This window comes from Piliocolobus tephrosceles, chromosome 6 (assembly GCF_002776525.5).
Source record: "Piliocolobus tephrosceles isolate RC106 chromosome 6, ASM277652v3, whole genome shotgun sequence".
Classification (NCBI taxonomy): domain Eukaryota; kingdom Metazoa; phylum Chordata; class Mammalia; order Primates; family Cercopithecidae; genus Piliocolobus; species Piliocolobus tephrosceles.
Window position 1 is genome coordinate 102684208 of NC_045439.1, and position 65227 is coordinate 102749434.

The 65227-nt window shown below is 46.0% G+C and overlaps 1 protein-coding gene and 2 long non-coding RNA genes across 6 annotated transcripts in view; 2 read left to right on the top strand and 1 right to left on the bottom strand.

Annotated features, from left to right (window-relative positions):
• Positions 1-4691, bottom strand: part of USP3 (ubiquitin specific peptidase 3) — a 91905-nt gene extending 87214 nt beyond the window's left edge. The window contains exon 1 of one of the 4 annotated variants that reach the window (XM_023185274.3): positions 4393-4691. In XM_023185274.3, coding sequence (XP_023041042.1) covers positions 4393-4483 — 91 coding nt within the window. In that variant the 5' untranslated portion in view covers positions 4484-4691. The remainder of the gene's footprint in view (positions 1-4392) is intronic. The other 3 variants (XM_023185275.3, XM_023185276.3, XM_023185277.3) reach the window with 3 other exon arrangements.
• Positions 4692-20694: 16003 nt separating this feature from the next.
• On the top strand, positions 20695-34285 carry LOC111521717. The gene is made up of 6 exons (XR_002725041.1): positions 20695-21354; positions 24563-24673; positions 25457-25541; positions 30876-30998; positions 31721-31840; positions 34227-34285. It is a non-coding gene; the product is annotated as an uncharacterized LOC111521717 (long non-coding RNA).
• A 5051-nt stretch (positions 34286-39336) lies between these two features.
• LOC111521720 lies at positions 39337-52174 on the top strand. Its single transcript, XR_002725043.1, has 2 exons — positions 39337-39399; positions 51532-52174. It is a non-coding gene; the product is annotated as an uncharacterized LOC111521720 (long non-coding RNA).
• Positions 52175-65227: the final 13053 nt, after the last annotated feature.

The following is a 65227-nucleotide window of genomic DNA, read 5'->3' on the forward strand; positions in this document are numbered from 1 at the left end:
AAAAAAAAAAAAAAAAAAAAAAAAAAAAAAAAAAGAAAGAAAATTTAGTCCACTGGGCAAACAAGAGTGTTAAATGTAGGTTGTGGAGAAATACGATACAAAATAACCCATCACTCCATCAAGGTTGATGTCTTACCTTTATCACAACCTGATCCGTCCATTACAAATTTATTACCACTGACAACCAATAATCAACACCTCATCCTACTGAATGGATCTCTTAAAAAAGGGTTTATCTCCAGTATTTTGGGTGGAATTATCTGCAATTTTGGGTGCAAAACTGCAGGAACATTTACTTGATCTACACTTAACTTTTCTTGGGCAGAGTAATATGAGGGCAAGTGTGTACTGAAAACTTAAAGAGGTACTCTCAACTCGTTGAAGAATTAATCAGGGAAAAATTAGCATGCCTATCCTACTAAATATCTCTAATTTAACTGGCTGTTTAACCCAAACCCTCAAGTTCAAATACTTGGTCTTTGGCTTTCCTTAGTTATGAAAACACTTGTATTCAGGGCATCTTTTAAAACAATTTGTGTTTTTTCCCACTGGTTAAACTCTTTCCACAGAAATAAGGAATGCCCAAGCCTTCAGCTTCTGAAAATAACTAATCTGGTATGTGCACATAACAAAAAGCTTGAGAGAATGCCCTAGCTTTTATTTAAAACTTTTTCATTTAAAACTAGAATCCTTTAAGCAACAATTAGACAAAAATCAGCCTTTACGTTATTAGGAGATTGCTATTTTCAACATTTACCTTAAACCACATGGATGTATCTTCTAACTAGTTAGCTTCCTGTCTCTCCCCCAGCTACATTAGACTGTTACCTTTTTTGAGAGCAAAGGACTACTAGACCCCATGGTTTATTCCCCAGCTAATACATTCCAAACACCTCAGGTCTCTACAGAAACATAAACGTTGCTAGCCTTAAGGATTTCTCTAACTTTTTAAAGTTATTCTGATATGAGCAGGTGTCTAACTGTTAACTACAGCTTACACAAGTGGGTTCTCAAAGTGTGGTCCTGGACCTTTGAAAGTTTCCAGAATCCATTCAGGGGGTCCAGAAGGTCAAAACAATTTTCATACATAATATTTAAGATGTTACTTTTGTTTACAGTCATTCTCTCACAAGTATGCAGTGGGGGTGTTCCTGAGGCTACATGATGTGACATCTCAAAAGACTGAATGCAGAAGCAATATAAGAATCCAGCTATCTTCTATAAAGCTGAACAAAGAGTTACAAAAATGTAAAATGATGCCACTCTTCCCACTAAATTTTTGTTTTGAAAAACATTTATATAAACTCTCAATTTATGTTACGGGTAGTGGGTCTACTATTATTTGTGAGCATATTAATAAATATGTATTTTCAGTTTTTCTCAGTTTTACTTTCTAATAAATATCAACAGATATAAGCTACACAAAGGCTCTTTGGGTGCTCAGTGATTTTTAAGAATGTAAAGGGGTCCTTAGCACAAAAAGTGTAAGAACTGCTGTAATACACAATTATATAACCTAACACACAGTGCCTTCCATGGATAAGAAGCTCATGTTAATTCTGATTTTTAATTACTTCTTACTTCTTGTAATCTTGTTGAGTTCTGTATCTCCCTGTAAAGCATCATTCAGCATAAAGCCAGTCTGTTCTAGTCCCCATTTAATGGGCTTTGAATATTTAATTATTCAGAGTCCTGTTTATAAAGATGTTCTGATCTCTAGAACAGTGTATACAAGTTTCTCAGAGTTTTCACACAAAAATATTACCTTGTTCATCCTAATAGCAACCTGTAAAGTAAATACAAAGAATTCCCCCCCCCCCTTTTTTTTTACAGATTATACAAGGAAACTGATACTCAAAGAAAATAGAACTATTTGTCCAATTAGGTACTGCTAACTGGTAGAACCTAGAATGTTGTGGCATTTTGCAATTTGCTTGGCTGTCTTGCTGTGGTATAATTGCAAACTCCCAAAGAAAATAAGGCAAGGGCATTACTTTTATTGTCCCAGTGCCAAAACAGGGATTTTCCCCTCCTGAATAAGAACGTAATCAGACTCAATACCCAGTCACAGTATTATTCAACACATCGGCTACCCTTTTGGTCCCCTACCAAAAAACCAAAAATAAAATAAAATCAAGAGTGTGGGAGAAAAAAAATACGACTATATAACACTCCAAGACAATGAGTTAGTTAAGGACTCACAGATTAATCATTTAATCACTGAAACAACAGGCACGCAAGAACAAGATCAAGCTTAATACAATAACGCTAGATTATATCAACAAATAGATGCCAACAGGTTAAGACGGGAGGCCTACATAAAATGGGTTCAATTCAGAATGTGGACTCACACAAAGTTGCGAAACTCGCTTTATTGGTTCTACAAATTCAAGCAAGTGACTAGAACCAGGCTTGCAAAGCTGTATGTCAGACATACTTTGTTGCAAGATGCAAAGACGCCATCCTACCCCTTGGAGAGAAATCACCCCACACTAGTTTATTCTTGTTATCAGCACATCTCGTTATGCTCCATTTTAACTTATTAAGTTCCTCAAGAGATGCTCAATTTCCTGCATCTCTTTCTCACAGTCAAGTGGACTCCCTGACTGATAAGAGGCAAGACTGACTCACAAGAGGGTATCTGCCACTTGCACAGTTCTTTTCCTTTTTTTAGATGTATGTGCTCAGTGAAGCCATTTTTAAGTTTGATGAGATTTTACCTAGAAAATGCCGAAGTGTGCTAATTGTCCATTTTGTCTTCCCCGTAGTTTACTACAGATGAGCCAGAGTAATCCCACCTTTCCTTGTGAGGTAGGCTTTTCCTAGTGTTTACTTTGGTCTTTTTTTTTTTTCTTCAAATTTCTTTTGGGAAAAAAAATAAGTTATAATTATAGCACCACAGCAATAGCTACAGTTATAGCTAATGTACCACCACAACCAATTTGTAAAGCAGTGCCATACACCTTATTTGTTGTTCCATACTCAACATTCCGACAGATTTACAGGTAAAAGCTAATTTACATAAGTTTCTGCATCCTCACAAAAGAATTGCAATATTGCTCTGTGAAACCAATTAACCGTTAATTTTTAAAGGCTTCATACAGAAAAATAAATCTGACTTTACATAAGGCAAGCAAAGCATCAGATGTCTGAGCACGCCAGGAAACCGGTTATTTCTATTCCTTATCCCAGAGTATATTTTTCTCTGTGGACCTACCGATGTTTTTTCCAAGGACATAATCACTATTTAAGTAGTAAGCTGTCAAAAGTGCTAAGGCATTCTCTAAACTATCTTCCCAGCTCCGGCCCACAATGGAACACGTCACAGCTCAATCATACCATTGCCGTTTTTCTATATTTCTTCAAATGAACTTAAGATTTTTGAAGTGTACAGTTCGAATTATACACTATTAATACAACCCCAGATAGCAGTGATCATCTCAAAGCTAATAAACAAAGACTAGCGGTGGCACCAGGGCCCTACCAGGAAGTAATCAAAGCCGTGTGGCCGGTGCGATCCTAAGAAGTCGCTCACAGCAGACAATGAGGGCACTGGGGCTTCCAAGCGGGCCAGCAGGAGGAGTTAAAACGCTTAAGCTACTCAAAAGCCTTATATAAACCTAATAACTGTTTCACAACACAGGAACTCTGGAATCCCAACGCAATTTCGGACAACCCAAAAGGTCTGAAAAACAAACTCGAGCCGTCCCCTCCAAAGCAGCTGTTGGCTCAGCCTCCGAGCTTCTCAGCCCGCAGCTTGTTTTCAAACTTCACCCTTCCTGACAGATGAAAGACCCCGACCTCCGCCGCCCGAGCTCCGAGCGCCTCTCGGGGTTTCGAGGTGCCCGAGCCTGCGGAGAAAGGAAAGGAAACCCGGGCTGGGGTCGGCGGCGGAGAGGGGCCCCGCGCGCCCCGCAGCCCAGACAAAGCTGCGCCCGGAGAGCGGCGCTCTTCCCGTCCTGTCCGCGGAGGAGCGCGGTACGGGCCCCGCCACACGTGCGGCCGCCCCTCGGGGGCCGGACACCCGCCCCACAGGCGACCCCGCGACACGGACGGGCACAGCCCCCGGCCACGGCAGGGCGGGGCAAGGGCGCGCGCAGCGGGCCAGGGTCCCCGCCCGCCGCTGCCCCCACGCGCTCGAGGCCTCCGCGGACTCCCGCCCCTCGCGGCCCTCTCCTTCGCTGGCCCGGCCGTCGGGCCTCTGGAAACAAAGGAGCCGCCGCCGCTCCCGCCCGCGCCCACCTCACCGCATACCCTCCCCAGCCCGCCGGGCCCGGCTCGCCCTCGCCCCTCTCCGGGTCTGCGCGCCGGCCGCCTGCGGCCCCTAGACGGCAGGCCCGGCAGAGCCGGGGCCTCGGGTGTGCGGCGGGGCCGGCCCGTGGCCGCACTCACCGCTGCAGCACCAGGACGACGGGGAGCCGTTGGGGAACTTGGCTGCGTCCGGAGCGATGCAGACGCTGGAGCTCAGGTGTGGACACTCCATGGCCACGAGGAGGGGCGGCTGGGAGGACCGCGGCTCCAGGACCCGGCGAGGTGGGGGCGGAGGAACTCCGGAGGCTCCGTCTGGGGTTGCTCCTAGCCGGGCGCTCGGCCGACGGCGGCTGCGTCTCGAGCCCTTGCGTCAAAGAAAGCACGGGCTTCCGGGCGCCGTGTTTTCTCGCCCGCCGTCTCCCGGCGCCCCGCTCCGTAGAACGTGTAACTCCGAGATCCGGGTTCTGAAGCCACCCCTAGAGTGGAGGCTTCCGCCTTCCCAGGCCGGCCCCTCCCCGCCCCGCCCCCGGGCAAACCCCGCCCCAGGGCCCGCCCCCGTCCACCCTGCGGGGTGGGGTCCAGGGGCGCTCCTGGTAGCGCAGAGTCCGGCTGTGCTCCGAAGTGACTTCTCTAGTCACTCCGCTTCCCCGGCCCCGGGAAGGATGGGGCGCCGAGTAGGGCACCCCGGGCCGTCCGCGGCGTTTCCTGCGGTGGGTGGAGGAGACTGAACCTACGTGGTGCGGACCACTCCGTGGCTTCGTGGTAAAAATCCGGCCGCTCCAAGAACATTAAAACCTCTCGGGCAGACAGGCGCTACGGCCCTCATTTTGTACATTAAGAAACAAGTTGGGGAGGCCAAGGGCCTGGCCCCGGGGGAGGCGGGCAGCGGGTTTCATGGGTGCCAGGGCAGTCCAGTCTTAGAGTTCAGCTCCTTGCGGCAGGTGCGATCCGTAGCCCTTTCTAGGTTCTGAAACACGCCAGCCACCTACATGTTGCGTGGCTGGGCCCACAGGGGCGCCCACAAACCCGCGTTCAAACCATGTCACTATGACTCACCATCTGCGTTACCTCCAGGACATCGTAGGACTTACAAGCCTGGAAGTTCAAGTGAGATTAACGTAGCCTGGGATTGCTGGGCAAGCTAAACTCCCCATTACCAGGCTAAGATAAGAAGGGAAGGGATCTAGCATTTGTTAGACACCTAAGGTCTCCCAGCCAGGCACTTCACATACCGCATTTAAGCCTCGTAACAGCCTACCAGCTGTTACCATCCCCTTTTTCCCCGCGGGGGAAACCGAGTCTGTAACTTGTTAATCTGTATGGAGATTGGATCCCTGACGCTCTGACCTCTTTTTAGTAAGGGATTAGGGAAGAGGGCAAGCCTCAAGGGGCCGCTTGGGCTGGCATACCGTGGATGGAGCCTGCGATCTCACTGGGGCACTTGAGGACGTCCGGGGCTGTTACAAATATTGCTTCCAAGTTGGGGCTCCTTGTAAAACCCGGCGAAGGAGCCTCGGGGCCAGAAGGCGAGCAGGGGGAGGGGGAAGACTGATGTGGCAATCCTGCGGCCACGGCGAGAGGAGGAAGGAAGGTCAGGAAATGATTAACCGGGCAGGGCAGTGGTTAGAGCCGGGCACCTCCCCGCAGTGCAGTCCTAGAGCAGCAAGGGCGCCCCGTCAGTCACTTCTCACTCCTCCCTACCTCCCACGCCACAAGTCAGCCTCTTCCGCATAGACCGGTGCCTAATGGTATCCACCCACGGGGGGCACCTCTGCTCATCCTTTCCCGAGAAATATTTCTGATTCTTCAAAGATCTGCCCTTTTCCAAGTGGTATTTGATTGCTGTTAGAGCAAGCCTCGGCCTGGGATTTTTATGGTAGTGAGGCATTGTAGAAAGTGCGTCTGCCTCGGAAGGCAGGCCGGCACGGGTTCAAATCTTAGCTCTGCTGCCTACTTGATGGCCAGGCTTAGCAAGTGTCTCTAGCCGTTCCAAGCCTTTTCTAGATCTGTAAAACTGGAAGAAGAATACTTGTCTCGCAAGGAACATGTTGGAATTCATGACAATTGCCACCACATACTAGGTGGCCAATAAATTATAACTTTGTATTTGTTTTTACTGACACTAGAGAGCTGCTTTCCTGGGAAGCAGGAGGAGGAGAAACAATAATATCTGCCCTTGGCTCAAGTTCTTCCACCCATCTCTCCATGTCAACCAATTTGTCTTTAAGGCCTTGCTCCACCAACCTTCTGTTTCCTCTGGACACCCACCCCCACTTAGCATCCATAGCCCCTTGTTCAGCCCTGGAGCATGACCTCACTCAGGCCATGCTTCATACTGGTATGTAATATTTCTTCACCCTCTCAGAATCCCCTAGACTTCAGTTTAAACATCACTTCCTGAGGGAGTCTTTTCCGGACCCTGTCCCACCCCCAGGGTACCTCCCAGTGTGTGATGCCCTTGTCTGCCCCAACACCAGCTTTTAAAAACACTTAACACACACACACACACACACACACACACACACACACACACACACACACACACACACAGAGACAGTGTCTCCTTTATTGCCCAGGCTGGTCTCAAAATCCTGGGCTCAAGTGATCCTCCCGCCTAGGCCTCCCAAAGTGCTAGGATTACAGGCATGAGTCACCGTGCCCAGCCTAAAAACACTCTTAATGCATGTAATTATTTGTTTAATGTCTCTCTTCCCCTTGGAGGTCCACAAGGTAGCAAACAAGTCTGTCTGGTTTTCTGCTTTATTTCTAACATGCTATGTAGAACATGGAGGATGTCCAATAAATAAGGGAATACATGAACGAGTGAGTGTGCGGTGTGTTAGCCATGTCTGCCATGGGCAGGAGCTTAGCAAGTGGCCCAATATTTGCCAATATTTGACCCCTAGAGATGATCTCTAAATTTCCTTTCAGTTCTAGCTTTATAATTTTAATGGGATCAGGAATGTGAAAGTGCTTTGTGTAAGGTGTGAACTATTTTAAGGAAAAAAAAAAAAGTTTGTATTAGTGACTGGTCTCCCCAGCTAGAATTAAAAACCCTTGGGAGCAGGGGCTCTAAATTAGTCCCAATTGTGATAGTCCCCCCAGGGCAAGCTCTATCAGGCAGCCTAGAGAAGTTGGGCAAAATCAGAGAGGCCCTCCTGGGGCTTTTCCTAGATTTCCCTAAAATAGCAAACTTTCCTGTGTCTTTGAAAGTTTTCATAATAAGAAAATAGTGGAGAAAAAGAAACCCGCAGTGAGTAAATGAGTCAAATGGGGGAAGACCATGATGCACACTGGGAAATCTGCCTTTTCAGTCCCTAGTTTCTTCAGCTGCATTTAATACAACATTTGCGTTTTTATTCTTGGCCCGCATCCCTCTGGCACTGAGGAGCTCTGATTTACATCCCAGGGAGCCCTGATGGTGACGAGCCAGCCTCCAGCCTCCAGCTCCCGTGCTCTTGAGTGCACGGCTCCCGGGATTCCCCACCCAGCCCTCTGGACATCCGGGGGCGGGGAGGGAGGGTGGTTTCCGCGGCAAAACCTGCCCGAAGCAGCGGGCCTGTTTTAAAAGTTTGTATTTTTCAAAGGGAAGGAATGCAAAATTGCAACCGTACTATGAAATGTTTCTCTCTTAAAGGATAATTGTATATATACATGGAAGTGGGATGGGTAATGTGGGGAGGGCGAGGTCATATGTTGCAGGGGAACCACTTCAGGAAAGGTCTCGAGGGTGCCGCGATTTTCCTAAAACCTTAAACTTAGGACTTTTGGCGGAATTGATGGTCCTTAACCTACAATTACAAGGCAGACCAGGCCCTGGGGAAAACTAGCTTTGACTATCCCCACCCAGGGAAGGCTCATTGGAAACATTCCGAGAGATGGCTTAATTATTAATATTTACCGTAGAGATTTTTCTAGGAGCAACGCCTCCTTGGGAAGCCAAAGTTATATCAAGAGGAGTCTTGGTAAGTGTTGGGGGCAGGGAATGGGCCGCTGCCACTCAGAGACTCTTCTGCTGCCTGGTTTAATTTTCCTAGTGGCACCTATCTGATATTTCCTTGCATGTTTACTTGATTATCTATTGTCAGTCTCCATGAGAACAAAGATCTTGCTAGTCCTGTTGGTTGCCTGATTTCCAGCCACTGGAATACAGCCTGGCAGGCCCTCAGTAACTATTTGTTGAATGACTAAATAAATGGAGAGGGTGGGTGTGGGCTCCAACCACCCAGTTCTCCCTTCCCCACTCAGGAATACTGGTGGTGTCATTCTCCCCACTACTTCCCATTCAGCCCTTTCACATCGTCTCCCTGCTGGAATTCTTCAGTGGTTCCCCATCTTTTGGATAAAATCCAAAACCCACTGCTCTCACAGGTACCTGGCGCCTCCCTTTTATTATAGCTTCTTCTTTTTTACTGTTACAGAAGTGCTTCAAATAGTCCCCACATAGAAAATGTGCTTCCTCATACCTCCGTGTCCTCCCCTGTCTCGTCCCTTTCTCCTTGGTCTGCTCCTAGTCCTTCCCCATGAAGCACATAGCCTCTTCCGGGAAGCCCTCCATCACTCACCCAAGCACACTTCTCACATGGTGCTGTTATTTTCTGTTCACATTTCAGTCTCTCTTGGGAATAGGTGTTTTTGGTTTGTTTTTTTTTTTTTTTTCCATCTGAGAATTCTCAGCACCTAGTTCAGCAAAAGCAGATCTTAAAAAAAACGATTTGTCCACTGAATGTTGCTGGAAGTGCTCCTTTTTAAAGCGATTATAGCAATAATTGTATGATATGGTCGCCTAAGTATTCAGGGAAATGACCTCAAGTATTTGAGAAGAGAAACCTATATTTTATTGGGTCCCAACTAGGTGCCTGATACTGTGGCACCTAGTTGGGACCCAATAAATACTATGTTTTTTATTTCTTTTCTAATCTTTCTGCTGCCCCTACCCCCCAAAAAAACCTGGGAGGTAGATATTATCATCTCCATTTTACTGGTGAGAGAACTAAAGCTCAAAGAATGTTAAATAATTGCACAAATTTACACAATCAGTAACAAAAAAAACTGGTCTTTTATCAAAAAGTAAAGTTTCACCCCTCATGCACATGGTCACGTATGTGATTTTGCAGTATTACACAGGAGAAGCCAAAGTTCCGAATAATGGAGACACTTAGTGACCACAGGACACAGACAGGCCTCTCAGTAACTGAAGAAAGATTTGTGTACAGTGCCATTGCCGTAATTATAAACGGCTTTTAATGCTTTCCTCTTTATCATTGAAGTCTCCTTGTATGAAGGAGATGAGGAGATTTTCTTGTTTAAAGACCCACTTTGCAGATAAAGCACTGACAGATTAAGCAAAACAGTGTGGCTCTAGCACCAAACAACTTATTTGTTTGTTTGTTTGTTTGTTTGTTTGTTTGTTTGTTTGAGACAGGACCTCTTTTGCCCAGCTGGAGTGCAATCACAGCTCACTGCAGCCTTGAACTCCTGGGCTCAAGCTATCCTCCTGCCTCAGCCTCCCAAGCAGCTGGAACCACAGTCATGTGCCACCATACCTGGCTAATTTTTAAAAAAATTTTGTAGAGATAGGGTCTCACTATGTTGCCCAGGCTGGTCTCCAGCGGCACCCACCTCAGGCCCCTGAGTTGCTGGGATTACAAGCGTGAGCCACCTTGCCCGGCCCCAAACAACTCTTTGATAGTGAATAAGTCAATTCTCTCTGGGCCCCAATCTTTCTTTCCATCTGTAAAATCAGGGGATTGAACTAAATGACCATTGAGGGCCTTTCCAGAGAGAGAATCCAGCAATCTGGTGATAGTTCACAGTCGTCCAGTGACACCAGCAGAGGCAAGATGGCCTTTCTATGCTGTGGGAGGGACTGCTGTTTACACCAAATCTGCTTTCTTTTCCTCTTGGTTTCACAACTTGTAATTTCTCAGCTTCCCTTGTAGCTAGGTGTGGCCATTTGAGCCAACGATGTCTGAGCTGAAATCACAAGAAAGCCTTGGCTGGGGCTGGGCGCGGTGGCTCACATTTGTAATCTCAGGACTTTGGGAGGCCGAGGCAGGCGGATCGCAAAGTCAGGAGATCGAGACCATCCTTGCCAAAACATGGTGAAACCCTGTCTCTACTACAAATATAAAAATTAGCTGAGTGTGGTGGCATGTACCTGTAATCCCAGCTACTCGGTAGGCGGAGGCAGGAGAATGACTTGAACCCAGGAGGCGAAGGTGGCAGTGAACCGAGATCGCACCACTGCACTCCAGCCTGGGTGACAGAGTGAGACTCCCTCTCAAAAAAAAAAAAAAAAGGAAAGCTTGGCTGGGGCTGTGAACAGCTGCCCATGACAAAAATAATTCCATGTCCAGTTTTGTTTATCAATAACACATGAAGGAAATGGGAGAAATACATTAGGCCAGGCCTAGAACGAAACACAGGCCTTCTAGGCTTGTAGTCTGCCCTTTTTGTGTTCCCTCTTCAAATAATTCATTTATTTGGCACATCTTGTCTGTGCTCCTACCACGTGCCAGGCACTTAAGATTCGGCAGCTCAGTGCTACATCAGTCTTCCATTCTGTCGACATCTGTTTGCCACTATCAGGATGGAAAAAGTTGTGGTATCACTTATTTCCCCTTGCTCATTAGTTGCCTGATTAGACATCAGAACCTCTGAGTTTCAGTCAAAGGACTGTCTAGATTCAGAGCTTTAAGCCTTTTAATTGTGAAAATGACATCACCGTAAAGGGCCTGGCCTGGTGCTTGGCACACAGTAGACCATCCATAAATGTCTGTTTTCTTGAGACCTTGACAAAGAGGAGGATTGATGTGGGAGGTGGCACAGAAGGTTAGATTTTTGTCCTTTTAGAGAGATCTGAGCTAGATCATTCATTCAACAAGTATCACTGTTGCACTAGGCTTTGAGATAGAAGAGTGTGCAACACACAGATTAAGCCTCAAAGGGATGAGGCAAGGTATAAGACAAACAGACTAGCAAATAGGCAATTGCAACACAGTGTGATAAGTGCTAGGAGGGGAAGTACAGGATGTTTCTTAGCCACAAACAAGGGGCAACTAACCCAGGCTGGTGAGTGGGGGTGGGGGAAGCATCAAGCAAGGCTTCCTGGAGGAAGTAGCATATGACCTGAGACTTGACGGAGACCTAGACATTAGGAAGATGAAGTATGGGGAAGGAGTGGGGAAGGGTGCATAGTGTCCCAGGCATACGGAACAGTTTCTACAAAAACTCAAAGGCTCAGAGAGGATTGAAACTAATAGTCTGGCTAAAGAGTCATGTACAAGGGGATGGAAGGCTGAGAGATGAGGCTGGCAAGGTAAGATGATGAAGGGCTGCTGAAGGGTTGTCACAGAACTGTGAGTAGAGGATTCTGGATCCCAGGACCCTGGCATCTTTCAGGGTGGCATTTTGCGAGGTCCTGGGAGAGGGGATAAGGGGGCAAAGATACAGAAAAAAAGGGGAGACAGAGTAAAGAAACAAACTAACAATTACTAAAAATCTATAAGATGTTCATAGCCTGGGCAACATGCCAAAACCCGTCTCTACAAAGAATACGAAAGGTCGTCAGGTGTGGTGGTGTACACCTGTAGTCCCAGCTACTTGGGAGGCTGAGATGGGAGGATCGCTTGAGCCCAGGAAGCCAAGGCTGCAGTGAGCTGTGATCGTACCCGGGTTTACGCCATTCTCCTGCCTCAGCCTCCGGAGTAGCTGGGACTACAGGCGCCCGCCACCTCGCCCGGGTAGTTTTTTGTATTTTTAGTAGAGATGGGGTTTCACCGTGTTAGCCAGGATGGTCTCGGTCTTCTGACCTCGTGATCCGCCCATCTCAGCCTCCCAAAGTGCTGGGATTACAGGCTTGAGCCACCGCTCTTGCACTGCAGCCTGGGTGACAGCGTGAGCCCCTGTCTTAAAAAAAAAAAAAAAAGTTTGATTGTATTAGTCATCTGAGAAATGCAGATAAAAACCACAGTGCCTACCTAACTAGAAACAAATAGGCAGGGGTTAGAATGGAGATGTGACTCCCAGCCTCATGCATACCTTATCATTACCAGATCTCTCCCAGACTATGTCTCTGAGGAGTTTACAACCCACTGAGAAGGAGAGACTCATAGACTTTAAGAAGTGAATTGTGATGGGGAGAAGAATCCAAGGCTGAGGGAACCTCCACCTCTGTGTTCCCCTCTTCCTTCCTAACCCTAATCTGAAGTCTCCATTCTTCTATTCAGAATATTCAGCTGACCAGAAAATGAATTTCCCAAACATACAGAACATAGATTTTCGTAGTCCCAGACCTTTCAATGAGGTGCTTGATGCATTGGAAAAAAGCGGGGCCAAAAGTCAAATATCAAGCAGGCTGGAGTCCTGCTTCTACCACTGATCTTGGACCAGGAGCCTGACCTCTCCTGAGCCTCCATCTCTGAAATGAGAATTAGCTGCTTCCAAAATGGTGCCATCCCTACTTTATCTCCCTCAGCCAGATACTTAATGTTTGGAAAGAGAGAGCAAGGATTTCTACGTTATGATCAGCACCATTTTCTGAAGTTGCTTTTGTGCATTTGTGTAATCACACCACAGGTTATAAGCATATTTTATAATGAAGTCATTGAGAAAGCTCTGTGCTGACCCCGTTATAAATATTTTCTGGCAGCAATAGCAGGGGGAAAAATATATGTATATTTAACATTACTACTGTCCAAAGAACAATGGTGAGAAAGTAAGGAAAGGGGCTTAGAGCTCTTTGGCCTTTCTCAGTTACCTGTGGGACAGCTGGGGTCTTCCGGCTAGAAATGGAGCCCAAAAGCAGCAAGGCTTCATGGAAAATTATGCTTCCTAAAAGCCCCTGGGGCAGAGCAATTAGAGAACTGGAAGGGTCAGGAGTTTCATAGAGGAGGAAGCTGATCCCAGATCCAGCATCACAGAGTCCTCTGGTTAGCTTCTGATAGCATAATGCTCCTTGCTTGCCAGGTTCTGTGCAAAGCAAGCTACAGAAGAGGTTTTGGGGCTCTGAACTGGCCTTTTTCCAGTGTGCAAACGGTGCAAGCTGATTTTACTGGGGGAAAAGATGGCTGCAGAGGGAAAAACGCCAAATGCAGCAGTCAATGTAGTAGTTCCCACCATCAACAACCTCCAGACTCATGCCCAGGAGCCCTCTGAAGGCAGTGGTAGCACCAGGATAGAGTGCCTGGCACAGATGAGGCACTCAGGGAATTACATTAATCTGGAAAATAAATGTGCATTAGCAGTGAAAAGCTTACTCTAAAGCTAGTTCTGCAAGGAACTGGGAAGAGCTGTTGGCCTGGGGGTGGGGAGGCTGGGAGAAGAGAGGGAGGGGGAAAATCACTTTCTCACTATATACCATATTATTCTTTTTGAATTTTGTACCATTCGTTATCAAAAAAGTAAGCAATATTTTTAAAATTTTAAAGCCTAGTGTTATTCCCCAATCAGGGAAATTTGCAGGACAATGGGAGGGAGAAAGTGGGTTTTTAGTGTCAAACTAACTTGGGTTTTGACTCTCAGCTAATCCTACTACTTCCTATCTGTGTGTCTGAAAACAAGTTACTTACTTTTTCAGAGCCTCATACTACTTAACTGTAATGGGGAGAATGAGCCTCCGCTGCATTGTGATGTAGGTGAAAGTGATAACAGCAACACTTAGGAGATTCACTGTGTGCCAGGCACTCTTCTGAATGCTTTCTGGCTGTGTGTGGATTCATTTCATCATCAGGACACTACAAGAGGGATATTATTCTTTTCTTCCTCCCCATTTTACATATGAGGAAACTGAGCCACAGAGAGACTAAAGAACTTGCTTTAGTCCTTTAGTTGTTTAGGCGGGCTGTTTACCTCCCAAGCCCAGCTCTTCCTACCTCTACACTGCTGCCTTGAACTGTTAGAATCCTCTTCCTTTCAATTAGGAATTCTTAAAAATGCAGACATTTTCAAGATCCAAAGAAATGTCTTTCTCATAATGGGCTGTTGGATATGGTCACAGGCTAGTGAGGGCAGTGCTGGTTAGGGAATTAGCAAAGCAGGTGAGAGAGAGAGAGAGCAGTTCAACTCTAATGAAGTTAAGAATTTTGCAATCAGAGAATGTAATTTAATTGTAGCATAGCACAATCATAGCTCGCTATAACCTTCAACTTCTGGGCTCAAGCAGTCCTCCTGCCTCAGCCTCCCAAGTAGCTGAGACTACAGATGTATGCTACTACACCTGCCTAATTTTTTAAACAATTTTTTTTTTTTTTTTTTTTTTTTTGCTATTTTGCCCAGGATGGTCACAAACTCCTGAGCTCAAGTGATCCCCCTGCCCTGGCTTTCCAAAGTGCTAGGATTACAGGTGTGATCCACTGCACCAGCCTATTTTTATTTTGTTTTATTTTATTTAAAAATGTTTAATTATATATTAGAGGAGGATTCCATAAGGTCTTCAGGACTTAGGGCCTCCAAAAACATTAAAGGGTGGAGCAAACTTTTAGTCAGGGTTGCCTCCTCGACCCCCCTCAAATGGGTCCTGGGCTGAGTCACCTTCTGCTCATATTGTGGACTCTGTGGTCACCCATAGTAGGTCTTTTTGTGGTTGACATCCTGATACTAACTTGTCTGTGGTCATTTACCTATTCTACTTCTAAGATTGAATCAAAAAACAATCACAGGGCCAGGCGCTGTAGCTCACACCTGTAACCCCAGCATTTTGGGAGGTCAGGGCGGGAGGATTACTTGAGCCCAAGAATTTGAGATGAGCCTAGGCAATATAGTGAGTTCCTGTCTCTACAAAAAATTTTTAAAAATTAGCTGGGCATGGTGATGCATGTATGTAGTAGTCCCAGTTACTTGTGAGGCTGAAGCAGGAGAATCTCTGGAGCCCAGAAGTTTGAGGCACTCCAGCCTGGGTAACACAGCAAGATGTTGTCTCTAAAAAAAAAAAAAAAAAAAAATTCCCAGTGACTTGAATGTTCCAGGCAGTTGGTTTCTCAATTTCATTGACTTTTTACTATACTTGGAAAAAAAGGGGTTTTTTTCCTGCATTTCTTTAAAAGAGTTTCAAAGAAATGAGCCTGAATGGGCAAGGGGTAAGGACACATTTTTCCCTTGGGCTGAATTGAAGATTCTTCCTTCCCATGTCCCAGAATGGTTCGTTTCCTTCCAATTTCCCTTGTGCATCCTCACTACCCCTCCTACTCTGGGACCCTCAGTGTTTCCTTTAGTCTTTCCTTGCCCCTCAGAATTAGGCTACTCGCCCTTCTGAGCCCCTGCGCAGGCCTTGGAGGGGCTTTAGGCTCAGCCTATGCTCGGAGCACTCCCAGCGCTGGGACCATCCCTCCTCTTCCTGCCCCCTCAAGTGTCCAGCCTGGCAGCGGACCTTGGCCAAAGAAGAGATGAACCATGTGAAGACCTCATCCCTGCCTCCCACCACCAGTTTTCTTTGCAAGCTTGCATCATCTCTTCCTGCCTGTCATGCTTTATTGATAAGCAGCTTCCAACAGCTCCTTAGTGCCCCCAGAAGCAAGCCCAGACTTTTCCCTGGCATCTGGACTCTCCTCCATTGGATTCTGGCTGACCTGCCAGGCTTGCCTCTGTCCACACCCCGACACGGACCTGACTGCATAGCAGATCCTGAATGCTGTCACCCTGGCTCCTGGCTCGGGCTGTTTCCTCTGCCTGTTTCTCTCCAGCCTGGGGAAGTTGACCCATCTACCAGGGCCTAGCATGAAGCCCATTTCTAGAAACTTCAGCACTTATTCATGTTCTCTCTCCTTTCCTTCCCTCCTTCCCTCCTTCCCTCCTCTCTTCCTCCCTTCTTTCTGTCGAGCTCTCTCTCTCTCTCTGTTTCTCTCTCTCTCTCTGAGTGTGTATTGATCTCCCTCCTCAGCCACATTCCTATGGGACTTCCCTTTTACCTCTGAGACAGCACTTACTTCAGGCTGCTTTGGAGTAGAGTTCTTCATGTTCATACCACCTCCCAGGTTAGAAATTGTGCTCCTGGAATTCAAGAGCTACCCATTCTTCATTCATGTGCATATTGATCATCTGCTGGCCACACCCAGGGTTTTGCACCTGGAATAGGTTCCTAATAAATGTTTGGCACTTGGTACATGGCTCGAGGGACAGAGTGAGCCTTGGCTTTACCAATGGACAGCACACCTCCTAATGTGTGACCTCGGACAAGTGACTTACCCGCTCCAAACCCCTTAGGTCCAAACCCTATAAAATGGGGCTTAAAATAGTGCCTACTCCAGAGAGTGGTGAGGGATAAATGAGATAATGTGCAGAACATGTAATGCACACTTACCACTCATAAAGTAGGCATGAGTCACCAGCTTCATCCTACACACACTTTCAGAGATTTACTTTTGCCCTGGATCCTCTGGAGTGGGTACTGGGGAGAAAGTTACTAGGATATTCATGTTGAAAGACAAAGATGACCTCGATGCAGCCTGGTCCTGGCTACAGAAAGGATGGTTAAGTCTGAATGGATTCTAGAGAAATGAAGGGCACAAAGCCGGCACCCCCAGGCCCTTATAAAAGGTGGGGCCTCTCTCTTCCCAACTAAAGAAATCAGACACTACCTAGAAAACCAGCTCCTTTAATCTCCTTGCGCTAAATATTAACACCTACCAGAGTCCCTCCCCGAAGCCATCTTCATACTTTAATGTAAGCCTGAATAATTGGAGTACAGGAAAGGCAATCTGGAGCATGGAGAAAGGGAATTTTCAAAGGAACCTGGCCACTGTGTCTCTGGCACTGAGGTTGAGGGGAACAGAGGCCAGGAGGGTAGGACTCTAGAAAGCCAGAGAGCCCCTCCTGTCATTGAGACACACACTCTGGCCAAACGGACTTCTGCCTTTTCCTTGGATTCCAGGAGCAGCGGTCCTGGACAGGGGCAGTGGAGGGTGAGCTATGGTGGGGAGGGAAGGGTGGGTGGAGCAGAGCAGTATCCTCCCCTCTGTCTGGCAACTGTGGTTCTCAGTGTACATTCTTAAATGGGTGCTTTGATCAATTTCAGCCTCTGAGAATGTTGGCAGACCACCAGCTTTTCTCAGGGCCAAGCTCCCTTGAATAAGTTGACATACTTCTGCACACCATCCCCACTGGCCTGTCCACCATCTAGGTTCCTGCGATGGAGTGGGGGTGTGGGATTGGAGGAGGGTGGGGGGATTGAGGCTAGGTTCCTGCGATGGAGTGGGGGTGTGGGATTGGAGGAGGGTGGGGGGATTGAGGCTGGGGACAGAGCAGTTGCTGTGGAAGATTTGAGTCCTGTGTGGCAGCCTTTCCCTTGGAGACAAGATCCTGGGCTAGGCTGTTGGCATATGAATGACTTTTAGACTACAGTCTACCCTTTTACAGATGAGGAAACTGGGACCTAAAGAGCCCGAGCCAAGAGGAAAACCTAAATCTCACCCCAGTCCAGGGTTTTTGTCCTGTTTCTCTACGACAGTCCCATAAAGAAATTTTGCTGTGACATGATGCAGGTGTCACAAGGTTGAAAAGGACAAATCTGGATTTAACTGGAAAGTGTGAGTCCTGCTTGCTCAATCTCACATTGGAGCCACAACTTGCTCCTCGCCTGACTTGTAGCTTCTCATCCTGTGGTGTGGGGAGGGGTGGGCAGAGGGAGGTAGGACTGGTGCAAACAGTGTCTAGATTTCCTCTCTGATAGACTCCTGGGGTAGAGTTGGAAAGGTCCAAGGTGAGGTGTGAGGGTTTTGACTTGATGGGTCTGCTCTTTTGAGTGCTGGGCAGGTAAGCAGGCATTCCATTCCTCCTTCCCTAAAAGATCTGTAGCCTCTTTAGGGTCAGAGGAGGCTGGTGTGCAATGGGAATGCCACTGAGAGGTGGCGCCCAGCACCCATCCAGGAAAAGGAACAGAGTGAAAAACTGATGATGGTAACTCACATGAGTTAAAAAAAAAAAAAAAAAACAGAAGTAAGCAAAGCTGGCATGGGTATGACCAATGGAAAGGCTCAGAGAATGGGGATGTAGAAAGGATTAATGAAACTCTCAGGGGAAATTCATTCACTCAGTCAAGAGCTCTTTAACTGAAACTTACTCTGTACCAGGTTCAGTTGTCGGCACTGGAAAAATCACACCAAGAAGTCTGCAGAGACCCATTGCAAGTGACCCGGGAAGAGGAAAACTCAGTCTTGGGCAGACTCCCATTTAAATGGAAATCAGAGTTAAAGGAGGACAGTGGGAAGAATGAGATCTTGAAAAATCCATCAGCAGTTTTGGGATGATAACGTCTGCACAGATGATATTTTTTAAAAACCTGGGAGAACGGAGTCAGAGGGAGACACAATTTGAGAGCTACTGTGGCACTCTGGGGACTCAACTAAAGTGTTTGCACCACATGCTGGGGTAATTCAGTCACTCAGCAAGCACTATCTGAGCACCTGTGTTTCTCTGGCCACACTAGTCTCCCTGCTGTTCCTTGTCCTCACCAGGCATGCTTCCCTACTCTGCCTTTAATCTACAGGGGCACTATCATAGCTCATTGTAACCTTGAACTCCTGGACTCAAGCGATTCTCCCACTTCAGCCCCCCTAGTAGCTGGGACTACAGGCCTGTACCACCATGCCAGGCTTTTTTTTTTTTTTTTCTTTTTTGGTATAGGTGGGGGTCTCACATGTTGCCCAGGAGTTCACTATCTCCTGGGCTCAAGCCATCCTCCCGCCTTGGCCTCCCAAAATGCTAGGATTACAAATGTGAGCCACCACACCCATCCAGAGTTCCCCTTTTTTTTAGGGCTTCCCCCTACTCAGTAGCACCATTGTCTTAGGTCATTTTCTGTTGCTGTAACATATACCACAGATTGGGTAATTTATAAAGAAAATAAATTTATTTCTTACAGTTCTGGAGGCTGTAAAGTCCACATCTTGTGAGGGCCTTTTTGCTGGTGGGGACTCTCTGAAGAGTCCGCAGGTGGTGCAGAGCACCACAAAGCGAGGGGACTGAGCGTGCTAGCTCAGTTCTCTCATCCTCATCTTATAAAGCTGCTAGTTCCATTCCTGTAGTAACCCATTAGTCCATCAACCCATGAATCCATGAATGGATTTATCCATTTATGAGAGCAGAGCTCTCATGACCCAGTCACCTCTTAAAGGCCCTACCTCTGAATATTGCTACATTGGGGAGTAAACTTCAACATAAGTTTTGGAGGGGACAAATATTCAAGCCATAGCAACCATTTAGCAAATGCATAAACAAGCTGAAATTGTGGTGACAAGAGAAGGCACATCACTCTCTCTCATTTTTCTTTGTTTTTATTTTCTACTTTTATTTTTTATTTATTTATTTTTTTTGAGACGGAGTCTCGCTCTGTCGCCCAGGCTGGAGTGCAGTGGCACGATCTCGGCTCACTGCAAGCTCCGCCTCCCGGGTTCACACCATTCTCCTGCCTCAGCCTCCCGAGGAGCTGGGATTACAGGCACACGCCACCACGCTCGGCTTATTTTTTGTATTTTTTAGTAGAGACGGGGTTTCACTGTGTTAACCAGGATGGTCTCGATCTCCTGACCTCGTGATCCACCCGTCTCGGCCTCCCAAAGTGCTGGGATTACAGGCATGAGCCACCGCGCCCGGCTATTTTCTACTTTTGTTATGATTATTTTTTTAGAGATATGGTCTCTCCATGTTGCCCAGGCTGGCCTTGAACTCCTAGCCTCAAGTGATTCTCCCGCCTTAGCCTCCCAAAATGCTGGGATTACAGGTGTGAGCCACGAAGTCCAGTTTATCTCACTCATCATTGTACCCTAGTGCTAGGCACATAGTAAGCATTGAGGAAATGTTGAATGAATGAATACAATTTTTAAGCACTGAGGAAACCTATTTTAAAAATTGTAAATGTTATTAACACAACTTTGTAAAAAGTGCATTTTAAAATGTTTTTAAAATCCTCTAATAAACACCAACAGTAAGCCGGACATGGTAGTGTGTCCATAATCCCAACTACTCAGGAAGCTGAGGCAAAGAGGATCATTTCAGCTTAGGAGTTCGAGGCTGCAGTGAGCTGTGATTGTGCCACTGCACCCCAGCCTGGGCAACAGAGCAAGACCCTATCTTTAAAAAAAAACTGTAAAAAGAAATACCAACATCTGTTGAATAGTGGAGTTCTGGGAAATCTTTTCTTGTTTCTTTTCTTTCCTTCCTTCCTTCCCTCTCTCTCTCTCTCTTTTTTTTTTTTTTCTTTTTTTTCTTTTGAGACAGAGTCTTGCTGTCGCCCAGGCTGGAGTGCAGTAGTGCGATCTCGGCTCATTGCAACCTCTGCCTCCTGGGCTCAAGCACGCCTCAGCCTCCCTAGTAGCTGGGATTCCAGGTGCATGCCACCACGCCCTTCTAATTTTTCTATTTTCAGTAGAGATGGTGTTTTGCCATGTTGGCCAGTCTGGTCTTGAACTCCTGACCTCAAGTGATCCACCTGCCTTGGCCTCCCAAAGTTCTGGGATTACAGGTATGAGCCACTGTACCTGGCCTTTTTCTTTCTTTTCTATATTTTTCCCATTTTGTGTACTATAGTAACATTTTTAATAATGAATAAATTATATTTTAGTCCCCTCCACACCTTCCTTCCTCCCAAAAGAGGAATTGTGAGAATTACAATTTACAGCCTAATATTTTAAAAGTCTTGTGCCATGTAAAGTATAAATGATGAAGACTGAGAAACCATGACCTGAACTTTTACAATGCAATGAAATAAAGTTTACCACACTGACATGTTTGACAATATGCATGAGGATTGTGTAGCTGCGCATAACCAACAGTTCTCATAAAACACTTTGATTGGTATTTCTTGAAACAGCCAAACTGGCCTCTGTCAGATGCTTGGGTAAGGGAGGCAGGAACTGGATGGGGTGTGTGTGACTCTGTTGGCCTCAGAAGACCTCTGGATCTATAACCCAGGTATGCCACTTTGCTGGCAGAGAAGGCCAGGACCTGGGAGCTCTGAGGACCTCCAGCTGACAGATTTGCAGCCTCCAAGTGGAGCTGGTGCTGCTCAGACTTCACAAAGAAGCTTTTCACCACAACAGGAACGGCACAAACACCCCATCCTCTCCTTTCCTTCCCTTCCCAGCCTTCTAGATATGGAGAGCTCATAAGGTACTGCCTGATATGTCATCAATAAAAATGTGTTGGGGCAGCAGAATGATTGCCTTTGAGAGGATTAGAGGAGAGAATATTCATTCACACAACAAATGTTTATTGAGAATCTACTATATGCCAAGCATAAGGGAGGTCCTGTGCATACATGATATCATTTCCTTGCATCAGCCTGATTAAGATGGTATTAGACCCACTATACAGATAATGAAACAGGCTGGGAAAGATTAAGTTAGTGACCCTGAATCACTCATTTAAGTAAGTGGTGGTAGTGGGGAGGGAGGTGGAAAGGGAGGGAGGAGGGACTCAAACACAGCCCTCTCAGCGGTGGAAAGCCTCTCTTCCCACACTGCGCATTGCACCACAGCAGAGGTATCCGGACTTCATGCTTACAGCCTTTGTGACCATCAGCAGCTACTCTGGGTCTCGAGCTCCTCGTTTATAAAAACAAAGTGCTTGAGTGGCTCACACATGTAGTCCCAGCACTTTGGGAGGCCAAGGCGGGCGGATCACTTGAGGTCAGGAGTTCGAGACCAGCTTGGCCAACATGGCGAAACCCCCTCTCTACTAAAAATACAAAAATTAGCCAGGTGTGGTGGCGGGCACCTGTAATCCCAACTACTTGGGGGGCCAAGGCAGGAGAATCGCTTGAACCTGGGAGGCAGAGGTGGCAGTGAGCCGAGATTGCACCACTGCACTCCAGCCTGGACGACAGATCGAGACTCCATCTCAAAAAAAAAAAATAATAAAATAATAAAGTGCTTGAGAAAATACGTTTCCCAAGTGTCCCAGCGCTGGGTTCTTTGTCACAGTGTTTCCTCTTCTTGCCTTTTTCCCCACTGTGATCCCTTTTCGGTGATCCTCTTGCGTTTCTAAAAGCTCTGCCAGACCACTTCTCTGCTGCCAGCGCAGAGCTCCCCTGGGGACTCCGGTCTCTCCCCAGCTCGCCCCCTAGGGGACACAGGTGGTGCTGCGGGAGCCCGGGCTCCCAGTGAGAGTCCATGCAATTGTCAGACCAAGTCAATACAATCACGGGTTTGAATTCAATTTCGATTGCTGCTTTACCTTAAAAAAAAAAAAAAAAAAAAACATGGATCTAGAAAATATCCAGCCCTTCCCACATTCACCAGGGCAATGCTGCTGAAACATTTAATGGCGGGGAGTATTTGTAGCCTGAAGACCTACTGGTTCTATGAGTCATATTTAAAAATGGGATTATATGTTTACTTCCTACACCTCAGTTTCTCTTAGGTTCTGTGAGACTACTGATTGATCCAATGCTGATTTTGCAGGGATGCCAAAATGTGATTATAAAACAATATATTTGTCTCTACTTGGTTATTTTTATTAAAATAATCAATTTTTGTTAGGTAATATATGCATGTGGCACAATATCCAAAAATCACTAAGAGGTTTTCAGTAATTATCATATGACCCGGCAATTCCACTCCTGGGGATATACCCAAAATAACTGAAAAACAGGTGTTCAAACAAAAACTTATATACAAATGTTCACAGCAGCACTTTGCATGATACCCAAAAGGCAGAAACAACCCACATGTCATTGACTGATGAATAAACAAAATGTGGTTTCTCTATACAATGGAATATTACTCAGCCATAAAAGGGAAAGAAGTACTGATACATTCTACAATATGGATGGACCTTGAAAGCATTTTGCTAACTGAAAAAAGACACAAAAGGCCACATATCATTTCATTTGTATGAAATATCTTGAATAGGCAAATCCGAAGAGACAGAAAGCGTGAGTAGTTGCTGGGGCCGGAGGTAGGAAGGAATAGGAAGTGCTAATGAGCATTGAGTCTCCTTTCGGGTGATGAAATGTTCTGAAACTGGATGCTGGTGGTGGTTGCATGACATTATGAATGTACTGAATCATATACCTTAAAATAGTTAAAATAATACATTTTATGTTATGTGTATATACCACAGTAAAACAAATAGTACTCTTCTCTATCTTTCCAGAAATGATGATGATGATTATTGTTATTTTGAGACAGAGTTTTGCTCTTGTTGCCCAGGCTGGGGTGCAATGGTGTGATCTCAGCTCACCGCAACCTCCGCCTCCTAGATTCAACCGATTCTCCTGCCTCGGCCTCCCCAGTAGCTGGGATTACAGGCATGTGCCACCATGCCTGGCTAATTTTGTATATTTAGTAGAGACAAGGTTTCTCCATGTTGGTCAGACTGGTCTCGAACTCCCGACATCAGGTGATCCATCAGCCTTGGCCTCCCAAAGTGCTAGGATTATAGGCGTGAGCCACCACACCTGGACTGTAATAATTTTTATTAGTTTGTTTTTTGTCTTTGTTTGTTTAAATGTTTATTCTTCAGAAAATTTTAAAGTTTTTTTGTTGTTGGTTAGGTTTGTTTGTTTGCTTGTTTTTTAGACAGAGTCTCACTCTTCCCGCCCAGGCTGGAGTGCAATGGCATGATCTCGGCTCACTGCAACCTCTGCCTCCTGGGTTCAAGCAATTCTCCTGCCTCAGCCTTCCAAGTAGCTGGGATTACAAGTGCCTGCCATCACGCCCAGCTAATATTTTGTCTTTTTAGTAGAGATGGGAATTTGCCACATTGCCCAGGCTGGTCTTGAACTCTTGGCCTCATGAAATCCACTTGCCTTGACCTCCCAAAGTATTGGGATTACTGACATGAGCCACCGCACTGGACTGTAATGATTTTTATTAGTTGTTTTGTTGCCTTTGTTTGTTTATAGGTTTATTCTTCAGAAAATTTTAAAGTTTTTTGTTAGATTGTTTTTTGAGACGGAGTTTTGCTCTTGTCACCCAGGCTGGAGTGCAATGGCACGATCTCAGTTCACTGCAACCTCCCTATCCTGGGTTCAAGCAATTCTGACTCAGCCTCCCAAGAGGCTGGGATTACAGGTGCCTTCTACCACGTCCTGGCTAGGTTTTTGTATTTTTAGTAGAGATGGGGTTCTGCCATGTTGGCCAGGCTGGTCTCGAACTCCTGACCTCAGGTAATCCACCTGCCTTGGCCTCCCAAAGTGCTGAGATTATAGGCATGAGCCACCACGCCTGACTAAAGTTTTGTATACTCAAATTTGTTAATGTTTGCCTTTATGGTTTCTGTATTACATGGCATGCTTAGACAGAGCTTCATTCCAAGATTATAAACATATTCAACTATATTTTCTTCTTGTACCTTTTTTTTTTTTTTGAGACAGGGTCTTCTTCTGTTGCATAGGCTGGAGTGCAGTTGTGTGACCATAGCTTGCTGCAGCCTCTCCTGGGCCAAGATTCTCCCGCCTTACCCTCCTAAGCAGCTGGGACTACAGGTACACAGCACCACATTCAGTTAAATTAATTTTTTTTTTAATGGAGAAGTTTAAAATTTTTTAATGGAGAAGTCTTACTAAGTTGCCTGGGTTGGTCTTGAACTCCTGGGCCTGGGCTATTCTCCCGCCTTGGCCTCCCAAAGTATTGGGATTACAGGTGTGAGCCACTGTGCCGTCCCCTTTACTTTTATGGTTTCATGTTTGACATTTAGGTTTCTATTCATCTGGGATTGATTTTGGAATAAGGAGTGAGGTAGCAATATAATATAAATGGTTTTCCCAAATGGAAAATGATGTGTAGCCTGTTGTCTTGATACTATTTACTGAACAGCGCTTTTTTCTTCTTTGATTTGAAATGCCAACTTTAAAAGTATTAATTCACATATACTTGGGTCTATATCTGGATTTTTTTTCATATTGGTTTATGTGTCTATTTCTCAGTCTACGATGCTTTGTTAACCAGAAGTCAGCATTCAATTTTATAGGGTCTTCAATATAAATACTACTAAATTTGACATAGGTAACTCTTGAAAGTTAGAACACAGGAAAGGGAGGGTAGAGTCCCTTCATGTCTGAGAAACTAGATGTTAATTCAGAAGGAAATATCAAAAAATTGATTTTTTAAACCAAGGCTTCCTGAATATTTTTTGTTGGTAAGGCAAATAAACATTAAATGTCTGATTTTAACCATTAGTTCTGTTGATTTTTGGCTGAATGAAAACATCAAAGTTTGAAACTATGACTTTATGTTCAACTTGTTTATTTTCTTATGTTTTCTCACAGGTCATATATTTACAAAACTATCAAGACTGGGAACTTGCAACCCTGAGGGACTCTCTCTAGGTATGCAGCGTCTTCCTCACACAAGGTTAGCAGCTGCTAGGATACTAATGCTCAGGGCTTTCAGTCTTATCAGTGATTATCTCAATAGAAACTTGAATATATTTTGCTTTCTTCTTTTTGTTTTTTTTTTTTTGAGACAGAGTTTCGCTCTTATTGCCCAGGCTGGAGTGCGATGGCGCAGTCTTGGCTCATCGCGACCTCCTCCTTCCGGGTTCATGCAGTTCTCCTACCTCAGCCTCCTGAGTAGCTGGGATTACAGGCGTGTGCCACCATGCCTGGCTAATTTGTATTTTTAGTAGAGATGGGGTTTCTCCATGTTGGTCAGGCTGGTCTCAAACTCCCGACCTCAGGTGATCCGCCTCGGCCTCCAAAAGTGCTGGGATTACAGGCGTGGGCCACCATGCCCGGCCACAGCTCTCCATTGTTCTTTCTAACCAGGGATCGGAAGTGTGGAATGCTTTTGCCTTGAAATGTTTTTATTCCAGGAAGAAGGCACAATTTTAAACACAAAATGTACTTGTTTTAGCTCTGTGCTCCCAAACTTCCAAAGGGAAGATCTTTTATAAATTTGCTGGATTCTCTGTGGGTTTGTGTTTATTAATTCCCACCATTTGTAAAGTATTTTGTGGTGGCATAAACATCATTTTAAAACAGGAAGTTAGCTTTTAGTCATTAGTCTAAAATCAAGTGTTTCAGAAGAAATGAAAAGGCTTCAGCCAGAGAAGAATTTAACATGACAAAAGTCACAACAGGAAATTAGATGACTCTGGCTTGGCCTCTCCATTCACAACTTTTGGGCATGTTCATTCATTTTGCCCATCTCTTAAATACCTACTTTATGCTCGGCCCATCTAACACTCTAGTGTACGCCAGTCAAACTGCAAAGACTCTGTTAATACACAGCCTCCTTATGTACAAAGGTGGGGAAAAGAGGCATTATTTTCACTGTTATACAAATATTCTGATGTGTGAATGAACCATCATTCATGTATTCATTCTCCTGATGATAGACAACATTTTGGGTTGTTTCCAGTTCTTTTCTATCGCAGACAATGCTGCAATGAACAATCTTGCACAACCCCGTGGTGCACATGTACAAGAGTTTCACTAAGGCAGCAGTCCTCAAAGTGTGATCCAGGGACCCTCAAGGGTCCCCAAGGCCCTTTCAGAGGGTCCATGTGAGCAAAACTATTTTCTTTTTCTTTTTCTTTTTTTTTTTTTTTCTTTTTTTTGAGACATAGTCTTACTGTCGCCCAGGCTGGAGTGCAGTGGCACAGTCTGGACTCCCTGCAAGATCCTGGGTTCAAGCAATTCTCCTGCCTCAGCCTCCCGAGTAGCTGGGATTACGGGCACACGCCACTATGCCCAGCTAATTTTTGTATTTTTAGTAGAGACTGTGTTTCACCATGTTTGCCAAGCAGGTCTCAAGCTCCTGACCTCAGGTGATCTACCTGCCGTGGCCTTCCAAAGTGCTAGGATCACAGGTGTGAGCTACCACTCCCAGCCACAAAACTATTTTCATAATACTTTTCACTCTCATCCTGTCAGGGATATGCTGTGGAGTTTTCTGGAGGCTGCATGACACATCCACAATTATCTAAAAAGGCTATTAAAATACTCCTACCTCTTCTAATTACATATCTGGGTGAGGCTGGAATTTTCTCATATACTTCAACCAAAACAACATATTGCAACACTTGAATACAAATAGAGATTCTAGCTATCTTTTAGTAAGCCAGACAATAAAGAGACTGTAAAATAGGAAACAATGCTTCTCACAATGCCTCTCATCTCCCTAAATTTTAACATAAATAGAATTTTTTTTCATAAAGTGTTAACATCCATTGAGTTTATTTTTATTTTAAAGGTGATTAATAATATCTTAACTTTTTTCAGTTTGAATTTCTAATACTGTAAATATAAATAAATATAGCCCACATGAACAAAAGCTATTTGGGGTCCTTGGTAATTATTATCAGTGCAGTGGCACGATCACAGCTCACTGCAGTCTCCACCTTCTGGAATCAAGCAATCCTCCCAAAGTGCTAGGATTGCAGGCATGCGCCACTGTGCCCATCCTGATAATTTTTAAGGGCATAAGAGTCCTAAAACCAAAAAATATGAGAAGTAGTGCCCTAGGGTATATACCCAGGAGTTGTATGACGTAGGGGCATATTCATCTTTAAATGGTAACTCTGATAACCACTGATGATTAAGTTCAGTTTGACATCATTTATATAGAGCCCCCAAAACAGCACAACTAAACTTTATACAGCTCAGAAATGCATGCATATTTACTAAAACTGAAAAAAAAATAGAAGGCAAGGTTAAGCTCAAAATGTAGGATAGTGGTTACCTTTCATGGAGAGGCAGGGGGATGGAGGGAGAAGGGGTAGATTGGACTGGTTCTTAGGTACAGCGTTTAGTACTGTGCTTTATAACTTACAGATATGCTGCATTTTCCCTCATGTGTGTTCAATACTACGTACTGTTTTATTTACTAAAAATAATTAAGAAACAGTTTCTGCCCACAAGAGGTTCCCTGTCTGGTGATTGTGAGTGGAAATCGCATGCCTCTTCCCTCTGAGTTTCAGCTCATTGAGAAACTGACCAGGAATCAGATAAGCTGAAAGTCCAGGCTCTATTATCTGCAAAGCTGGATTAGAGAATGTGGAGGCCAGTGGTTTTCTCCTCCTTGCCTACCTGATCCAGTTGGTCCTGTGCAAACCAGGGAGTCCCCTGCTGACCTCTCCCCAGGTGACAGGATCTGTCTGGTGGAGGAGGAGACCCAAAGTTATGCAGGCGTTAGGGGATGGCACCTGTGAGATTAGAACCCAGATCTATCCTCCTCCAAGGGTGATGGCTTTGGCCGACCCTTCTGGGCCTCAGTTTCCCTTCCGTAAAAAGGGAATCGCATATTACAGAGGTGTCATGAGCACTAATTGCATATCTTAGCACAGGGGTTGGCCTTCCTCCTTCCCTTCAAATGCAAGCTCAGGGTACACCCCTAGGATGACTGACCCACCTCTCTGGGTTTGACTGTTCTCAGTCACTTTCAGGGAAGAGATCTATCCAGAGCGGGCAATACCGTGACTCATGTCACAAGCGACACAGCTCATTCCACATCATTCATTCTCCCATGTTTCCAGTGCTTACATCTTATCTCCTCACTGGGAAACTGTAGGGAAACTCCCTCCCTCCCTCTCCTTCCTTCCTCCATTTATGCTGGGTCCCCGCAGAGACTCACACCCTGGGACTGGATTCCAAGCCAGTCATTTACCCCAGACAGCAGCTATGAGAAACCAGGTGGACGCTCCAAGCAACGAGCTAAGAGAAACACCCCCAAACCACCAGAATGGGCCCTCACACCGTGCCCTCCTCCTCTCAGACACCAGACAAAGGTAGGCTCAGCTGGGCTGCATTTAAGAGGCTGATGGCCCTGATCTGCAAGCCTGGTTTAGAACTTGTCCGTTCAATTTGGTTTTGATTCTATTCAATTAGATTTCATTCCTTTCAACAATGAAGTATCAGGTGCTGGGCAAGGCCAGTGTGTTTAAACCTCTGAGGCTCACCTCCCCAGAAAACAACTTTGTCAGTGACAATTCCAGAAGTGGAGTCTAATTCAAAGGTATTTTAACTGGGACAAGGAATGGAAAGAGAGGGAACTGCAGGCTACGTAGGTTTTGTCATGATTGAGGAATCAAGTTCTCTGCTCCTCCCACTGAGGCCTCCAAGCCTCACCCGGGAGATGGGGGATTCGCATCAAACAGGCCAAGGCCACAGAGGGCTGGTCGACCCTTGGTGTAGCTTGGAAACCTGTGTGTGCTGTGGAGCGTGAGCAGGAAAACCAAGGGAAAAAGAGCACGTCATGAGGGGAGAGACAGTTAAAGCTGTCCCTTTTAGTATCCTCCCTATTGGAAAATTCCAATTCTGACGTTCCAGTTCTTCTTCTTCTTCTTCTTTTTTTTTTTTTTTTTTGAGACAGAGTTTGGCTCTTGTTGCCCAGGCTGGAGTGTGCAATGGCGCGATCTCAGCTCACTGCAACTGCTGTCTCCCCAGTTCAAGTGATTCTCCTGCCTCAGCCTCCCAAGTAGCTGGGATTACTGGCATGTGCCACCACGCCCAGCTAATTTTTGTTATTTTTAGTAGAGACAAGGTCTCACCATGTTGGTCAGGCTGGTCTCAAACTCCTGACCTCAGGTGATCCACCCTCCTCGTCCTCCCAAAGTACTGGGATTACAGGCATGAGTCACCTCTTGCCCGGCCTCCAGTACATTTTTAATACATTGAAAAAATTTCCATCTATTTTGAGGGAGCAAGTCTGATCACAAGACAGTAGGAAGAGGTATCCAAGTGAGCGGGTGAGAATGAAACAAGTTACCCTAACTAGTAAATTACAGGAGACACTGTACATGTCAGCCAGACCTCTAAAGAGACAAAACAAGATCAAGACAAAAAAACCCAGCAGATCTGAAGGTTTACATTCTTGCAACCACAAATAGGAAGTGAGCTCAGAGCCCAGTGGGAGTTTAACAAAATAAAGTTCAAAGTGGAGGCTGCTCTGTGCATATTCCACCCCCTGGTTGCCCTGGCAATGAAACATCTGCCTTACAGTAATGAAATCATATTGAGAAGAAACCCACAAGTGCAAGAGAGCATCTTTGCCTGCAGACTTGCTGTTGATGTTGCATCTGCCCGCAGCCACCACTGCTTTACTCACTGACAAGGAACCTAGCGAGAAACCCCAGGAACCCAGGCCTGGGAGGTCTCAGGAGCTTCACCTCCTGGAGGCCTGCTCAAGGGGGTTGGCCTCAGAGACCTGCACTCAGGAGGGGTCAGAGACAGTAGAACCTGGGGTCCACTCCTTGGCTAGCTAATTAATTCTTGAGCATGTCATGGAGAAGGTAAAATGAGTAAGATGAGATCCCTGTCCTTGAGGGGCAGAGAGAGTAGAGGTGTATGTATACAATTAGTTGTGATAGAAGGCCGAGCTGAGAGGGCAAACAGAGTCCTACAGAAACTCTTTTCCTCTTCATCATCATTATTATTATTATTATTATATTGAGACGAAGTCTCACTCTGTTGCCCAGGCTGGAGTGCAGTGACGTGATCTCGGCTCACTACAACCTCCGCCTCCTACATTCAAATGATTCTACTGCCTCAGCCTCCTGAGTAGCTGGGATTACAGGCGTGCACTACCACATCCGGCTGATTTTTGTATTTTTAGTAGAGACTTGGTTTCACCGTGTTGGCCAGGCTGGTCTTGAACTCTTGACCTCAAGTGATCCGCCCGCCTCAGCCCCACAAAGTGCGGGGATTACAGACAACCATCGTGCCCAGCCTTCTTTTTCTTATATAGGTCTTGTTTTTATGGAAAGAAACTTAGCAAGGATGAAAATAAGCAAACGGAAAAAATGAAAATCACTCCAAATCGCATCAGCCAGAGAGAACCACCATTAACATGTTAATATTACCATTAAAGGTATATCTTTTCAAATGTTTTATTATGCAAATAGATGCATATGTTAAGATATATATTTGTTCTGTCTATATAAACATTTTTTCTGAAACAAGATTATATTATATATAGTATTTTACCTTTTGGCATCTAAAAATATATCATAAGTATATTTTCAAGGAACACATATATACAACTGGCGCTGACATATTTAATATCTGCACTGCTTCCATTATTTGACCTTGAAATAAGCCAATCAAAGTGGAGAGATGGGAGGTTGCTGTCCTTTCCCTCAAGTCGAGTGACGGGGTTCCGACGGCAACACACATTGTGGTGCGCAGAGCCCGCGCTGGTGTCCAATCCCGCTTAAGAAATCTCAAGGGCATGCAGTCTGGCTGGTAGCTGATGGACAGGATAAAGGGCAGAAGCTGTGCTGGGATCAGCCACCACTCCCAGGGTTGCCAGAGCCCAGGATTTGCAAGCATTTCCCAAGGACCACAGGCCCAGGGAAACGGGTTGCTTGGTGATCAACATAAAGGTTACAGCAGAACGGAGCTTGCACTTTATTTTGATACTAATGAGCGTCCGTTGGGAGGCTGAGGAGGGAGATAGTTCTCTTAGAGCCTGGCGGTAGGAGATGAATGTCACTGTGTGTAAGACACCTGGAAGGAGGGAGACAGGAGAGCAGGAAATCAGTTCAGAGGCTGTTATCAAAGTCTGAAGAGAGACATTTCCTCCTTCCACAGGAGTTACAGAATCTGGGCTCAAGTCCAACCTCTCCCACTGATGAACTTGAATCAGTCCCTTCACTTTCCTGAGCCTTAATAGCTCACCAGTAACATGGGCATGAAAACAACCTCAACGAGGTATGAACATGTTTCACAACTTGATAGAAGTGGTGGTTGTACAATATTATGAATGGACTAAATGCCACTGGATTTTATACTTTAAAATGGTTAATTCTATGTTATGTGGATTTCTCCTCAGTTAAAAAACAGAATAGTCTGTAGGGTTGTTGTGAGGATTAAGTGAATCTGGTGGGTTTGTTTGAATAGTCACTTTTTCTTTCTTTTTTTTTTTGAGACAGAGTTTCACTCTTGCTGTCCAGGCTGGAGTGCAGTGGCGCAATCTTGGCTCACTGCAACCTCCACTTCCCTGGTTCAAGTGCTTCTCCTGCCTCAGCCTCCCAAGTAGCTGGGATTACAGGTGCCTGCCACCACACCTGGCTAATTTTGTATTTTTGGTAGAGACAGGGTTTCACCATGTTGGCCAGGCTGGTCTTGAACTCCTAACCTCAAGTGATCCACCAGCCACGGCCTCCCAAAGTGCTGGGATCACAGGTGACTGGCCTTTTTTTTTTTTTTTTTGAGATAGGGTCTAGCTGTGTTGCCCAGGCTGGAGTGCAGTGGTGTGATCTAGGCTCACAGCAACCTCTGCCTCCTGGGTTCTAGTGATTCTCCTGCCTCACCCTCCCAAATAACTGGGATTACAGATGCATGCCAATTTTGGTATTTTTAGTAGAGATGGGGTTTCACCTTGTTGGCCAGGTTGGTCTCTAATTCCTGACCTCAAGTGACCAGTCCACCTTGGCCTCCCAAAGTGCTGGGATTACAGGCGTGAGTCACTGCAATTAGCCTGAATAATCACTCTTTTTTTTGACAGAGTCTCACTCTGTCACCCGGGCTGGAGTGCAATGGCACCTTCTTGGCTCACTGCAACCTTCACCTGTCAGGTTCAAGCAATTCTCCTGCTTCAGCCTCCCGAGTAGCTGGGATTACAGGTGCCTGCCACCACGCCCAGCTGATTTTTTGTATTTTTAGTAGAGACGGGTTTTCACCATGTTGGCCAGGCTGGTCTCGAACTCCTGACCTCATGATTCGCTTGCCTCAGCCTCCCAAAGTGCTGGGATTACAGGCGTGAGCCACCGTGCCTGGCCCCGAATAGTCACTCTTATGTGAACAAATGTGAAACTGCCTTTCCATCTGGCTCCTGGCCACAGCCTCATCCCAGTGCTGGTGAGAACAGGGAGGGTCTCCACCTGCTTCAGTCAGGAGTCCACTGAAGAGACAGTATCCCTGTGGGTGCTGTACAACGTGTCCTAGAGCAGCATTCAACCTGGCTCCCACCATAGAGGACACCAGAGGGGGAAGCCACATCTGTGCTGGTGTCGGTGTGGGTGGGAGGACTAGAATCCCTCCTTCCAGAGCTCCTTCAGTGCTGGCTCAGCCGAGTGACCACCCAGGCTGCATGAAGGTTCTTGCCTCCCCAGACCCCCAGCACCCAGCTAATGCCTCTGCTTTCTTTTGAGGGTCCCTCCCCATGTCCTCCCTGCTCCTGGTCTTCCAGCTCTTAGGGAGAAGCCATTCTGCTGAATTCCAATCCAGAACTTGCTTTCTCACTCACCACTAGTTAAGAGATGCATGTAAATCTCCTCCCCCCAACCTCATGCTCAATATGTCATTGATTCCAGGCTAACATTTTCTTTTACTGACTCAATGAGGACAGATGACATCTGTCATTGATGGCTCCTCCCTCGTCTATCCCTGGTCTGTCATGGTTATCACATGATGAACTCTAGAAAAATAGTCATTGAGGAAAAATGGATGGCAGAGAATGAGGAAAAAGAGACCTTCTTAACATTTGTTCCCAAGCCAGACCATGTCAGCTAAAAGCACACCCAGTAGCCCCTTGCTTGCCAGCACTTTAGACATCTGGCTTTTCTGGAGGGAGCTATTGCAGGAAGACAGATGTAAAAAAGTTAGGGCTTTTCAGACTGCAGTGGAAAAGGAAAAGGCCAAGAGGCCAGTCTCAAGCCCCTGCCTTCCTCCTAAAGCTAAAAGTGCCCATCACGCTGAAATGGCACAGCAGAAGAAATGGCAGTGACCTTGCCTTCCTCGTTTCGGCAGGAAGAGCTTCTACCCATGCTTCTGGGAAGCTTTGCCCATCCCCCACAAGGAGATGTTAGCACTCCCTCCTTTGTGCTCCTCAAGGGGTTGTGCCAAGGCTCCATGCGATGTCAGGTGTGGAAGAGCAGAATGCTCTGCACAGGGCCCTTCCTCTCTCCCCTGCGGAAATGTTTCCATGAGGGTCGCTGGACATCGTGTGCGTATGTGAATTGACAGTCTAAGCTATGAAACACCGTGTTAAAAATAATACTCATCTGGCTGTGTGTAGTCAGTTGCTTGTACCTATACCTGAGCTGTGAACTCTTTGAAAACAAGAATATTTGTTTATTTTATTTTTTTTTAAAAGGAGGCTGGGCGCAGTGGCTCACACCTGTAATCCTAATACTTTGGGAGTCCAAGGCAGGCGGATCACAAGGACAGAAGATCGAGACCATCCTGGCCAACATGGTGAAACCCCATCTCTACTAAAAATACAGAAATTAGCCAGGCGTGATGGTGCACGCTACCCGGGAGGCTGAGGCAGGAGAATCACTTAAACCTGGTAGGCAGAGGTTGCAGTGAGCCGAGATCGTGCCACTGCACTCCAGCCTGGGTGACAAGAGCAAAACTCTGTCTCAAAAAAAAAATAAAAGGAGCGTCAACACCTAGCACAATGCTGGGCACAAAGCACACACTGACGGACACGGAGGGCGGGGAGACTGTCTTCATGCAGACCCACACCTGGGCAGGAGGGCTGGCACCTGGCTCTTTAGAGCAGCCTTGGCTAGCTTTGCCGGAGTCGAGGCCCCTGGCTGGCTGCTCATCTTCCCTTGTAGATGACTGTCGTCCTGCTTGCTTTGACCTGCTCCCAGCAGCTCTTGCTACCAACTCTACAGACTCCTGGCACCTCCCACCTGTTCACCCAGCATTCAAGCATGACCTGTTTCCTCAGTTCCTCCTACCACCCCCTACTGGCTTCTCTAACTGGATTAGTCCTTGCTTCCCCAGCACTGATCGCTGTATGACTGACACACGGTGTCTTAGCAAGCCAGGACAATCAATGGATATCCCATTATGGAGACCATCAATGCTATGGACTGCTGGGCGAGCAGTAGAAGAGAGAATATGGGGATACCTGGGTTCAAATCCTGGTTCTGCCACTAGCTAGTTGTGTGACCCTTACCAGTTGCTGAACTTCGAATCTCAGTCTTCTCATCTGTATATGGGCATTAAAATGAAAAAACCCAAACCCTATCTCATAGGGTTACTGTGAAGAGTAAACACTATGGCACATATTAAGTCTCTGGCCTTGTGCCCGACACTTGGCAGATTCTCAATAAGTGTTTGTTCTTTTCCCTTCCTTTTTTCCCACCAAGATCTCTTCCAAGTCTAAAAGTCCACGAGCCTTTGAAACATATGTTCCCTTGTCAAACTATAACTTGGAAAGGTCAACAAGCTGCTAGAAAGTTTATCTTTCCCAGAGCAGCAAGGATCCCAGGTGACAGAAGCAGCCTGTGTGTCCCATATTACCCTGGAAAAGATCTCTCATTCCCTGTCCAAAGTCCGACTAATGAAGAGAGGGTGTTGTAGGCAATCAGAGTTCATAAACCACACTTGACTAAGCAGATGAAAGCAGGTTCAGTCTGCAGAGAAGCTGTGAGTGAACAAAAAGCCCAGAGAGGCCTGGGAATGCCCCCTGGGGTTCAGAGAGAGAGCAGTGACCTGAGAGTAGATGTGTCTGTAAACAACTGGGAGCAAATGGCTTAGCCAGGAATCCTCTGTGCTGGGTCAGGGAGGAGCCTGCAGCCTCCCACACAGACTCCCATGGAAACAGATAGGCAGAAGTGAGAGCAGCATTCGCCCTGGCCCTCTTCTTCAGGCAGGTGAAATGGGTCAATTTTGGAGATGTCAAAATGAACAGAAAGAGGAGGAGCAGGAGGCAGTAGTGTCATCTTCTGTTAAGAGCAGTGGTTCTCAGAGCAAGGTCCCAGGGCTAGCTGCAACACAAGCAAATCTGGGGTTGCCAGAAATGCAGATTAGCAGGCCCTGCCTTAGACCTAATGAATCAGAAACTCTGAGACTCAGACCCCGCAACCTGCATTCTATTAACACAGACTCCGATGCACACTAAAGTTTGAGATCCATTGGCCAGATGCTTTCGTTCGAAAATGGGAAACTTCCTTCCTATTTTGAAGCGGTGGGAGATGGCACGACAATGGAATGGTCATAACCTTTAGAGACAAGATCTGAATTCAGATCCTGGCTCTGCCCCTACGTGGCAGTATGATCTTGGACAAATCCATCCACCTCCCTGCACCCTGATTTCCTTACCTGTAAGATGTCTACCTTGCAGGGTGTGGTTAGGTTTAGAGAGAATGTAAGGGAAGCACTTTTCAGAGTGCCTGGCACGAAGTGGGTGCTCTCCATCACCACCGTCATCATAACCACGATAGCTGTGGACAAGCCCCCGGGTGAGTAAGAGCTGCATGCATTTAGGGAAAATTGCCAGGCCACATGGGACCCATCTTGCTTTCTGAGTGTTTAACATGTTGCTCAGAATGGTATTTGATGCCATATATCACCTGGCTCCATCTTCATGAAGCTAGGAACCTAAAGACTTAAAGATAATACTTCCTTTTCAAACTTGATGAGAAACACATCTCTATCTAATTTAGACATGCCAAGTGAAACCCCAGTTAGAAAAACCACTCTCATTATAATATGACCTCAGTGTTTTCTCACCCTACCCTTTTCCCTGTTCCTTTTGGGTAAATCTCTTAAGCACACAGTAGCAATGGGCAAATATTTGTTGAGTGTCAAATGAGTGGATTGGCTCAATTTGACTTTAAAATGCCCTGCTGTTGTGCAATACCAAGAACCAAATTCATGGTCGGGCCTTTAGCCTCCTAAGCTGGAAACATGATGGGACTGACCACAGCACCCACGTGGGTAACACATAAAAATCTCAGGGAATCAGACACTGAGGGGGCTGTATGAGACCAAGTTGGCCAGCACAGGTCATGTAGGTGACGGTCTGAATTTACAATGAGATAGCTATGGCCATTAGTCCCTGATAAAGGCCTATGCTCCAATAAAGTTCAAAAGAAGTGGACACTGGACACACATTCACTTCCCCACCTTCTTTTTATTATTATTATTTGAGACAGAGTCTCACTCTGTCACCCAGGCTGGAGTGCAGTGGTACGACCTCGGCTTACTGCAAGCTCCGCCTCCCGGGTTCAAACGATTCTCCTACCTCAGCCTCCCGAGTAGCTGGGACTACAGGCATGTGCCACCACACCTGGCTAATTTTTGTATTTTTAGTACAGACGGGGTTTCGCCATGTTGGCCAGGCTGGTCTTGAACTCCTGACCTCAGGTGATCCACCCGCCTTGGCCTCCCGAAGTGGTGGGATTACAGGCATGAGCCATTGCGCCCAGCCCACTTCCCCACCTTCCAAACCAGCTAGCGGTTTGCCCTTGGCAAACCATGGCCTCCGCAATGCAGAGCAAACTGGAACCAGAGCACCAAAAATGTCCTGCCAGTTTGCCTTCTAGAGGTGTGAATGTACATACTGCCCTTCCAGTTCTGGCCCGATGGGCTTAATTAATTCAAGCCCTCAGCATCTTCTTTTACCTCCAGATGTCTTGATAGTCTCCTGGGCCTCCCTGACTCCTATCCTGCTCATCTCTACTCATCCTCCTCACTTTCTACAACATCTAGCCCATCATGCCCACCCCCTGCTTACAGGATGAAGTCCCAGTGCCTTGGCAGGGCATTCAAGGTCCTTTGCAATTTTGCCACAGCCTACATATCCATCTTTACTGCCCATATCCAGTGCCTCAGCCACACCTGCCTCCTGCCTGTTAGCGCCCTGCTCACTCATACTTACTGGCCACTGACTGAAAGGCCCTTCCTCCTGTTGTCTGCCTGGAGGATTGTGGCACCTTTCCAGAACCTGCCCAAATGCAGCTTTCTGCGAAATGGGCCACCATCCCCTGGTGGCTTACAGACAGGGCCTTGGTGTGTTGGTCAGGCTGGAATACAGTGGCTATTCACAAGTGTGATCATAGCTCACTGCAAGCCTAGAATTTCTAATTGCAAGTAATCCTCCTGCCTCAGTCTCCCGAGTAGCTGGGACTTCAGGTGCTAGTCAGCTGAATGCTTTCTTAAGTCTACTCAGCCTGCAATTAATTCCTTCCCCCCCCCCATCCCACCCACAAATTCCCAGTCTCCTTCAGCACTTGGCTCTACTATCACCTTTAAATTGCTTAAAAATTATTTTTGACATAATTTCCAACTTGCAAGAAAGTTACAAGAATAGCACAAAGAGTTCTTGTATATCTTTCACCCCAATACCCTAAATATTGTTTGCGACATTAACCTTAACCTTCCACCCACTCAACTACCTACCTTTTTTTTTTTTTTTTTTTTTGAGACAGGGTCTCACTCTGTTGTCCAGGCTGGAGTGCAGTGGCACGATCTCAGCTCATGCAACCTCAGCATCCTGGGTTCAAGCAATTCTCCTGTCTCAGCCTCCCAGGTAGCTGGGATTACAGGCATGTGCCACCACGCCTGGCTAATTTTTGTATTTTTACTGGAGATGGGGTTCTGCCATGTTGGCCAGGCTGGTCTCAAACTCTTGACCTCAGGTGATCTGCCTACCTCAGCCTCCCAAAGTGCTGGGATTACAAGCATGAGCCACCACACTGCTTCCCTTCCTTCCCTTCCCTTCCCTTCCCCTACCCCTTCCCTCCCCTCCCCTCCCCCTTCCCCGTCCGCCTCCCCTCCCCTCCCTTCTTCCTTTCCTTCCTTCCTTTTCTTTCCTTCTCTCTCTCTTTCTCTTTCTTTCTTTTTCTTTTTCTTTTTTCTTTGATGGAGTCTCACTCTGTTGCCCAGGCTGGAGTGCAGTGGCCGGATCTTGGCTCACTGCAACCTCCGCCTCCTGGGTTCAAGCAGTTCTCTGCCTCAGCCTCCCGAGTAGCTGGGATTACAGGTGCCCGCCACCATGTCCAGCTAATTTTTTGGTATTTTTAGTAGCGACAGGGTTTCACCATCTTGACCAGGCTGGTCTTGAACTCCTGACCTTGTGATCCACCTGCCTCGGCCTCCCAAAGTGCTGGGATTATAGATGTGAGCCACCACGCCTGGCCGCCCCTACCTATCTTTCTATGTACTGTATCTAGAATCGTAATTTTACTTTTTCTGAACTGCTTGTGACTTACTTTACAGACATTACTCCCCTCTACTCCTTTAGTGTATATGCTTTGTAAAACCAAGGACATTCTCTTAGATAAGTATAGATAATCATCAAAATTAGGAAATTAACTTTGGTACCAACTATTTTATCTAATCCATAGATCTTATTCTGATTTCACAAATTGTCCCAATAAAGTTTTTTTTTTTTTCTTTTCAGAGACAAGATATTGCTGTGTTGTCCAGGCTGGAGTGCAGTGGCACAATCATAGCTCACAGCAGCCTCAAGCTCCTGGCCTCAAGTGATCCTCCCGCCTCATCCTCCCAAAGTGCTGGGTTTACAGGTGTGGGCCACTGTGCCTGGCCCCAGTAAAGTTCTTTAAAGCAAAAGAAAGTCCAAGATTAGACACCACATTTAGTTGTTATGTCTCTAGTATCCTTTAATCTAGAACTGCTTCTTTGTCTCTTCTCTTCTCTTCTCTTCTCTTCTCTTCTCTTCTCTTCTCTTTCTTTTTTTGAGACAGGGTCTCGCTCTGTCACTCAGGCTGGAGTGCAGTGGTGTGATCTCGGCTCACTGCAAGCTCCACTTCCCGGGTTCACACCATTCTCCTGCCTCAGCCTCAGGAGAAGCTGGGACTACAGGCACCCGCCACCACGCCTGGCTAATTTTTTTTGTATTTTTAGTAGAGACGGGGTTTCACTGTGTTAGCCAGGATGGTCTCGATCTCCTGACCTCGTGATCCTCCCGCCTTGGCCTCCCAAAGTGCTGGGATTACAGGCGTGAGCCACTGCACCCAACCTCCTTTTTGTTTTTCATGACAACATTTCTGAAGTGTGTAGGCCAGTTATTTTGTAGAAAGTACCTCATTTTGGGTTTGTTTGATGTTTCCTTGTGATGAGTTCTTGTTGTACTAATTTGGCAGAACTATCCCAGAGGTAACGCCCTGTTCATCTCAGTGTGTCATGTCAGGAGGTATGTGATGCCAATTTGTTTCATTTCCCGTGATGTTAACATGGGTCACGTGGCTGATTTGTTGATATATCTGAGTCCTCCCCTGGCCCATGAAACCCTTCTCAAGGTCAAAGAGAGACTCCGTCTGATTCATCCTGGCATCATGGTAGCTGAGTACTTGGAATGTTGGGAGGTGAGGAATAAACACCTACAGAGCCCCTCCCACATGCCTAGCTCTGTGGTCACTTCTCATTTAAGACTCACAGAGGCCAGGCGTGGTGCCTCAAGCCTGTAATCCCAGCACTTTGGGAGGCCGAGATGGGCGGATCACGAGGTCAGGAGATCGAGACCATCCTGGCTAACCCAGTGAAACCCTGTCTCTACTAAAAAATACAAAAAACTAGCTGGGCGAGGTGGCGGGTGCCTGTAGTCCCAGCTACTCTGGAGGCTGAGGCAGGAGAATGGCGTAAACCTGGGAGGCGGAGCTTGCAGTGAGCTGAGATCCGGCCACTGTACTCCAGCCCCGGTGACAGAGCGAGACTCATCTCAAAAAAAAAAAAAAAAGACTCACAGAGACCCTATAATTTAATCCTCATTTTACAGGTGTGCTCAATGAAGATAAATTATTTGCCTAAAAGCCCTTGACTGGTAAGTAGCAGATCCAGACTCAAATCCAGGTCTCTCTGCCACTTCCCATAACACTATTTCCCTGGAACTAATACACCTAGTCAACATCACGTAATGCTTTTTTGAATGAATATTTTTAAAATATTAAACAGAAAAATCTAACACCAAGATGACCAAGAAACTTAACACCTTTCTGTATCAGCAAGGATTCATTTTTTCCTTCCTTTTTATTCATTTATCCCTTCAACAAATATTTATGGTGGGCTTACTATGTACCAGATGGTGTTATAGATAATAGGGATATAATAGTGAATAAACAGCTTACATTCTAAGTACTAGAAAACCCAACTAAGGTCATTTCAAAAAGAAAAAGGCTAGCATTAGAGTAGCTTCACGGTTGGTTAATTTAGTGACTCCAAGGTGTCGTGGCTAAGGTTTGGGTTCTCTGAGACTCTTTCCGTCTTCTCCGTCAGGCAACAAGGTGTTTGCTTTCGTTTTAAGCAAGACATCCTCAAAGGAAACACAGGGAATGTTCCTGTCGTTGTCCCTTTATATTAGCAAAGAAAGTCTTGCTAGAATCCTCCTGGCTGACTCCCCTTCCACCCCATTGCCAGAACTATGTCATCAGCCCATGCCTAAATCCATACTTGGCATGAGGATTGAGCCACATGCCTGGCTTAGGCCCTCTGTGCTCACACCCCCACGCCACTCCAGACCACCTCTGAGTTCAACCTTCCCCAAAGAATTTGGTCATCAGAAGAGTAGGCAAGTGAACAAAATCGCAACTTTTTTTTTTTTTTTTTTTTGAGACAGAGTCTCACTCTGTTGCCCAGGCTGGAGTGCGGTGGCGCAATCTCGGCTCACTGCAAGCTCCGCCTCCTGGGTTCACACTATTCTCCTGCCTCAGCCTCTCGAGTAGCTGGGACTACAGGCGGGTGCCACCACGCCTGGCTAATTTTTTGTATTTTTAGTAGGGATAGGGTTTTACCATGTTAGCCAGGATGGTCTCGATCTCCTGACCTTGTGATCCGCCCGCCTCGGCCTCCCAAAGTGCTGGGATTACAGGCGTGAGCCACCACGCCTGGCCTGCAACTTTCTTTTAGGAAGGAAAGGGGGGAAAGGTTGTTAAATAGGCTACTGACAAAAGTTTTCAAATCTCCCCTCCTAGTTTACCAAATATTTAGACTCTGTGGCTTCTCAGAAACTCTTGTTTATACAAATATAAATTTGCCTCATTGCTATTCCTGGTATTAAGTTCTGCTTTTTTTACTTACCGTTCAGTCACATAATGTCTTTCCCTATATATTCGTATATCTTGTCCCATTCCAAAATAAGGTTGCTTTTCCATGAGTATACAGAATCTTAGCCAGCGGAGGTTTAAAAGTATTTAATAGCTAGCACTAAGATGTTCATTGACCACTGCTTCATGTGGGATCCTGGAGGCTGCTGGGCCAGGCATTTACTATTTAATGGCTGGATCAGGGGATGTTCAGGAGAATACCAGTGGAGGGGCAAAGGAGGCTTGGAGGACGCTCCGGCTGTACTATTTACCAGCTGATAGGAAAGTATTTGTTTTAACAACTTGTGTAACAGTCCCCATGTGACAGGCTAGACGTCAGTGCTAATCTGCATAATGGCCATTTCCAGTGTGAGTATAATGACCACGGCACAATTTTCCCAGCTTCTGCCCCATGGTCGGGCATCTGGGCTATCTTCAGTTTTAACTGCAATATCAAGCTCAGTTCTGCACAAGTCTATATGTGCTTTTGTTTCATTTTTATATTTTATAAACTTATTTATAAATATGTATTTCATATTGTTTCCTTGGAAGATATTTCCCAAAGTGGTATTCCAAGGCCAAAGGGTCTGATCAATTTTATAATTTGACATAGTGATTTTAAAAGCATTTAACCATGGGTTCAGAAACATCCTTGCCCATGTTTTCACAGACTCCTGTTGCTGGAGAGCTGGCAGGCAGTACGGTATGGTGGAAGGAGGGTGGGTGTTGGAGTAAGGAGAGCTGGGCTTGGGTCTGGGCAGTGTTTCTGTACTAGGAGTTGGGGACTTGGCAGTGTCTTAACCTCTGTGAAACTTGGTTTCCCCAACTGTGAAATGTGAAACGGGGGAAGTGCCATCTCTCCCAGCATCAGGCACAGCAGGCATCAGTTCCTGATCTTGGCCTAAGGCCCTGGCCATCCTTGTCACACCCTCACCCTGGCCCGCCTTTGTGGAAGGTAGGCTGAGTAACTTGAACAAGTAACTGTCAAAGTGTCAAGGAAGGTGTGGGTTCTGCACCATAAGGAGGGGTGTAGACTGCCATCTTCTGGAGCAAAGTGTTAGTGTCCAGATGATTTAGGGATCAAGCTACTTCCCCTTGTGTCCCCGTGAAGATCTGCCCCCATGGGGGAAGCTACAAGAGAAGAAGGGGGAGGTTCTCCCAACACAGGCTGGCCCTGCCCTAGAGACTGGTACTTTCAGGTGATGTCCTCCTTCTGCCAGTGACGCTGAGAGAGAGGAAGATGCTGGGTTTTGAAAGTCTGCTTGTAAATGAAGGTGCTTTTGGAGACTGTGGAGGTGATGGCAGAAGGTATCTTCACGAAAACAGGAGGTCTCTATCAGCGATTTATTAAACGGGTTCAGAGAGGCTGACCGCAGTGGTCAATCAGTCCACAAATATTTACAGAGCGCTGACCGTGTGGCAGACACATGCTCTGGCAAACGCTGTTGAAGGAGACAGGCAGGGTTCCCGCTCTCATTGTCTAGTGGGAAACTTTGGTGATAAGGTTCATTCTTTTTTAACTGATATGCTTTCTTTTATTTAGTCGGAGAGAAACAGAAAATTAAAAGTAATTTAAACCATAATATTTTGCCTCTCAAACACTACAGCCGCTTTTATTTCAATACCTTCCAGCCCTCGCAGATGTATGTGCACACTTTTAGCAGAGCTATGATCATAATGCATATGTGATCCTGAAGTTTGTTGTATTTGACTGATAATAATCATCTCTACATTGCTATCAATCTTCATAATTATCCTTATCGCTGTATAAGAGGCAAATGTGTGGCTGTATCAAAATCTATATAGCAATTCCCTCAAGTTTAGACTTTTTTTTTTTTTTTTGAGATGGAGTCTCGCTGTGTCACCCAGGCTGGAGTGCAGTGGTGCGATCTCGGCTCACTGCAACCTCTGCCTCCCGGGTCAAGCTATTATCCTGCCTCAGCCTCCTGAGTAGCTGGGACAACAGGAGCCTGGCATCACCCCTGGCTAATTTTTGTATTTTTAGTAGAGATGAGGTTTCACCATGTTGGCCAGGCTGGTCTCGAACTCGTGACCTCAGGTGATCTTCCCACTTTGGCCTCCCAAAGTGCTGAGATTACAGGCATGAGCCACTGTGTTGGCCTCTTTATGCAGATTTTTATTCCATTACTTCTGAATAATCATGGATATAGTTCTTCCTATGTGTTTCCATATTAGTTCCCAAAGGAACTATTACTAATTTCCAATGCCACCAATATTGTGTCAGTAAATCAAATTTGCTGCAGTGTCAAGCACATTGAATATCATTGCTTTAAGGCATTTTTGAAAATATTTTTAAATAGAGTCCCAAATTTGCTTTCTGCAGCATATCTTTGGATGCCAGTAGGCAGGTTCTTTTTTTTTTTTCCCCACATGTGCTATTTATAATTGCTCTTGTGTGAATGTCTGTTTATATTGTGGTTAAAAATATAAACAGTTGAATGAGTTGAATGAGTCCCTTGTTTGATGGCTTTTCTTAAGAGAGAAAAGCAATAGAAGATCGCATTATTGTAGCCCAGAGGGTCAGAATGGCACATAGGGTGTTACTCATTGGGTTAATAACTCTGTCTGGAATCTTCCCAAGAAAACTCAGCTGTTCCAGGATCTAGAGTGCAAGTCTCTTCTGCTGCCCATAACCGCTAAGCGAGAAAAGTGATTCTATAACACCCTTGGTGTGCTTGATTCAGTCATGGAAATGACATTATTTCTCAGTGTTTATGAAAAAGAGTTGGACACCAGCCTAGGTTACAATAATGCAAATGAAAAGTATGCAATTGGAGGGTTATTTCCTAGTGACTTGGAAAAATGCATGGCATCCTTGAGTGTCTCAGTTGGAAGAAGGCCTCTTCAGATACGGCCCAACCCAGAGAAGTGAAGTGACTTGCGGAAGCTCACACAGCAAGCCAGAGGAGGACTAAACCCCTAGCTGGCGTCTATTTTAAATGAACCTGTGATTCTCTCCTTCCAGGCTTCCTCTGCTCTCCATTCCTTCTTCTCCCACCCATGGCCTGCCTCCTCCCAGCCTGCATAATTACCAAAGCACGCTCTGGGAGTGCCTTCTGTCTTGGGAGTAGGTTTTCTTTTCCTACATACCGTCCAACAAGACCTCTGGGCCCTTCTCTCTGGGAATTCAAAGTACTGTGCCACACAGTGTTCTGTGCAGTAGCTAAAATATTTTGCCAGAGCACACGATCTTCTCCTCAAAGCAGACTGCGGATGTTAGAAGCTGGGCCTGTGTGAGGGTGGGAGATCTTGACTTTGTCAGGAAGGCTTTTATGGGCAAGGTGACTCACGCCTGTAATCCCAGCACTTTCTGAGGCGGAGGCGGATAGATCACCTGAGGTCAGGAGTTCCAGACCAGCCTGACCAACGTGATGAAACCCTGTCTTTACTAAAATTACAAAATTAGCCAGGCATGGTGGCGCATGCCTATAATCCTAGTTACTTGCGAGGCTGAGGCAGGAGAATCACTTGAACCCAGGAGGTGGAGGTTGCAGTGAGCTGAGATCATGCCACTGCACTCCATCCTAGGCAACAAGAGTGAAACTACGTCAAAACAAAACAAAACAAAACACCAGCAAACACCTCACTACTATTTGCTGGGATGATTAGATGGAGAAAGAACATTTGATTAACACTAACCATGTAGTAGGCACTACCTCCCTTAATTTTCTAAAATCACCTATGAAGTCAGAGATTTGGAAGTGGAGGTTCAGAGAGATTAGGGAACTTGATTGGCTCCCACAGCTATGGTGTTACTAATCCACTGCTTCTGGAAAGGCTGATCAGAATCACCGGGGGGCGGGGGGAGTTTCAGACTGGTGTTCACATGTTTCCCAGTGAGAACAGCTGCACCCTGTGGTACTCAAGGTAGGATTTGTGTGCCAGGACACCACCCCACAGACGTCCTGGTCTGGACAAGTGTCAACAAACTGATGAGGTATAGCAGGAGCTAGAAATCCATATAGAGGGTTTGTGGCAAAGCCAAAGAAAATAGCATCTGGAAAAGTTCCTTCGGGAGGAAAAAAATAGAAAAATCCTAAAGATTGGGACAAGGGGAGCATAACTCAAGGCCAGAGAAGGGAGAGGCTTGGTGGGTGGGAGGGTACAAGGGGGCAGGGCCCAGGACAGGCTGACATGTTCCCAGGAAGGATGCTGGGAGGTGGGAGGATGTGGCAGGGCTTGGGACAGGGAGGAGGCACCTGGGCAGAATCTCTGTCTACCACACTTGGAACAGGCAGGCAGCAGCTGTGCTAGGAGGAGCACTTGACCAGGAGGTTTAAGATGCAGTTCTGGCTGTGTAGCCTCAGACAAGTCACATTAGCTGTGACTTGCTTTCTTTCTCATTAAAAACAGGCATAAAAATAATCTTCTCTGCCTGCCTCTCAGTGGGATTATGGGAACTGACTGAGTTAACTCATATAAAAGTGTTTCGTAAACTGTGAAACACTATACAAATGTCACAGAAGGATTATTAGATACAGCAGTAAGTTCTAATTCATTATTATTCAGAATTCCAGCAACTTGGCTTGTTCTTGGCTGTGTTTTATTGACAAGGCAGCATCTGATGCCCACTGAGATTCTGCTCATTAAAGCCTGGCACAGAGTGAGGCCTCCGTGTTAGCAGCCCTCCCCACCCCAGCTCGTTTTTCCTATGTTCGTACACCCTCAGTCCAACTAGGATGGATCTCAGCTACATAGAAAAATCTCTGATAATGGTCTGACTGCCCTTGAAAAAAGCTTAACTCTCATTCTCAAAAAAAGCTTTTGGTGAAAACTTTATTCATACAAGAATATATATATATATATATATGTATATGTATAATGTGTAAGTACAGTTTAAGGAATAATAAAACAAAACACACACTAAACTTTAGAAAAAATAACTACCAGTGCCTGCAAAGCTCCTATTGTCCTTCCCTGATGCATTCTCTTCACTCTCCTATCCTCGATTTTGGATTTATCTTTCTCTTGCTTTTTATTTTTTTGAGATAGGGTCTCACTCTGTCACCCAGGCTGGAGTGAGTGCTGTGATCATGGCTCATTGCACCCTCGATCTCCTGGGCTCCATTGATCCACTTCAGCCTCCCAGGTGGCTGGGACCACAGGCACGTGCCACCACACCTGTGTACTTTTTTTGTTTTTAGAGATGCAGTTTCACTATGTTACCCAGGGAGGTCCCAAACTCCTGGGGTCAGGCAATCCTGCCTCAGCCTCCCAAAGTGCTGGAATTACAGGCGTGAGCCACTGCGTTCAGCCTCTCTTACTTTTAGAAAGAGCTTTCCCTCCTATATATTATCCTTAGTTTTTCTTGCCTCTGAACTTTGATCAAGGGGATCATACTCTAAGTATTCTTTTATAACTTGCTTTTTGCATCTGTGATCTCTGTATGTTGATGCGTACAGCTGTAGTTTATTCATTTCACAGCTATATAATTTCCACTATGGGAATGTGTTAGAATTTATTCCTCCTACAGTAAATGGACATTTGACTTGTTTCCAATTTGGGACTATTTTAAACCATGCTTGTTTATGTCTCCTGTTGCCTATACATGAGAGTTAATATTTATCTAGAAGTGGGATTACTGAGTCATAAGGTATGCATGTCTTACATTTTATCAGATAAGGCCAAACTGTTCCAAGTGATTGTACCAATCCACTCTCCCACCAACCATGTATGAGAATTCTCATCGTTCTACATCCCTGCCCCTGCTTGATATTGCCTGTGTTTTAAATTTCTGCCAGCCTGGTGGCTGTGGAATTGTATCTAATTTTTATTTTAGTTTGCATTTCCCTTATTACTAAGGAGGCTGAGCATTTTTTCATATGTTGGTGGTCTTTTTGTATTTCCTCATCCCTGAAATGCCTGTTCATGTCTTTTCCCCACTGAAAAAATTAAATTGTTCATTCTTATTGATTTGTTGAAGTTTTAAAAATAGATTCTGGACAGGAGTTCTTTGCCTGTTGTATGTGTTACAGTGATCCAGTCCAGTCTCCTGGCTTGTCTTCTCCCTCTCTGTATCATGTTTTTTATGACTAGAAGTTCTTAATTTTAGTGCAGTCACCCTTCCTGTTTTCCTTGCACTTTTGGTGTCTTAAGTGATTTTTTTTACCCGAGGCCCTAAAGACAGTCTGGATTTTCTTCTGAAAGTTTCAGCATTCCAAATATCTTTCTTGGGACTGCCCTGCCTACTGAGCTCCTGAATCTTTCCACAAAACGCTTCTGCAAGCCGGAGGTTATTTCTATTCCAGTGGGCCTCCTCTCTGCACAGAGGGCCCCGGAGTTCTGCCAAGTGCCCAGAGAAAGGCTCCATTCACAGGGCGGGCTGCTCTCCGTGGCCGCGTGTGTCCCGCGCTTTCTGCCGGCCGCGGGCCCCTAGGAGGCGCCTTTGCTCCAGGCCTGGAGCTCCCTCCCGGGGCTCCTCTTGCACCCGGCTCCTGCCCCGGGGGCCCTTCCTTCCTGCAGACGGCGGGGGCGGCATCTCCTCTGCGGGGAGCCAGGATCTCTGCATGGGGCCACCGCCCTTGGGCCTCGCTAGCCTCGTCCTGCCCCTGACCCGCTGGAGCTGGGCCTCTCTTCCCATTCCTGCTCCCTCAGTTTCAAACCCTCTGCTTTCAAACCTACCCTTTCACTTCCTGCTCGGACGCCTTTCTTGGAATCCTCTTGGTTCCTCCCTTCTTATCTTTAAGGGAGGCCCAGCAGTAACATTATTTTATGGGTCAGATGCTGCTGAGGGTTCAACCTACTCCAAAGTGTTGCAGCATGTAACTGACGAAACTGCAGGCTCCCCAAAGGATCAGACACTAGGGAGCCACAAAAGGTACAAAACCGAAGGGGGCACCGCATGTTTCAATGTTTGATTTTGCCTGACGTTTTCCGCTCCACCGGTTAAGAGTTGGCTCCACGGTTTCCTCTTTCCTCAGTTTCCTTATCTGGTAAGACTGAGTTAATAATCACTACCTTCCCGTTTTTGTAAGGATGAAGTAAGATAACTTGGGTAAGGCTCATGGTGCCTGGCACATAATAGGGATTCACAAATATTAGTTTCCCTTTGTCTTAGTTTGAGACCCCAAAATACACAGCCAGAGGCCGAGCTTAGGCACATAACACTTTTTTGGTTGGCTTCATATCTCAGGGAAGCAAGAGTGGAGGAAAAAGAGAAATGAGGCAGTCAGGCAGGAAGCAGATTTAGGGTGGTGTGGAGGAGCCGGAGCAGGTCAGGGGCCATGCGGGGTTTCCCTGGAGAGGCTGCATGGAGAACCTGGAGAACCTGAGGGTGCCTGCCCACTTCCTATCTTTCATTAGTCAAAGCTCACCTTGTGGGAGGTTGAGTCCCCTGCATTCTAGGCTATTTCCCTCAGAGCCCTCTGGAGGACTTCTCGGGAAGCCAGACCTGCCTCAGGTCTGGCTGCAGTGGGAGGGATGGGAGCCGCACCACACCCTGACCCTTGTCCTTAGGGGAACCCGAGGCAACCAGTGGCATTAGCAGATGTGGTGATGGTGGTGGCTGTTAGGAATCCATGACCTCAGGAACAGTGTGAGTTACCAATAGGACCACTCTGGCCAAGAAGCAGGGTGAGGGGCCCAGATGCAGGATGGGAAAGGCAAGTGAGCCGAGTGGACCTGTGGCATGAGTAGACTGCATTGGGCACACCTGTCACTTTTGTGTTCATGCAAGCTCTGCTTCGCAGGACATCTAACATCAGGAACATTCACATTCATCAAATACCAATGGGGTACAGAGATGAATGAAGCAGGCATGCGGTCTATGGTTTTATGCACTAAACAAATACTGTGTTTCAGAAGGATGGGGTGTTTTTGCTCATGTCATTGTCCAGTGCAGGTCAGTTGTTCTCCTGAGTGGCTCTCCTCTATGCGGTGACTCGGGGATCCCGGCTGCCTTCATCTTCTGAAACCATCATCTATACCATCCCAGTCACTTTGAAAGGGGCAGAGAGGATTGATGGCTCTCATGAGAACTTTTAAGGGCCACATCACTTCTGCCTACATTGTCTTTGTTAGAATTCAAGTTCAAACCCAATCTAACAGCAAAGGAGTCCAGGAAAAGTTTTCCTTTGTGTCTAGGAGGAGGAAGCATCATAGGAAAACACAGCATTGTCTCTACCACAGAATAGAGAGAAGTTAAGGTATGACCTCTGTCTCAGAGGACCTCAGGATCTAGCTGGGGAGAAAGAGCAACTCGAAGGAAAAGTTGAATAACAAAACATGATTGCAAATGCTTTGTCAACAGTATTCTGAAAATAGCAATAATAACAATAATAATAAACAGGCTGGGCACAGTGGCTCATGCCAGTAATCTCACCACTTTAGGAGGCTGAGGTGGGAGGATTTCTTGAGTCCAGAAGTTCGAGGCCAGTCTGGACAACATGGTGAAATCCCGTCTCTACAAAAATACAAAAATTAGCCGGGCATGACAGCAGGTGCCTGTAATCCCAGATACTCGGGAAGCTGAGGCAGGAGAATTGCTTGAACCCGGGAGGCAGAGGTTGCAGTGAGCTGAGATTGCATCATTGCACTCCAGCCTGGGTGACAGAGTGAGACTCTGTCCCTCCCCCTCTTCCCCCTCAAAATACTGTAAGAGTTCACATGACCAAGAGTGAATCAGAATGGTTGGATAAGGGTTTATGGAGAAGGTGGAACTCAAATTGGGTTTCGAAGGACTGGCAAGATTTAGCCACAGAATAGGAACTATTCTGCAGGTGAGGGAAGAAGCATAAACCAACAGTCACACTGGAGAAAGCAGGAAAGAGTTAATCCTGGTTAAGTGCAGGCACTAAGGAGTCCTCTTGATTGCTGGCCAGGGAGGAGGTTCCTATGGAGGGACTGGGGCGGAATAAGGGAGGGCTGGACAAGAGTCGGAGAGGCTTCCTAGCAATTTGCCTCCCTTCCCTGTGCTGAAGTATTTCACTGTTTTAACAACCAGAATGACTTCATCAGTGTATATAGGCTGAACATCTGCCCTGTGTTAAAGACTTACGGTGGCTGAGGATGGAAAGAAAGGTTGGAACTAAATTGTGATAGACTGTGAGTGCCCACATGTTTGAGATTTCCAAAACAGAGATGAACATCATTTATTTTCACAAAGCTTAGAGACACCTCCTCCCAATAATAACCAATAATAAACAAATGGTTACATAGAAATAAATGACAGTGCATTCCTATGATAGGATACTCTGTAATCATTAAAATCCAACTTCTGAAGACTTTTAATGACAGAATAAGTGAAAACATAAAACTATAGAGTATAAGATCAATGTAGCAAAGAAGAAATATAAAAATATCAAAACTAAAAGAATAAACATCTAACTGGAAATAGTGGTTTTTAAATTGACAAAAATTGTGTATATCAGTAACATGTTGTTTTGAAATATGTATAATTAGTGGTTATTTTTGAATGGTAGTACTATCATTGATGTTTTTTTCATCAAGTTTTTTTTTTATGTTTTGACTTTTTCTATAATGAAAACATTACTTTTATAGTGAAAATATATAATAAATGTTATTCCTCAAAAGTAAAGTATAAACATGTGGAGTTTGGTACAGTGGCTGCCATTGCCATTGTTTTATTCTTTCTTGCAGGTGAATCCCATTCTCATTTTTGCAGTATCTGAGAGCTGGGTGCCTACATGACGCAGTCTACAGTGGCTGAGCACCTTCTGCCCCTGGGATCTCAGACTCTGCCTGCCACAGAGCAGAGGACTGGAAAACCCCTCCCACTTGCTGTCATCATTCCTGAAAGGTCTTCAGGTGTGCCTGTAATTCCAGGAATTCTCGGAGTGAATATCTACACTAGAAAAGCACATAACTACCATGAACATAAGATGTGGGAGTGCCAAGGATTGACCATAGAACTATAGACAGTGGATCACAGCTAGATATAACTTCTCATTTTGTAGATGAGAGACCTGAGGCCCAGAAAGAGGAAGGCACTTGCCCATGGCCATACACTGAGTTAGTGAGACTTGAGCCCAGGTCTCCAGGGTTCTGTGCTCTACTAGTCGCAAGCTGTTAGGCAACTGGCTTTCCTGGGTTCTGGTCAAATTCATTTTTTTGCCTACTCTGCTGCATCTACACAGTCAGATGTGATTTGGGTTAAAGTTCATTGAATCATGTCTATTTCTCATCTGTTCAGTTTTGTGGCTCCCTGGGTCTCTTTGACTAACTTTGAGAACTTCTGTTCTTGTTGAATCCAATATGCTATCAATACATGGTGAAAATATTATCTGCAGTCTGGCACTTCCTCAAAAAGTTAAACATAGAGGTACCATATGACCCAGCAGTTCTCCTCCTAAGCATATACCCAAGAGAACTAAAAACGTGTTCACACAAAATATGCACTCATGTATTCAGCAGCATTATCCATAATAGTCAAGAAGTGGAAACACTCTAAATGTCTATCAACTGATGAATGGATAAAGAAAATGTGCTATGTCCATACCACGAGATGTTATGTGGCAATAGAAAGGAACGAAGTATTGATCCATGCCACAATACAGATGAACCTTGAAAACATTACGCTGAGTGAAAGAAGGCAGTCACTGAAGACCACAGATCATATTCCATTTACATAAAATGTCCAGAATAGGCAAATCCATAGAGACAAAAAGTAGATTAGTGGTTTAGTGGTTTTCAGGGGCTAGGGGTGGGGCAATGGGAAGTGACTGCTAATGGATGTGGAGTTTCCTTACTGGCGGATGAAAATTAGATAGTGGTGATCACTGCATAACTCTGTAAATATATATGTGTGTGTGTGTGTATAAACACTTTAAAAGGATGAATTTTGGCCTGGCGTAGTGGCTCATGCCTGTAATCCCAGCCTTTTGGGAGGCCGAGGCGGGTGGGTCATTTGAGGTCAGGAATTCAAGACCAGCCTGGCCATTATGGTGAAATGCCATTTCTACTAAAAATATAAAAATTAGCTGGGTGGTAGTGGCACATACCTGTAATCCCACCTACTTGGGAGAGTGAGGCAGGAGAATCACTTGAGCCTGGGAGGCAGATGTTGTGGTGAGCTGAGATAGAGCCACTGCATTCCAGTCTGGGCGACAAGAGTGAGAAAAGAAACAAAAAGAAAAAAAAATAAGGATGAATTTTATCGGATCTAAATTACATTTAAAAAAAGATGGTCTCTGATTAAAACCCAAGGAAAATGAGGCCGGGCGCGGTGGCTCAAGCCTGTAATCCCAGCACTTGGGAGGCCGAGACGGGCGGATCACGAGGTCAGGAGATCGAGACCATCTTGGCTAACACGGTGAAACCCCGTCTCTACTAAAAAATACAAAAAACTAGCCGGGCGAGGTGGCGGGCACCTGTAGTCCCAGCTACTCAGGAGGCTGAGGCAGGAGAATGGCGTAAACCCGGGAGGCGGAGCTTGCAGTGAGCTGAGATCCGGCCACTGCACTCCAGCCTGGGCGACAGAGCGAGACTCCGTCTCAAAAAAAAAAAAAAAAAAAACCCAAGGAAAATGAAATTGGAGGAAATCCACAATGAGAAAAGTGTTATAGTATGAAGATCTATGCTTCAGCTAGACTTATACATGCCTAAAAAGAGCATTTATCAGTAGGTTTTCTACTTGAAAAACGGAGTGGAATGGTGGAATGTGTCCTGCCTTATAAAGTAGCTACTCAGATGTGAATTAGATCTCAGTTCCTCTACTAAGTGGTTGTATGACCTTGGTCAAGTTACCTACCCTTCATCAACCTCAGTTTCTTCATCCATTAAATGGGATAATAAAGTCTCTCTTACAAGTAATGGCATGTATTGTGTCTTGCATTCACATTTAGTTGCCTTTGGTTTCCCCTTATCTCTTCCATAATCTCAGCAGTCACCCTGAGACTGCAATGTTGGGGGTACTTTCGCTCTCAGGCAGTGTCTGGAAACTTTTCTGAGTGCTTCTTAAACTGTAACATGCATAGGGGTTCTTTCTTTCCCCTTAGCTTTTCTCAAACTCTGTAGGTTTAGTGACTAGTTCAAAGCTTCTCAAACAAAAATGTGCATAGAATCACTTGGGAATCTTGTTAAAAATACATAATCTGATTCACAGGTCTGGGATGGAGTCTGAGATCCTGCATTTCTAAAAATCTCCAAGGCAATGCTATTGTTTCTGGTCCTTGGAAACACCTGACTAGCATGGTTCTAAGTCACTGGAACTGTGAAGCTAGAATGATTTATAGAATCTTCCTCCAGTAGCAAAATTAACTGGGTTTTATGACTAGAATACTTTACAAAAACATAGTCCAAAATAGTGTCAAAATATTTTTAAAAAATTCCTTTTAGGGGCTGGGCGCAGTGGCTCACGCCTGTAATCCCAGCACTTTGGGAGGCCAAGCAGGCGGATCACCTGAGGTCAGGAGTTCAAGACCAGCCTGACCAACATGGTGAAACCCTATCTCTACTAAAATTACAAAAACTAGCCGGGTGTGGTGGCGCATGCCTGTGATCCCAGCTACTCCAGAGGCTGAGACAGGAGAATCGCTTGAAGCCGGGAGGCGGAAGTTGCAGTGAGCTGAGATCGCACCATTGCACTCCAGCCTGGGTGACAGAGTGAGACTCTGTCTCAAAAAAAAAAAAAAAAAAAAAATTCCTTTTAGATCTTCACAGAAATCTCTGCAGCCTTCTCTGAGGGTACAGAGTTAACATATGAAATTCTAATTTGAACCACAAAAATTAACAGCAACACATATACTTGTATGAAGTGTCAACATTTTTCAAGTGTAACTTGCATCTTGTATCTCCTTTATTCCACTTAGACCAGGTCTGGGAGGAAGGCAGAGTGTGGGTGATTATCTCCATTTTGTAGATGACAAACACTGAGGTGCAGGTAGGTTAAGTGGTCTGTTAAGGCCACTTAGATTGTCTGTGGCTGAGCCGAGGCACATGGAAGACCACTCCTCCCTGTACCTGTGTCCTGGGCCCACCCCCCTTATAATGACATGTCACAGGATTTTGTGTAACTTCAGATCTTCCCCCTGGTCCTGGGTCTATAAATAAGGCAACTCTAGGGATAAAGAGGCAAGAGAGGCCAGGCGTGGTGGCTCACGCCTGTCATCCCAATGTTTTGAGAGGCTAAGGCAGGAGGATCCTTGAGGCTAGGAGTTTGGCACCAGCCTGGGCAACATAGTGAGACCCCATCTCTAAAATAAAAAAGAAAAAAGCAAGACAGAGGACCCCTAGCAAAGGGTATCCTTGGATGTGCAAGATAATAGACCTAGTAATATTTCTGCCCTTCCTCTCTGTGGCCCCCACCCCACTATTCAGAATTTAAAAATGTCACAGTCTTACCTACACTAAAACAAGCATGTTTGGTATCCAAATACCCATCTCGCTATCTTCTTGCCCTTGCTGTTTACAGGAAAGCAGGAAGGCTGCAGGTCTCCAGCCTTCCTTTCAGATGGCACACCACAGCTGAGCTGATGCAGGCTCCAGAAAACTCTCAGGCCTTTGCAGGGGGAGTAGAGGCAGAAACAAACTCTCTTCAGAGTTGGAGTTTCTCTCTGCTAACTCAACTGGACATTCATAAGTCTAAGAGTGTGACTATCAGCATTGTAGGTTTCAACCTGGGGAGGTTTAAAAATGAAGTGTGGGCCCCACCCCCAGAAATCTGGGATTTTGAAAAGCTTCCCAGGCTTTTCTAACATATAACCAGGGTGGCAAACTGCTGAACCGTGGTCAAGAATTTGCATAGATCCCACCTACTACCCTGCCCTACAGGTGGGTTACTTCTCTCCACTCTGTCCCACATACAGAGATTGTGCTCACCCTGAATTGAAATGTATAAATTCCCCTCCTCACAAATGGGGTCATGTGTGTGAAGCGTGGGCTGGAAAGGAGATTGGTTCATCTCTTGGCTTCACCACTTGCTATTAGCAAGGCTGTACAGGGAGGGAGTTACAGGCACAGGTCTTCTGGGTCTGCATCCTGACTCCACTGATAACTAATTTAATGACTCTAGACACATTGCTAAGCCTTTCTAAGCCTCGGTTTCCTGATCTGGGAAATGGGGCTGTGGGTTGTTGAAGAGATGCTGGGCTGGGAAGAGAGCACAACTGCATGACCTGAGCATAAGTGTCCCTTTACATTTTCCAACCTCAATACCTCACTTTCCCCACTCTGGTCACTGTTCTAAGAGGATGCAGGAGTTGACTAGGCCGGGCGCAGTGGCTCATGCCTGTAATCCCAGCACTTTAGGAGGCCGAGATGGGAGGATTTCTTGAGGCCAGGAGTTTGGGACCAGACTGGGCAACATGGCAAACCCCATCTCTACAAAAAGTACAAAAATTAGTTGGGCATGGTGGCGCCCATTGTCCTAGATACTTGGGAGGCTGAGGTGGGAGAATAGCTTGAGTCCAGGAAGTTGAGGCTGCAGTGAGCCGAGATCGCACCACTGCACTACAGCCTGGGCAACACAGCAAGACTCTGTCTCAAAACAGCAGCAACGACAAAATAAAATAGATGTTGACTGGTAGCAGGAGTGGGGTCCAGCACCCATCTCCTAAATCTGCCAACCCACTCTATATGTTATTCCACCCAATCAAATTAAATTGCATTTCTTCCTATTTAAGCTCACGTCTGCAACCCGATTCCATCCTGCCCAGCCCTGGCGGCTTTCCTAACTGGTCAAAGCAACTGAATTTCATTCAGTTCAATTATTCTATATTTCTCTACTCGTAGAGTTGCCAGATTTAACAACCACCACCACAAGATACAAGATGCCCAGTTAAATTTGAATTTTAGGGAAGCATTGAGCAATTATTGTAGTACAAACATGTTCTGTGCTATGTTCAAATTTGAATTTGAGATCTTTTAAAATAAAAATTCCAATTTCAGCAAAATGTACTTTATCTGGCAACCCTACCCTAATATCACTGCTGACTGCTGGGGAAGAGTTGGCTTTGTGCCTCTGGGGCTTTTTCTTTGCCACATCATAGCGCTTGGATTGTGAGACAAATTATAACTGTTTCCCTGCAGACTGGGGGCAAGTAGAAGACATGTATGCAATTAATATTTCTTTTTAAAAATTACTTAGCATAGTTCCTGGTACTATTTGTGGAAGGTAGAAAGGAAGGAAAAGAGGAAGGGAGAGGCTGGGCACGGTGGCTCACGCCTGTCATCCCAATACTTTGGGAGGCCGAAGTGGACGGATCACGAGGTCAACAGATCAAGACCATGCTGGCTAACCAGGTGAAACCCCATCTGTACTAAAAATACAAAATTTAGCCGGGCGAGGGGGCGGGCGCCTGTAGTCCCGGCTACTCTGGAGGCTGAGGCAGGAGAATGGCATGAACCCGGGAGGTGGAGCTTGCAGTGAGCCGAGATCTAGCCACTGCACTCCAGCCTGGGCGACAGAGCGAGACTCCGTCTCAAAAAAAAAAAAAAAAAAAAAAGAGACGGAGGGAGAAAGGTAGAGATGACGGGGAAGGGTGTCCCTAGGTCTGAAGCCCCAACGGTACCTTTCAAGAAGGAGACTCGAGTGGTGGCCTTGGCCCCTTCTATCTGTAATGCCCGCAGCTCTGGTCAGGGCAGAAACCTCTGTGGCTCTGTGAAAGACTGTCTTGGGGCAATTAGCTTGGTACGCACATTGTTGGTGTTAACATATGGGACTGTATGGTGGACGCACCTGACGGCAATGAGTACCCCGAGTCTACCCTGAGAATGACCCTGTATGGCAGACGCACCTGAATGCAGTTCTGAGTTAAGGAATCCAGGAGTGGCCAACCCGGAGTCATTCCTTATTTAGGAGGAACATCTGAGCCCCTGGCCCTTCCTGTGGAACGTGTACAGGAAATTGAGGCCCTTCGTTTTGGCTTAAATGAAGGTTGCCAGGTGGAGATTGTTAGGGGGAGGGTACTAAGTGAAAATACTATGTAAACTACATGCCTTTGGCAAACAGTTGTGTTTCTCCCGTCCAGTCTGCCACCACTGGACTCCTTCCCCTGTATGTAAGCCCTTAATAAAACCCCATGTGTCCTTTGCTGGCTCTGGGTCTCTTCTTTGGCTTTTTGAGCCTGGTGCCATTCCCCAGTGGAGTCGATAGGGGTTTGGCACAGCAGGGATCAATCCAGTAACCCTGCCCTCCCCCCACCCATGGGAGGAGATAGCAAAGAATGGTCTCACTTTACATCAACTGTACTCCCTACAAAGTTAATCATCAACCCCATCCCAATGCATCTTGCAGAGATTGGAGGTGGAGTGGTGGGGTTTTGGGGGAGAAATGAGGTACTGGTGCTGCAGAAATAGCGCTGTGCCTGTCAGAAAGTTTACACAGGGCTACCTGGCCCCACAGCTGGAGGTGCTATAAAAATGTTAAACGTTTCCAGCTGGTGCCTCTTGGGCACTTCTGGAAATGAGGAAAATCCCACTATCATGTCCTTAAAATACAAGGAAGCAGGTGCTACACTAAGGACATTTACCAACAGGACAGGGGCAGGACCACCTCTGCTTGGCAGGGGTGAGGTGGAGTGAGGTGAGGTGGGGCAGGGAACCGCTGAGGCTAGGCAGTGACTTGAAGAAGCCAAGCACCTGCTCAGAGAGGGGAGGGGCCTTCCAGCCAGAGAAGAGTATTTGCAAAGACCTGGCAGGAAGGACAGGGAAGAGTCAGGAATTCTGGCCTGGCTGGCTGGTAGAGTGCCCGGGGGCAGGGGAGGGAGATGCTTCTGAAAAGTGAGTTGCAGACACTTGTGACGGTTATGACTGCCACAAGTAAGGGGCACAAGTAAGGGGCCACAAGTAAGGGGCACGGCCTTTTGTTGACTTAATGGGGCACTCAGTCTTTAGGTAGGAGAGTAACATAATAAAATGTGTGTTATTTCAACTTATTTTGCATATTATCTCTTTATGATAAAGGGTATTACAATGGCCTGTATGTTTAAACATTTTACATTTCTAATACTTGTTTTTAAAATTATAGGGTGTGGCGGGCGCGGTGGCTCAAGCCTGTAATCCCAGCACTTTGGGAAGCCAAGACGGGTGGATCACAAGGTCAGGAGATCGAGACCATCCTGGCTAACTCAGTGAAATCCCGTCTCTACTAAAAAATACAAAAAACTAGCCAGGCGAGGTGGCGGACGCCTGTAGTCCCAGCTACTCGGGAGGCTGAGGCAGGAGAAAGGTGTAAAGGTGTAAACCCAGGAGGCGGAGCTTGCAGTGAGCTGAGATCCGGCCACTGCACTCCAGCCTGGGCGACAGAGCGAGACTCTGTCTCAAAAAAAAAAAAAAAAAAAAAGGGTGTGCAACATTCCAGAACAAAAATTTCCAGGGGATTTTATAAAACAATTAAGAGAAGATACATTCTTTGTGGAGCTATTTTAATATAGTAGTCTGCTGTATATACATTTTCATTTCTATTAAATTATAAGGGGTACTAAGTAATTATAAAGTCTGAATAAATCTACGTTTATAGAAGAATATTGCCAAGGTCAACACAAGTTACTATTTTTATTTGCATTTTCAATTAAAAGATTAACTTAAAAAAAAAAAACCTCACCCAGTGACTCCTGACATGTACCAGTGCTTACTTGACACAGAATATTTTCCCACTTCTGCAGTAACATAGGCAAATAATTCAGAAACTTTTGTGCTTTTAGAAACAACAGCCGAGTTTCAGAAAAAAAAGTATTTTCTCTGGTTCTTCACAGCTCACCTTGAATATTATTTGGATTTTTTTTTTTTTTTTTTTGAGATGGAGTCTCACTCTGTCACCCAGGCTGGAGTGCAGTGGCGCCATCTCGGCTCACTGCAACTTCCACCTTCCCAGTTCAAGCAATTCTCTTGCCTCAGCCTCCCAAGTAGCTGGCACTGCAAGCACCTGCCACCACGCCCGGCTTATGTTTTGTATTTTTAATAGAGACAGGGTTTCCCTGTGCTAGCCAGGATGGTCTTTATCTCTTGACCTCGTGATCCCCCGCCTTGGCCTCCCAAAGTGCTGGGATTACAGATGTGAGCCACCGCGCCCGGCCCTATTTGGGTATTTCTAAAACTACTTGTACTTTTATTTAAAAAATTTCAAAACATACAGAAAAGTTGCAAAGACCATACAACAAGCGCCTGTCTACTCTTCGATGAGATTCCCCAGTTGTTAACACTGGACCACAGTCTCTCTCTGCACCTCCTGGGTGTTGATGTCCCTTCGGGTCCCACCTTGGGAGAACCTGAGATCTTGCCCTGCTCTGAAACTGTTCAATCTTCCCTCCCTCCAAAACATTGACACCCACCAGCCTCCCAGTTTCTCATTGTACTTCATTCTTTGAAATGAGGAGTAAGAAGATTTGAGCTCAAATTCTGTTTCCTCTACCTTGTGACCATGAGGAAGACAGTTTCTGGGCTCCAGTTTCCTCATTTTTAAAATGGAAAAATGTGGGGGAAGGGAGAGCACCAGGACAAACAGCTAATGCATGGGGGGCTTAATACCTAGGTGATGGGTTGATAGGTGCAGCAAACCACCATGGCACATATTTATGTGTGTAACAAATCTGCACATTCTGCATGTGTATCCCGGAACCTAAAATACATTTTAAAAATAAAATGGAGGAATAATGCTTTAAAAAAGTCAATGTATATGAAAGTGCTTTGTGAACCCTAACAGCTCCATAAACTTGTAAGGGGCCATTATTACCATAAATGAAATCCTCTGATGTATTAACAGCTTAATGAGTTAATGCTCCCAAGTTATCAAGGCAGCCCGATGAACTGGGAACCACTTTGAAGCCTGAGAGATCTGTCTGCCTTTAATTACTTGTGTGACCTTGGGCAACATTGTGTAACAGACTCTCTGGGGTCTTAATTTCTTCATCTACAAAAGGGAGATCCCGATCCCTACCTCACAATGGAGTTATTTATGTTTGCTCAGCCCCAGGGCTTGCTGGACTGACCAGGGCTGCAGTAGAAGAAGGCAGAGAGGTGAGGGTTGAGTGTTGGGGTGAGAGGGCACAGGGGCAATGATTCTCAACCTTGGATGCCCATTGAAATTATGTGGAAACTTAAAAAAAATCCCAATGCCCAGGTTGCACCCGGGACAAATTATGAGACTCTCCAGGCAGGTGAGGCCGGGCATCAGTATTTGTTAAAGCTCCCAGGCGATTCCAATGTCAAGTGAACGAACAAAGCTAACTTCTGCTGTCCCTTCTCTTCTCTCCCTTTGGGACCATGACCCCAAAGAGTAACTAATGGGGGCAACCCTAGGCCTGGCGCAAAGTGGTGAAGAAGGCACTCCAGGGTAGGCAGGACGTTCAGATGCTCTCCAACACAGGCAGCTGCACACTGGGGCTGCCTAAGCTTCCTGAGTGTATTTAGGTCCAAGTCATTAAGTGACATCATTTGAAAGCTAAAAAGATCAGACTACAGCATCATGTTGATACCCCTTCTCCCTTACCACCACACCCCCACAAGTACAAAGGATCTTATTTTTAAAAACTCTCCTTAATGATAGCTATGTACTGAAATGTTGTTGAAGCTACCTGTTCAAAACATCAGCGATATACTTAAATGTATAATAAGCACATTATGCATTTAGCCTGGGTTTACAATTGTCAGCCTGTCAACAAGCTGCGCTGTCAGCCAGAGGCTTCCAGGAGACCACGTGGGCACCCTCCAGCCAGGTCCTCCTATGCTGGGCTGTTCCCTAGCCCGCATTTGAATAATTTGGGTTTAGGAATTACAATGAAGCTTTGCATCTATATTATGTTCTTGCTAGCATGTTTTGGGGAAGGCTATAATTTAGTGCCTCTGCCTCCAAAGATGGGGAGCAGAGTCCTTCTGCTTTGTCAAAAGGGTGGCAGGACAAGCAGGGACTCGACCCAGAAGTCTTGGCTCTGAGGATCCCTCTCTCCTCAAAAAGCAGTTGCCTTTGCTTTTTGGAGAGCTTTCCCGGGTAAATGGCTAGTTTCACCTGGCATAAGGTTTGCCGGGTAGTTGCTGCAATAAATAGTGCAGGTGATTCAAATTGTCTAGGTGACCGAACACCTGGAGGTTGTGGTGCTTTTTCAGCTACTGTGCATTGATCACTTACTATGTGCCACGTGCTTGATGGACATTGTGGTATCTAAACTGCCGTACATTATGCAAGGTGGATGCTATCCCCACTTATTTTCCAGTGATAAAACAAAGGCTCAGAGAGGTAATAGTTGCCCAGAATTACACAGCTAGTAGATGGCAAGTCCAAGATCGGAAATGTAGAGCTGATGGACTCCACTCTCAGCATGAAGCTACACTGTTTCATGAGGCCCGAGTTATCAGCCCCACCACCTCCTCTGGCGGTGAGGCCTCCTCAGAAGCAGGAGGATTAATGAGCAAGTCTTGTCTCCACCTGAAACAATCGAACTGAGAGGTGGCACCTGCAAAGGCCTCCCCACCCGGAATGATTTCCTCTTACCTCCACAACCACCACCACAGACATGACGGTAACTACGTGAAAGGCGTCAAAGAAAGACATTTCTTTCACTCTGGCATCATGGGAATGTCCCCAGTCTTCTCTGGAAAGGTCTCACGTGGGCGCATCTAGAACACAACACAGACTATCAAGACTCATCTCTTTCATGCTCAATGTTTTTGTGCCACTTTTTGTGCCCGCCCATTGCTGTTCCCCCTGGGTAGCAGAAGCCAGAGTTGTAATACATGTATCTTAACGTCGAGTCTTGATTTTTAAAATTCAGGTCGATAGCACCTCACAATCACAGCATTGTAAAGCTGAGAAGGAACTTGAAACTCATCCATTTTATTTTGAGACAGGGTCTCACTCTGTTACCCAGGCTGGAGTGCAGTGGTGTCATTGCAGCTCACTGCAGCTTCAACCTCCCGGGCCCAAACAATCCTCCAACTTCAGCCTCCTGAGTAGCTGGGATCGCAGGCATGCGCCACCACGCTTGGCTAATTTTAAATTTTTGGTAGAGATGGGGTCTGTCTCTATTGCCCAGGTTGTTACTGAACTCCTGAGCTCAAGCCATGCTCCCACCTCAGACTCCCAAAGTGCTGGGATTACAGGCCACTGCACCCACCTCATTTTAATCTCCCTTATTTACAGATGGGGAGACTGAGGTCTAGAGCTGCTCAGCACTTGCTAAGGCTACATCATGTGGTTAGTGGTGAGGGCACAGTATTCCCACAAAAGGCTGCTGGATCATGGGCTCCTTTTCTCTTTGTCTCAGAGCTTCGTTCCTCTCTTACACTTGATTCTTTTTCTAACCTGCTTCTGGGACTCCTCCATCGAGAGATAAAGCAAGCCGAGCAGGACCTGTGGGCACAGAGGACGGAACAGGGCAGTCACTCGCCCTCAACCCCAGGCTGCATCTTGGGATCAAATGCAGCCTGGTGAGAGGCTGGCCCCAGAGCATCTTTGCCTCAGAAGCAAACATCCTGAGGCCATGACTCCACATGGAGATAGAGACACAGGCGAAGTTTCTCAAATGGACGCCAGCCTGAGGAAGCCCCAGTGGCAAGAAATTCAAGGAGGCCTGGATCCTGGTCCCCACTGATCCGGAGAACCAGTCGTGAGCTCCAGAGAGCTTCTGGTATGTAGCAAACGCTTAGTGAATTACTGCCATTGAAACCGCCTCCGAGCCTCACAAGGAACCCAGACACTTGTCTTTGGGCATCTCACTTTGTTTTGGACAAAGAAGGATGGCTCACATTTAATCTGCAGATTCAGTTCTGAATGACTTTTAGCTGCTCTTCAAACATCCCACTGATCTTTAAAGGAAAATTTCTTACCATTGAAAAGCTTCAAAGGAAAGTGCCACAGACATTGAAAGTATTTCTACAAGAAGAGCTCCCCCAAAGGCTTGGCGCAGTGATTTTTCAACCCTCTGCATGTTAGAATCACCTGGTAAGATTTGAAAAGCCCCCAAGCCCTGACCCCACCTGCCTAATTCAGTCAGAATCGCTGGGAGGTAGGACCACTGGATATCAGTATTTTAAAGTACTTCGGCAGGTGATTCCAATGTGCCAAGGTTCAGACCCGCTGATGGAATCAGTGGAGTCTCCCAGGGTGAAAAGGGCAGCCATGGTTTGGAGACCGTAGTTCCCATGTGATTGCTCAAAATCCCCCATTTAACTGCCTTGTTGTCATTTTCGTTTTCCACCCTCTCCCCACAACACACACACCGTGAGTCACGCCTGGATTCACGTCATTGCTCTGATTGGATTCAGGTGCAGTCAAACCTAGCCCCATGGTTCAGCAGTTCTGGATGGTAACTTTATAGGTGGCTCCAGCCTGTTACACACCCTGAGGTGGAAAGGAGGAAAGCAACAGTTCACAAAAGCGTGGTCTTCCTGTCGTTCTGTTGGTTGGTCTCAAGCCTAACTCTCTTTGCGTCTTCATCCTTGCTGCTGGAGAAACCCAGGAGTCTGCGGGTGATCTTGGATAAGTTACTAGTGTGTGTGGGCTTCAGTTTCTTCATCTGTAAAATGGGAATAATACTAACCTCTTAGCACTTAAGAAAGGAGCAAATGAAATTCTGTTGATCAAACACCTGTCCTAGTGCCTGCTCACGGGGAGAGGCACTCACTGAACAGTAGCTAATGTTTGTATTCACCAATTTGCCAGGCCCTTCATTACCATACAAAAGACTCAAAGGTAAGGAGAGAGGTGGGGATGTTTCAAATCTCAGCAGATGATCCTAATGTGTAGAGGGTTGAAAATCACTGCTCCAAGTCTTTGGGGAACTCTCCTTTCAGAAATGCCTTTAATGTCCGTGGCACTTTCCTTTGAATCTTTTTGAGGGTAAGAAATCTTCCTTTAAAGATCAGTTTATTTTTAAAAAGGATACTACAGCGGTCAGTTCTATTTTAATGTGCATAGGAGAGGTGAGGAATTTCCGCTTCTTCACTGTTCACTGCTGAGATGTGAATATTGAGATCACAGTTAGCCACTTAAACTTGACAGTTAATGTCCCTTCAGTGGATGTTGGCCCAAGAGAACCTTCACAAGAGTGGCCACATTTCAGTGACATAACGAAGAGCAGATATGAAAGTCTGTTCAATGTCAAGAGTGTATCTTTTTTTTTTTTGAGGAGTCTTGCTCTGTCGCCCAGGCTGGAGTGCAGTGGCGCCATCTCTGCTCACTGCAAGCTCCGCCTCCCGGGTTCACGCCATTCTCCTGCCTCAGCCACCTGAGTAGCTGGGACTACAGGCGCCCGCCACCACGCCTGGCTAATTTTTTGTATTTTTAGTAGATACGAGATTTCACCATGTTAGCCAGGATGGTCTCGATCTCCTAACCTCGTGATCTGCCTGCCTCGGCCTCCCAAAGTGCTGGGATTACAGGCGTGAGCCACTGCGCCCGGCC